The sequence below is a fragment of the Nyctereutes procyonoides genome, unplaced genomic scaffold (genome assembly GCF_905146905.1).
Source record: "Nyctereutes procyonoides isolate TBG_1078 unplaced genomic scaffold, NYPRO_anot_genome, whole genome shotgun sequence".
NCBI lineage: Eukaryota > Metazoa > Chordata > Mammalia > Carnivora > Canidae > Nyctereutes > Nyctereutes procyonoides.
The window spans coordinates 119,701,926-119,772,303 of NW_026575125.1; the positions used below are offsets into that span (position 1 = coordinate 119,701,926).

The window sequence follows — 70,378 nt, forward strand, 5'->3', positions numbered from 1 at the left end:
ATTAAACTTTTTATCACACACTTCCACCCTCTCCTTCACATCACATGTCTCCCCATCTGGGTTCTGGCAATCTGAACCCTGATGTTGCCCCCTCTCTTTTTCCCATCCTTCCCTGTTTCCCCCTTCCCTCATGCAAAAACACCAAGTTTTTTCCCTCCTGGCCTGTGAGTTAAAGTATCAAGGAAGGAAATCTGTCTTCAGTGTTAAGCCATGACCCAGTCTTTGTACACAATGACTATGTAACTGTCAACCTGCCAGTCTGATCCCCAGCCCGGCTAGACTTTACATACCTCTCTCCTCACAACTTACCTCTTCCATTTCTCCCAACCTCCCTACCATCAGAGAACTCACAAACACACATACACACATCATTTTTAAAATGTATTGTTTTTATTAATTGTCACCATTGGTGTACATTTTAGTCTTAATGGGTTGGCTGTTTTTGCAGAACTTCCCCTGGGGATGTAGAGAAGAGTTGTAGTTCTTTGGGCTCTACTATGCATGCAACATTACTCGCAGAGGCAGAGTTGTCCAGGTTCTCTTGTCCTTGGACTGCCTTATTTAGGTTCTTCTTTTTAAGTGCCCTGTGGTGACAGACTAATATTTTCAGGCTCTTTGTTTTCTTTGGATTTCTTGAACTTTGTTGAAGGGCTAATTTTACCCTCTTTATTAACTGCTTCAACTGGTAGGGAAAGAGAGGACATTAGTTTGGAGGCAGTGGATTGGGGGTACATGAGAAGGGTGGATTTATAAAAGGAGTGTGGGCTGAGGAAGGGTTTTGTCCCAAACAAGGACAGGTAGGAATCTTGGGGGTGTGGTAAATGAGGATACAGAAGAGGACCGTAAGTTGTGTGATCTGACTTTTTCAATGTCTTTGGTTTTGGGTTGTCAGGGTTTCTTCTGACTCATCCTCTCTCTGTTGCTTGTAGTTGGCTGGTTAATGCTTGTGATTGGTGATTCTGAATCCGTGCTGAGCTCTTGTGGTTTCCCATTCACCTCTGCCATGTCTAAGTCAACAGTCGCTTCACCAACAGCTCTCCTGATTCCTTATATATACTCTTCCTAGGACAATGGAGAGGCACATCCTTCCATTTGATTTAGTCAGCAAGAAACTCTTTCCAGCTGTGATAGTTCTGGGGTAACTCAGGCATCGCAATGTACCACCCCATCTGGGGGGCAGGAAAAGGGGAGCAAAATGTGAGGGAGGTCCAAGTTATCTTGTTAGAGTAAGGGGGAGTAACCTCAATTCCCCTTAATGACTCTCCCTAAAGTGACCTTTCACCTTTCCTCATCTCTCTTGGTTCATTTGTGGTAGATCACATGGCAGACAGAGGGTGTTTCCTGCAAGCTCTTCCCCATGACCACACTATTGAGTAATTTGTTCTGTTTTCCCCAACCCTCCATCACGACTTTGTTTTTGTATGCCTTACCTAAAATTCCTTCAAGAGAATGAGGTTCTATATAAGTCTCCGCAGAGATGTTTATCATCCCACTTCCCAGCAACAATGGCCTGAAGACCATTCACTACTTGGCAACCATCAGGAAACTTTCTCAGAGTGTGTGTGTGTGTGTGTGTGTGTGTGCATGCATGCATGTGTGTATGTGTGTGTGTGCATGCATGCGTGTGTGTGTGTGTGTGTGTGTGTGTGTTTATCTGTGTGTACGTGGTTACTGGATATACTTTGGAGAGGCCTATACGCCCTGCTCATATTTGTAAAATTCTTCTTCCAGCAAGTCTCAGATTAGGATCATTAGTGTTATAGGCCTCTCCCATGGTCTTGGTTGAATTCATCCTTTGGCTGTGCCACAGGGGTGCCCTACAAATGAGGATTAGGATCTTTTTTGGTCATAGAGGCAACAGCATTTTATAAGTGTCCTGGTGTATTAGTCAGGGTTCTCCAGAGGAACAGAAACAATGAATGAGGAAACAGAAAAAAAGAGAGACAGAAACAACGTATGAGGAATTGGCTCACATGATTATGGAGGCTGAGAAGTCCCATGATATGCTATTTACACCCTGCAGGCCCAGGAAAGCCAGTGGTATTATTCAGTTCAAGTCTGAGGGCCTGAGAACGAGGAGAGCTGATGATGTAAATCCAGGTCCAAGGGCAGGAGAATGTATGATGAGAGGTCTCAGCTCCAGCAGTGAGACAGAAAAAAAGGCGTGTTTCTCTTCCCTCTGCCTTTTAAAAAATTTTTATTTATTTATTCATAAGAGACACACACACAGAGAGAGGCAGAGACCAAGGCAGATTCCCTCTGCCTTTTGTTCTATTCAGGCTCTCAACAGATTGGATAATGCCCACCCACACTGGGGAGGGCAATCTACTTTCTGACTCCACCAATTCAAATGCTGATCTCATCTGAAATACTCTCACAGATACACCCAGAAATAACGTTTAATCTGAACACCCTATTGCCAGTCAAGGTGACACAAAATTAACCATCACAAGGTGGGTCACATATCACACATCACAAGGATCGTCACAAGTTGGCGTCGAATTGACACCCATACACATATCCTTAAACCATACTTAATCCCGAATAAAGATAATAACAAGGTCATAATTCCCACTAACATGATACAACTATCCTGGATAAAGTAAAAAATGCACTAACTTCTTCACCAGAAGAGGAGTTAAAGTCCTTCAGTGATGATATTTACTTTTCTTCTTGATACCCCGTAACTTAAGTACTATGATTTAAAAGTAACAAAACTTAAATACTACAATATAAAATCTATATCTTATGTTACATGATAAGGGAATAGAGAGGAAATAAAACACACACACAGACACACACACAGGTATTTTTAAGGAGGAAATACTCTGACAATTACAGTCCTTATTTCTTTAACTGGTAACGTGGTTGTAGCTGGTATTTATATGTACTTCTTTCACTATCCATTTTGTATTATCTTTGCCTTTAGCAATAACCTCAGTTGGTTTTTTATCTAGTGGTGTGATCCCAGCCTTCATTCCTGAGGGCTCGGAGTCTTTAATAGTCCTGCCTGGATTGAGTTGTTGTAGTTTTCCATTGACCTTCATCATAGGGCATAATGCTAAGAGACTTAATAATAAGAGACACCCTTATATCTCCTGCGCTCCAGACAGTCTTCATCACCTCGATTGTGGAGCAGCAGTCTCATTTCCCCTTGGTACTCAGAATCAATCACCCTAGGCAGGGTAGGAACCCCCTTCTCTTTGCCTGTTGATTCACAGGCATGAAGAGTCCAAAGTGGCCAGTTGGCAGTCTTAACTTTCAGTTCAATGCAATTATTGTGTCTCCTGGTGGGAGTATCCCTCCCTCCCCAAAAAAAGAACTAAGTCTACTAGGCCAGCAGAGCACAAAATTGTGGGAAAAGGAAGCCAAAAATATTGCTGGTGGGTCGCTAGGGGTAAGTGGGTCGTTGGTGCCACTTCCATCTCCACCTCTTAATTCCTGGACCCGTGAATCCTGGCTGTGAGACAAAGAGTGCCATTTACTGGATGTTGATTCACAGCACGTCCAGCTCTCTGGGGAACCTTGCTCCAGCCCTGCAAGGTGTGGCCACGTAGCCAGCCCTGGAATGGAGTCTTCGGAAGCCCGTGCCACTCTTCAATAACGCAGCTGCCTCAGGATGGTGGGGAACATGGTAAGGCCTGTGAGTTCGGGGAGCACAGGCCCAGGGACACACTTCTTTGGCTGTGAAGTGACTTCCTGGATCAGAAGCAATGCTGTGTGGAGGACCACGAGGGGGGATAAGGCACTCTGTACGTCCACAGGTGGTGCTTGGGGTAGGAGCATTGTGTGCTGGGAAGGCACATCCATGTCCTGAGTAAGCGTGTGTTCCAGTAAAGACAAAATGCTGCCCTTTCCACAATAGAAGTGGTCCAATGTCATCAATCTGCCACTAAGTAGCTGGCCGATCACTCTGAAAACTGGTGCCCGGGATCCCTGGGTGGCGCAGCGGTTTGGCGCCTGCCTTTGGCCCAGGGCGCGATTCTGGAGACCTCGGATCGAATCCCACGTCGGGCTCCCAGTGCATGGAGCCTGCTTCTCCCTCTGCCTGTGTCTCTGCCTCTCTCTCTCTCTCTGTGTGTGACTATCATAAAAATAAATAAAAATTAAAAAAAAAAAGAAAACTGGTGCCATTTCAGGGGTTCCGCGTTGGTCTCTGCTGCCGGCAGACTGGGCACTCAGTGGCTATAGCCAGATCAGCTTTGGTGAGTGGAAGTCCATGTTGCTGAGTCCATGCATCACTACATGGTTCATGAGGCCACTACACAAACACAGGCCTGGCTCAGGAAAGAGGCTGGCTGGAATCCACAGAATGGGTAATGCTATCGATTTGATTGTGAAAATCGTCCTCTGCTGAGGTTGCTCTCTGATGAGCATTCACATGGGACAAAATACCTTCATGCTTTTTGCCCATTCAGAAAGGTCTCTCCTAAGCTTCTTTGTCATCAATTTTCCAATCGTGCTCCTTCCAAATCCCTCACCATCTAGGCAAACCATTGGCCAGAGCCCACTGACTGGTATATAATTGCATGTCTGGCTGTTTCTCCTTCCAAGAACAGTGAACAACTAAGTGCACTGCCCGGATCTCTGCCCATTAGGAGGATTCCCCTTCACCATTGTCTCAGAGGATGTCCCAGAATGGAGCTGTAGTGCTACATCTGTCCACTTCTGGGTGGTGCCTGCATGTTGTGCAGAGCCATCTGTAACCCAGGCTCAAGTCTTCTCTTCCTCTGTCAATCGATCATAGGGAACTCCTCATAGGGCCATAGGTGCAGGCTGGGAGAGGGGAGCAGTGTAGCAAGTGTGGGGACCATGGACATTTGGGCCACTTTTTCACTTAAAATCTTTTTAAGGGGTGATGGGCACTGAGAGGAGCACTTGGCAGGATGAGCACTGGGAGATATGCTAAATGTTGGTTAATTGAACTCCAATACAAAATTTAAAAAATAAAATAAAATATTTTTAGGTTTATTTATTTCTTTTATTTAAGTAATCTCTACACCCAACATACGGGTGGAACTCATAATCCTGAGATCAAGAGTCTCATGTTCTTCTGAATGAGCCAACCAGGCATCCCTGAGCCACTTTTTCACTTTTAACTTCCCCAAGCCTTCAAAATCTGCTCAAGCCTGGTATATTATATAAATTTATATATTATAATAAATATTTTTATATAAATAAATATATATTATAAATATATTTTAATAAATATATATATGTATAAATACCACTTCCATTTGATGATGTCCATGCCCAGCTTTATGGTTTGGTGGGTCAGCTAACGCCCAAGTTATGATGGGCAGCTCTAATCGCATGGTAACTCAGTGGCCTGTTGTCAGGCATTCAGTCTCTCTTAAGCCCCAGTAGCAGGCCAGGAGTTGTTTCTCCAAAAGGAGAACAGATGGTACAGAGCCTTGCTCCAAAATCCTAAAGGCCTATGCTGTGATTCACCTATAGGGGCCTGCCAAAGGCTCCAAACAGCACCTTAGGGGCCACTGATAGCTCAAGCACCATTGGGTCTGCTGGATCACGTGGCAAAGTAGATTGCACAGCAGCCTGAACCAGTTGCAGAGCCTTCTCTGTTCTGGGCCCCCCTGAAAACTAGCAGCTTTTCAGGCCACTCAGCAAATGTGTTGGAATACCTCGGAAGAATAAGGAATATGTTGCCTCCAAAATCCAAAGAGGCCCAGTAGTTGTTGTGACTCTTTTTTTGGTATAAAAGGGGCCAGATGCAACAACTTATTATTCACCTCAGAAAGGATATCTTGACACGCCCCACACCACTGGCACCTGTGGGAATTTCACTAAGAAGGCCCCTGAATTTTTGTTGGATTTATTTCCCAACCTCTGACATGCAGGTGTCTTAGCAACAGATGTAGAGCAGTTGCTACCTCTTGGTCACTAGGTCCAATCAGCATGTCATCAATGTAATGGAGCAATGTGAAATCCTGTGGAAGGGGAAGATACTCAAGATCCCTGCAAACTAAATTATGACACAGAGCTAGAGGGTGGATATACCCCTGAGGTAGAGCAGTCAGGGTATATCCCTGGTCTTGCAACATGAAAACAAACTGGTTCTGAAGGGTCTCATGGACAGGGATGGAGAAAAAGACATTTGCCAGATTAGTAGCTGCATACAAGTACCAAGGGAGGTGTTTATTTGCTCAATCAGTGAAACCACATCGGGTACAGTAGCTGCGGATGGAGTCACCACCTGGTTGACTTGATAACAGTGTACTGTCATTCTCTAGGGTGCATCTGCCTCGAATGGGATTTGGTAGAAATCCCCACCCCTGCGTCTTTCAAGTCCTTGATGGTGGCGCTACACTCCGCAATCCCTCCATGAACGTGATACTGCTTTTACTTTACTATTTTCCCAGGTAGAAGCCGTTCTAGTGGCTTCCACTTGGCCCTCACTCCACAGGTCACAGAAACCAGGTGTAGTGGCAAAAACTGTTTCAGTTACACATTCTGGACCCCCTGGGCCTACTGCGAATCAGACTGAAGCTAGAACCCCAGGGATCACCTGACTGCCATAACCTCCTACTCTGACTGGTGGCCCACAGTGACATTTGGGGTCGCTTGGAATTAGCATCAGTTCAGAGCCAGTGTCCAGTCGTCTCTGAAAAGATTGATTATCTCTCAGTGTACTGTTACCTGAGTACAAGGCCATAGGGCCCTTTGCGGCAGGCTGGGAGAAAGAAAGACTAAGACTTAAACTATTCAGCAGTGTGGGCAGCCCGGGTGGCCCAGCGTTTTAGCGCCTGCCTTCAGCCCAGGGCGTGATCCTAGAATCCCGGGATCGAGTCCCGCATTGGGCTCCCTGCATGGAGCCTGCTGCTCCCTCTCTTTCTCTGTGTGTCTCTCATGAAAAAATAAATAAAATCTTTAAAAAATTTTTTTCAGCAGTGTGCCGAGGTCCTTCCTGAAGGGGACCTGGCCTCCCCTTTTTTCAAGTGGATCGGAGTCTGTGAACTGGTTCATGTCTAGAAATTGAGGGGCCATGATTTTCCGTTTTTAATGATTCAGGTTAGACTTTTATTCCCTTGACCTAGGTGTTTCTGCTTATATAGATCAGTTAAGAACTCAGTAGGGAAAAAAAAAAAGGAACTCAGTAGGCTTCCTGTTTCACTTCTAGGCCCTCGTGCTCAGGTAGCCAATACCGGAGGGTCTGCGCGAGCCAGGCTATTATGACTGCTGCTTTCCCTCCACTGTCCATTACAGAAACCTTAGTCACACCCTGCCTTTAGTGATTAAGTGCCACCCACTGGCCCCTGCCACACTGGGACCCAATTACTACCACTGCATTTCGGCTTCCCAATTCAGTGACTGCAGTTCCTAATATGAGGCCTGACAACAGAGAAGAGCAATCACAGAACTCCTCGAGGTTGCTGGTGCTCCCTTCACAAATTTATTCCTCATGGTGTCTCGGTGAAAGATATGTCTTCTGGACCCTCCCACGGTGAGTGAGCACGTCTCAAATGACAAATTCACTCTTACATTCCAGTCCTGCTGAGCCTTTTGATCCCTTCCTCCATATTAAACTAAAGCGGTTTCAGCATTTCTATTGTTCATGGTGAGCCACCTTTAGGTCCATGTTACAGTCAAACAATCAAGCCGTTAGAGACCTTTCTAATTCCTGCTATAATATTACATGCAGGGTCCCAGGGTGTCTGTGAGGCTCAGTTGGTTAAGCAGCTGCCTTCAGCTCAGGTCATGGTCCCATGGTCCTGGGATCGAGTCCCGCATCGGGCTTCTTGCTCACTGGGGAGCCACTGGGGAGCTTCTCTCTCTCCTTCTGCCACTCCTTCTGCTCGTGCTGTCTCACGCACTCACTCTCTCTCTCAAATAAAATAAATAAATAAATAATCTCTGCTTAGTGAGCCCCTGTCAATAAATTTGCCTGATGCAGCTTTATGTCTTTCTATTATTACCCCACACCCTCAGTATCCATTCCCACACACATTCCCTGGATTTCTATCTGTATAAATTGGAAAGCTCAAGTCATTATTTTGGAGTGGCACATACTTCACTTCCTCACGGGTCACACTTTGTACCTTGCCTGTAGGGACCTGCTGGGATCGGAATCTACTTATAGGGCTAGAAGCAAAGAGGGGTGGTGGAGGTAGGTCCTGAAGAGAATCAGATCAGCACTATCTTGCATGGCAACTGCCTCAGAGGAGGCCATTATGGTTTCCTTGGGCAACGTGTAGATCATCTGCTCACAGGGAGGTGGAGAGGCCGATCCCACTATAAGTTTAGAGGCTGCTGCCACTGCAGGTGGGGAGGCCGCCCACCCTTCCACTCAATTTAGGGGCTCAATGCACAGAGCTTCAGCAGTGTCTTCCCACATGTCCTCTCCATCCCAATCTATAGGATTCCATTATTTCTCAATCAAGGCCTCAGTTTAACACCCTTCAAGTCTGGAGGTTCAACTTACATTGTAATTCAGGTAGTTGTGCATGAGGTTCTGCATTTGAATTTTCAGCAATTTTGGCTCTTTGGCGCTAGAACATAAAGATCTCTTTTTTTTCCTTTTAAAGGTTTTATTTATTTATTCATGAGGGAGAGAGAGAGAGAGAGGCAGAGACACAGGCAGAGGGAGAAGCAGGCTCCATGCAGGGGGCCTGATGTGGGACTCAAACCCAGGACTCCAGGATCACACCCTGGGCCGAAGGCAGGCGATAAACCACTGAGCCGGCAGGCGTCCCGATAAAGGTTTCTTTCCGGGCTCAGTTAGAAGCTCCTAAGCCAGTTACGTGGTGTTTGAGCTGGTAATTCAAATCCCTGAGCTCATCCTTTCCTTTCACCACATTGTCCAGTCACATTAGGAGCTACAAACCAATGTCACTGTATTTGTTAGTTTTCCAAAAATGTTGAAAAGTATCACATACAGAGTTAACTAGCTCCTTGTTTCTTATAAGTGGTTGATTAGGAATATCCAATGCAGATAGCTTGCATATCTCTCTGAGCTCATGCCATGGGTGATCACTGTTCTCTTTATTATGAAAAACAGTCACTAGCATTTTCAAATCTAATCAGATTGTAAAGCAAATTCCAGAAACCCCAGAACCAATTCAGAGAACTCATCTCTAAAATTCTGTTCTTCTAGAATCACTCCTGGTACTAAATCTGTATTAGTGAGGGTTCTCCACAGAAGTAGGACCAAGAGAACCAACAGCTAATTCATTGATAGATGATAGATAGATAGATAGATAGATAGATAGATAGATAGATAGAGGAAGCTGAGGGGTTCCATGACCTGCTGCCTGCAAGCTGGAGACCCAGGAAAGCTCGTGGTATAATTCAGCCCGAGTCCCAAGGTCTGACCAAGGGAGGGGGAAGTGGTGCAAATCCTAGTCAAAGCCGGAGGAAAAAGTGAGATGAGATGTGACAGCTCAATAGTGAGGTTATAGGAAAGGGGAGGAGGGCAAACTCCTGCTTCCTCCACCTTTGGTGTTATTCAGGCTCTCAATGATTGGATGACGCTTGCCAATGCGTCATCCAATCTGCTTTACCGAATCCACAGATTAAAATGCTAAACCCATATGGAAACATTCCCACAAATGCACCCAGAAATACTGCTTACTAGGGGTACCAGGCAAGTTGATACACAGGATTAGCCATCACACCCAGTAAGCCTCTGCTTGTGGGAGTGTGACCTCAGCAAACCCATAGTGATTGCTCTTCCACACAAGCAATTGCCCAATGGCACTGCCTATTGCACAGAGCATTGATACTCCTCTTTATAGAACGGTAGCCAAAAATACAAGTGACAAAGAAAAAAATATAATTGACGCCATCAAAATTAAAAACGTTTGTTCTACAAACAATACCAATCAAGAAAGTGAGACGACAACCCAGGAAAGACAAATCTATTTTAAAATCATGTTTGAGGGGGTCCCTGCGTGGCTTAGCGGTTTGGCACCTGCCTTCGGCCCAGGGTGTGATCCTGGAGACCCAGGATCGAGTCCCGCATCGGGCTCCCTGCATGGAGCCTGCTCTTCCCTCTGCCTGGGTCTCTGCCCCCCCCCCCCGTGTGTGTGTGTGTGATGAAAAAATAAATAAAATCTTTTTTAAAAAGTAAAATAAAATCATGTTTAAACCGCTCTTACAACTTAGAAACATTACTCTTAGAATCTTCAAAGTTTGAGACTGGCAGAGAATTTTTTTTTTTTGCCAAAAAAAACAACCTTTATTGTTTAGAAATGCATACATAGTTGGGCAAACTATAAAGTCATGTGAAGCGATTTAGCATTTAAGTCATCGTAGCTGTTCTCGTAGGGATGGACATTCAAGGGTATCACTCAGGGAACCTCTGGGTTACTAAGGGCAACGTTTTATTTGTTTGGGTGCTTTTTCCAAGCATGTTTCTACTTATTAACTATGTATTTATATTTCATGCACTTTTGCTTTTTTAAAAAGATCACCTACTTGCGGAGAGAGAGCATGTGCAAGCAAAGGGAGGGACAGGGCAGCCCGGGGGGCTCAGCGGTTTAGCGCCGCCTTCGGCCCAGGGCGTGGCCCCGGAGTCCCGGGATCGAGCCCCAGGTCCGGCTCCCCGTGTGGAGCCTGCGTCTTCCTGGCAGGGGCTTTGTGGCATGACCCCGTTTCTGCCAGCTTGCCACCCTCCCCTCGCCATTTACTGACGGGGCAGCCTAGGTCCGCAATCGGACCGCGGGGAGCCGGCAGGGTTTCCCCCAGGGCACAGCTCTCGAGGGTCCCCGTGAGGCTACATCAGCGACGCACGACGCCACTTCCCCACCACGATCGCCGCTTTTCACCCTGCCCTTTGTGTGACGTCGCTGCTTCCACGTGCTCACGCCGCACGCGCTCCGCGGGGGGGGCGGGGGGGTGCAGGGCTGGCTCGCGCAGGCGCACTAGGGAGCCCGCGCGGCCTCATGCGCTGGGGGAGGGGCGCCACGAGGCGGGGGCACCACAGGGTCTCAGAGGCGACCCGAGGGCAGCGAGGCGGCTGGCGGGAACCAATCACGTGCCAGGAGCCGCTCCTGCGTCTGTGTGCGCAGGCGCTCTGAGCACTCCCAGCGGCCTTGCGCGCGGGGGGCGGAGCTTCGCGAGCCAGCCTCATTGCCTGAGGGCTCGCGTCGGAGGAGGCAGCTCGCTCACCATGCAGGCTCCCGGCGGCGCTGGTGGTGCGGAGGGTGGTGCTGGAGCGCCCGATGGCGATGGAAGCCCCCCGAGGGAACCCGAAGGTTGGAGCGGCACCTCCGACGAGGGCCCCCAGGCCGGGGGAGCGCCTCAGGTCGAAGGGGTGTCGCCTGACGGAGGGCAAGGTGAAGAGGCTTCGGCCTCGACCTCGGCCGCCTGTGGCGGAGCCTCAGGAAACCAGCTGGAGTTGTATCCTTTCCGAGGAGCCCCCCGGGATTGGAAGGGTGCTGGGGCGGGGCGGGCGGCGGGCAGAAGCGGGTTCAGCGTGTGGGGGGCCCGGAAGGGGCACGGGAGGAAGGAGGCGGGCCGCCCCGGGGGACAGGAGGGTGGCGGGAGGAGGGTGTGGGGCCCGCTCCCCGGGGCGGCGAGGCGGTCTGGGGGAAGGCGGGCCCCCGTGGGCAGGGGAGCCTGAACCGTAAAGTCAGCACGGACGGCGCCTTAACGAAATCTCCACAGCAGCCTTACGGTGCCTTTTCTGTGCTACGTGGATGCCGAAGTGGCCCGCCAGTGCCTGATTTCGGATGTTGAGCCCTTCCAAGGGGCGGTTCACACGGAGCTCACGGTGATCGGCAACGACCTGCTGATGTAAGTTCTAGAAGGCGCTGGTGGGAGAGCAAGCGGCAACCTGCACGGGTCTCTGCCTGACGGAGCCTGTTGGGGGCGTGCGGGCGCTGAACCCCGGGGCTGAGGAGACACGAGGCGGGGGGAGGGGCACTGGGGCTGTCGCGGCCTCAGGACTTGCTCTGCAGGAGCCGTGCAGGAGTAACCTTGGGGGGGGGGCGGAGGGGGTGAAGGGGAATTCTATCTGACGTGATTTCTTTTGCCCCTCACTCCCTTTTAGCAAGCTAACTGCTGAAGACTCGGCCCTGCTGCAGATTTCCACCGCGTGCTTGCTGAACCAGCTTTCCCTGGTGGTGCAGACCATGCAGCACTTCGTGCCTCCGTTTTTTCCGAAGCCTCGCCCTGGCAAAGGGGGCTGAATCCACAAGAGAGTCCCATTGCAGGCAGCGCATCCTTCCTTAGAAACATGATTTTTCGCAGGATTGCCACTTAGTTTGGGGGGATGTCATTGTTTGCCTGCACTGGCCCTGGGGTACTCCTTACCCACTTGTTTTCATTGTTCAGATATTTGTTACTGCAGAGAATAAAACAGCTGATGTTATGTATCTGGCTTGCTTTCTTTTTTTATTATTTAAAATATTTTATTTATTTATTCATGAGAGAGGGCGGGGGGCAGAGACACAGGCAGAGGGAGGAGCAGGCTCCATGCAGGGAACCGGACACGGGACTCGATTCTGGGTCTCCAGAATCATGCCCTGGGCCAAAGGTGGGCACTTAACTGCTGAGCCACCCAGGGATCCCCTGGGTCTGACTTTTCTGTCCGCATCACGATTTTCTCCCCTTTGTCCTCAGGTTGGAGGGGAGGTTCTGGGATTCAGATACTCAACTGGTACAAGGCAGTCGAAGACAATCGAGAAAAATGAAAGAAAATGAAAATTGCATGTGTCCTGTCATTCACCATTAACTAATGTCAGCATTTTGGGATACTTTTGTAGTTTTTGGGTTGTAGGAATAATACAATGACCCTATGACAATCAGATACAGGAGTAAGGTTTTTCAAGTTCATCAGTTTTTTTCCTGAGATGTATTTCATCTGCTATTTGGCCTTTACCTCTATCCAGAACTCCAAAAGCGTCGCATGGATACATACACGATGCTTTATAATATATTGGTTCCACACTTCATATTTTTCCCATTTTTTTTCTTATTTTTTCATCTTTCAGTGGGATTCTTGTATGTAAGTCTCTGAATAAACGGCTGTTTTCTTAAGATAGAGTCCAAGAGTTGCATCTACAATACAAAATTGTTCTCCAGAAAATGCGCCCACCCCCTCCCCAGAATGCTGGTTTCCCCACCTCCCTGTCACGGCCCTGCCACAGGAAAAAACTGCACAAGTAAACACTTTAGAGACACTAGAATAAAGACTGTGCTTCGCCGACCTGGTTTCAGATCACAGAAGAAAAGTGCTGGGACAATGTGTAGGTTGAGGCAGGTGAGGGACGGCGAGAGGGAGGCAGTGTAGCGGAGTCTTGGGAATTTACTTTTTCCACGAAGGCCCAGTTGTTAGCATTGGTACTGCGGCATACCAGTTGCCGGGAAGTACACAGAGCCGCGTGGAGGTGGCAAAACACGGCAGGGCTCAGATGGGTGAAGGGTGGCCTCCTAATTCCCCCACTCGTTCTTGTCACCATCCCACCCAGCTGAGGCCATGGGCCGGGTGACCTGCATGTCAAGCTTCCTTTTGGCGCTCACTGTCCACACTGCCAGTGCTCATACAGACGCTGACTTGGAAATCGCTTGCTTGCCGGTTCCGCAAAGTGCCCCACGGCAGACACTGCTGCTGCTGCCCCTGCCGTGACCACTCAGGGAAAACATCATAAAAACATCTCTGTGCAGGTACGATGCTGTGCTCTGGACCCACGTTATCCTACGTACTTCTCACCACAATGGGGGTGATCTAGGTACTACCATCGTCACAGCTTTTGTAAGTGAAGGACTGAGGCTCAAGGTGGGGTGGATTTGATTCAAGCACCCACTCGCTTAGCCAAGGTAGCGCCAAGCGATCGCACCAACCACAGCCAGGGGACGTCAGGATCATGCTTTTCCTTCTGCTGGATCCAGGGAACATCCATGTGCCTAATGAAAAATGCAGAAATGGATCCAAGCAGGCAAAGCCGATGGGAGCTGAGAACACAAGGTTGATAAGAACTGCAACCCGGTTTCCAGTGCCTTCCCCATACTCCCAGGTGCTTTTGTTTTTGTTTTTTTTTTTTAATTTATTTATTTATGATAGTCACAGAGAGAGAGACAGGCAGAGACACAGGCAGAGGGAGGAGCAGGCTCCATGCACCGGGAGCCCGACGTGGGACTCGATCCCGGGTCTCCAGGATCGCGCCCTGGGCCAAAGGCAGGCGCCAAACCGCTGCACCACCCAGGGATCCCTCTCCCAGGTGCTTTTGGATCTTGAAACCTTCTTTTGACTCTCTTTGAAACAGAGAGTACAGTGCTGGTACCTGTTTCCTTCCCATCCTCGGCCCGCTCTCCTCAACTATCAAGAGGGCTCTTTTCAGGTACTTTAAAAAAAAAGATTTTATTTATTTATTCATGAGAGACACCGAGAGAGAGGCAGAGACACAGGCAGATGGAAAAAGCCCCACGCAGCCGGCGCCAGGGCCGGGGACACTCGGGAGGGGGCGGCGGGGCGGTGGAGCGGGCAGGGGTGCGGTGGGGGGAACCCCGAGAGGGCGGGGGGGGCCTCCTGGCACGGGAATGAGCCCCCCCCCGTCCACCCCCGGAGGGAGGCGGTCAGGAAGCCAGGGCGCGGGGCGGCGCGGGGGCCACTGATGGTCGAGCGCCAGGAGGCCCCGAGCAGGGGCTGCGCCCGGCACAGGAGAGGTCGGGGTGCGGGCCGGAGGGCCGTGGGGGGAGGACTCGCGGGGCGCGGGGGGGAAGGGCTGGGGCCGGGGGCGGCGGCGCCCCCCCGGGGAAGGCCCGGGGCCCTCGCCAGCCCGGCTCGCGGCCCCCCGCAGGTCCTGGCGGCGCTGGACCGGGACGCCGCCTGTCGGAAGCAGAAGCTGCGCCAGAAGCTCGAGCAGATCATCGGGCTGGCGTCGGGCAACGGCTGACCGAGGGGGCGGCCGGCCCCGGCCCGCGGTCCTGGGCGGCCCTGGAGCGGGGCGGCGCCGGCCAACAGCCCCCGGGGACGCGCGGGCCCCTTCCTGAGTGCCTTCCTTCGGGCCCTGCGTGGGGCAGGGGGACGGGACCCAGCCCTGAGCCCCGCGGCAGCAATACCCCCCCCCACTATTTATACCCCAGCCACCTATTTATTTAATTTTTTAAAAATATTTTATTTATTTATTCATGAGAGGCAGAGAAAGAGGTAGAGACATGGACAGAGGGAAAAGCAGGCCCCATGCCAGAGACCCCGACGTGGGACTCGACCCCAGGACCCCAGGGTCACACCCCGGGCCTAAGGCGGCGCTGAACCACTGGACCCCCCGGGCTGCCCTGCAGCCCCCTAGTTATGTAGTGTATCTACCCCCCACCCCCCGCCCATCTGCCGGTGGCACCCCAGCCTCCTGGCTCCTCCCGAGTGCTCCCCGCCCCCCCTCGATTGGGCCCAAATGCTGGGAGCCTACGCCGGGGGAGCAGCCCCACGGGTGGGGGTGCCGGCCGGGGGGGAGGGCGTGCCCAGGGCCCCCCGCAGCCGAGTCGCAGCGTCCCCTCCACGCCCTGTGAGGGGGGGCACCGCGTTCTGAGCACCTGCAGTCCGGGGGGGCTGGCAGCAGGGCCTGAGCCCCGTCTGGGGGCCCGGCGCGCCCTACCCTTCCTAGCCCCCTGCCCGCACCCTCAGCCACCCTGTCAAGGGGTGGCCGAGGCCGAGAGGGAGAACCGGTCCTCCCCTCTGGCATGAGCTTTGCGTTGTTGCTGTTCCGGATTTATTTAATAAATTTATTTTTTACTGGTGTTCAATTTGCCAACATACAGAATAACACCCAGTGCTCATCCCGTCAAGTAGGGCAAAACTTTGTAATTCTAAGAGAAAATAATGGGGCCACAAGTTCCGAGCGCAGCATAGGAAGGATTCCTTAAGACACAAAAACAAGCCACTCAGGAAAAGATCGCTGCCTTACCTTAAAAGTGGGAACTGCTCTTCATTTTAAAAATACCAGAAAAAGGAAGAGCAACTGTAGGCTGCGATGGGCCATGTGTCCCGCACATCCCCAACAATTGCTCCTCAGGACGCATGAGGAGGAAGGGGGGGGGGACTAGAAAAATGCGGGCGCCTCAACATGAAAATCATAAAAACAGAAATACGCCCGAACAGACAAGTCACAAGAGAGAAAAAAAAAGAGATGGCCCTTAAATGTACAGAAAGATGGCCCATTGGGGCAGCCCGGGGGGCCCAGCGGTTTAGCGCCCGCCTTCGGCCCAGGGAGTCCCAGGATCGAGTCCTGCATCCGGCTCCCTGCGTGGGGCCTGCCTCTCCCTCTGCCTGGGTCTCTGCCTCTCTCTCTCTCTCTCTCTCTCTCTCTCTCTCTGTTTCATGAGTGGATGAATAAAATATTTAAGAAAAAAAAAGGATGGCCAATTAGTTACCAAGGGCGTGAAGATCAAACCACAGCAGGACACCACTGTCCCCACGCGACGGAGTGTTCTAGAAGCAAGCGCAGGCCAGGACGGAGGGCAGGACGGGGTGGATACGCTCCTGCTGAGCGTGCAAGTGCATCACCCACAGCCCGGGTACAAGGCGTTCGGTGAGTGCAGGACAGACCCGGCCCGGAGGCGGCACTTCCGACCCAGGCCGGAGCGTCCGCAGGGCTGAGCGTGACGCGTGCGACTGGGCCGGCGACGTCCCCGCAGTCTGTGCAACACGCTGCTAGTGATCTGAGGCCAAAACCGCCAGAGCCGCAGCGTGTGATTCACGGGCACTTGCACGCCGTCCGAAGTGTAGCTTTAAAGAGAGCGTGGGAAATGCGGCCGTCCACGTGGCGCGTAGTGTCTTGTGAGGAGAGACGGAGGTCGTGGCGCGGGTCGGGGGCCTCTGGGGCCGAGTGCTGGGCCCACGGGTGTGTGTCGCCCACGTTGCACCGTCCGCCTTGTATAAAGGGCCTTTGCGTGCACCTGGGACGCCTTTACTCGAGCTTAACTGTGACTGATCTTCTGGGGATCTGGTCTCTAAGGCCCTGGGCCCGTCAGATCCTTAAATTCTTGTCGCGGGAGATTTCGGCCCAGTGTTTCCGGGGGGGACAAAGGGCTCACTTTGTGCGGGGGGCCCCCTGGCGATGTCGTGTTTCAAGGGCCAGCTGTCGCGCAGACACGGAGGTCTCCCGAGAGCAGCCTGCTGCGACCCGATGGCAGGGGCTGCGGTGCGCCCCGAGTCGCCCCCCTGCCCCCGGCCTCACAGCCGTAACGTGGGCCCTGTGATGTTGCCTTCCAGAATCACGGGACAGCCAACCCCCTAGGCAGTGGCGCTCTGACGTGGACAAAGAAATTCAGCCTGGACTACTTAGCTCTGGACTTCAACTCAGCCTCCCCGGCCCCTGTACAGCAGGTAGGCCGTCCGTCGTGCCCGAGCCGTCCCGGGAGGGCGCCCCCCCCCCCCGCGTTTCCCTTTCCTTTTGCCAAATGAGCTCCCACTTCTCCTTCACCTGTAATTTCGTTCCCCAAACCTGGGCTGATGTTCCAGAACACCTGGTCCGCAGCGGGAGACCCGCGGGACAAAAGAGGGCCTGGGCGGCCTTGGGGGGCTCTGCAGTCAGGACCCCGCCCCCAGGCCCTCGGGGCTGGCGGCAGCGCGGGCCTCGGCTGCTGTGCTCGGGCCACGGCCCGCTGTGTCCCCGTCGCCCACCATCCGGGGCCCCGCTGCCCTCGTGCCAGAAGCACGAGCTGCCGGCCTCCCTCTCTGACGGCGTGCGTCCCTTCCACTGCCGTCGTATGGGTCACAGGAGCCCGATGGCCCGAGCAGGGCTGGAGGAGCCCAGGACCAGAGCTGTCCAAACACACACCCGAGGTGTCCGCCTCTGCGGAGAGCGACCGGGGGACCGGGGCGGGGGCTCCAAAGGGTTAACAACGCTGGAACCTACCACAAAAGGGCCAACGTTTTCCTGATTCGTGATTCAATGTGACGAAACCCTTTCTGTGCTCCCCCCTCAGAAACTTCTCCTCGCGGAAGAGCAAAGAGTCGACTACGTCCAAGTGGATGAGCAGAAGACCCAAGCCCTGCAGAGCACGAAGCAGGAGTGGACGGACGAGAGGCAGTCCAAAGTGTGAGGCGTGTGCTCGGGCCGGGATCGGGGCGCGGAGGCTCGGGCCCTGCCCTCACGGCTCTTTTGCCAGAATCGCACCGAGGGTCGATCCGGGTCAAGATCCGGGGAGAACCTGCAGGTTCCGTGGGCTCGGCAAGAACCGCTGGGAGAGAGGGTCATTTGTGCACGCTGAGCGGCCCTCCCCGGCCACACGGGCCCGGAGCCCCCAGGCTGTGCCCCCACGGCCGTGGACCGCGCCCCGGACCGGGCCGTTCACTTAGGCACGCTCCGAACAGTAAAAACGAGACTGGGGGAGTAGGGTTCCCAGAGTTCGGTGGAGAAGCTGTCCAGCGGAGCGTCGGGGCGCAGAGGAGAGCCGGTCTTGCCATCGGGACCATTTGGGTGTCACACTTGCGGATTCTGACCTGTGTCCTGACCTCCTGGCCCACGGACGGTCCTGGCACCGCGGCTCCTGGAGACGTCTCGTCCCGGCCCCCGAAATCGCGGCTGAGGAGACGCAAGCCGGAGACCCCAACAGGCACATCAGTCATTTGTCTCCCCAGAGAAAGAGAATTCAAGCGACGGCAGGGAGTGCTGGGCTCCGCGATGAGCATAGCAGGTGACCCCGGCCAGGTGGGCCTGCCCCTTCCCGGCACGCGTGCGCCTGCCTCGGCCACCTCTTGCCTGAACGAGCCCGGAAGCGAGGCGTGCCAGGGATGGTGGCTCCCGCTGGGAAGAAAGGACGAGTGAGCATGAGAGGAGGCAAGGCCGCCCAGGGGCCCGCACGGAGCCCAGCCCCGGGGGGAGGCCTGGGACAGAGCTGGCCACGCTGCCCGCCGGCACGACGATTTGCACGAGCTCTATCGCTTCGGCCGGCCTTGGGGCCACGAGCAACGCGTGCAGACACGGAGGACTCCTCGCCTCTCCCTGTCATAGGGTTTCGAGCTGGTGCTTTTTGACTGGACACGGCTGCATGTCCCGCCAGGCCCTCTGTGCGGTGTTCGAATGGGGAAGTAACGCCATCCGTAGGTACCGTCACGAATAGCTCTTAACGATCACCGTGACATCCGGCCTGGGATCCCGCGGTGCCCCGGCAGCGGGCTCCCCGTGAGCTGGCTGATGCTCACAGAGGTTTGTTGTCCCCTCGGGAAGGGGGATCGTCCCTGGCTGTCCTATGCTGGACCCAGTTTCCTGGCGGGTTTTTCCCTTCCGCTTTAGTGCTGCCTAAGCCCCGAGAGCACACGGTCCCACTTTGTCGTGAGGCCATCGCGTCACCCCTTCCTTGATGGGGCACCGGGGTCAAGTGGACCCAGATGAGAGTCTCAGTCGGGCACGGGGTTTTATTCAATGGGCCTTCTCGAGTCTTCAGAGCAGCTGCATCCAGAAGGCAAATCCGAACAACTGGGACGGAAGCAGATGCTGGCCTGCCATTCTGACCGGCTGTGTGTCGCGTAGGAGGATGGCTTAAGCAGGCAGGCAGGTCTGTGACAGCCAGGGCCAGTCGGGGCAGCTGTGGGCTTTGCTGTGGGGCTTGAGGGTTTCTAAGTGCCCCAAGGGTAAGTCAAGTCCAGTCTTGGCTTTTCAGACCGTTAGAGAAGTACTTTTCATGTGCAAAGCAGCGGGATCTGGTGACGGCATTTTCTTCCTGGAGGAAAGTGGGGTGTGGGGACGTTGTCGAATGCTTTAAATGATGTAAGGGTCCCCCACGAGCCTGGACGGAGAAATGAGAGGGGCCCCTGCACCCTGCAGCCAGCTCCACGTCACAACGCACAGGCCAGAGCCTGGAAGGAGCCGCCTTCTTCCCTGTGTGACTTACAAAGAGTCACAGAGCCGAGCCTCAGGCAACAATCCGGGGCTGGTGGACCTCGTAGACAGTAACCTCCGGGGGGAGGGGGGTGCACCTGTGTTCATATTCTTGATTACCTGACAGGCTGATGCCGGAATATTCTATGCCCAAGTGCCAAGAACCACACTCGACTGGAGCTAGATCAGGAAAGAAAGTACAGCTAAAATGACACCGGTAGTGAGGTGGCATCCAGTTGACCACCCCCCAAACCTCTTTGCAAAACAGTCCCCGGAAGCGTCGGCTGCACGAAGCAATACACACTGCAGCCGTGTGACTTGTCTGGGAGCAATTAATTAGGGGTGAGAAAAAAAGGACTTCAGCCTCCTTTCCAGGGTGTGTGTGACAGGCCCTGCGACAGGCCCTGCTTCGGTAAGACTGCCGATGGAAGGTTCCCCAGGAGCCTGACGCCTCGCGGCCGGGAAGGGCAGCCAGTTGGGGGCTGACGGCAGCGAGCGCCCCTGGGAAAGGGGCCGCCGTGCACGCGAGGCCGCTCGCCTCTTGTTTCCCTGCGGAGCTGGCTCGTGGGTAACGGGGCCAGGAGTGTGACCAGGGCCTGAGGCTTGGGGCTCTGCACTGAAAATGGGAACGATCACAGATACCAGAGGGAGGCAAGTGCTCACGGCAGCTGTGTGCCCTGCGCGGGGCACGGCCTCCGGGAGGTGGTGGGGCGAGCCCACGTGGGTCTCTGGAGCCCCTTTTTGCTTTTCCTCCCATGTCATCCTGTTGGGGAGTTCCTGCAGATCGGGGGCTGTGCCGTGCCGAAGGGGGGACCCAAGGGTCTCAAGCCTGCAAGTCCCCCAGGCCCCCCAGGAACTTGGGGCATGGCACTTTCCTTGGGGAGGGAGGAGCTCGAAGGCACAGGGTCCTCCCGCAGGAGAGGCCACCAGGTGCCTCCTGGGCAGGGAGCCACTGGACGGTGGCCTTTGTCCGCTCGGGGCCCCCTCCGTCCCGGGTAGGACCGGCCTTGTACGGAGAATCACGCTGATCTGCAAAACCCAGTATGTTTTGTACTGTTTCCTTTCTGGCATTAATAAAGGTTTTATACGGAGGAATGACACTCGAGTTCTCTCTTCTTCGTGTGAAGCGGTGCATTCGGTGGAAATGCAGAGCACCCCCTGAGAGCCCGGTATGGGGCGGTCCGCGGGCTCAGCGGTTTAGCACCGCCTTCGGCCCAGAGCGTGACCCCAGGGTCCCGGGATCGAGTCCCGCGTCGGGCTCCCTGCGTGGAGCCTGCTTCTCTGCCTGGGTCTCTGCCTCTCTGTCTCTCTGAATCTCATGAATAAATAAATAAAATCTTAAAAATAAAAAGACAGGAAGCCCGGCGTGTGGAAGCGGACCCCACTGCCATTTGCCAGGTCGGCAGCGGAGCAGCTCTCGGGGCCGCCTGCTCCTGCCCGGCCTGAGCCCGTCTCCACGCCTCTTTGCTTCACCGCGAGTGGAGCTCAGTACCCCTCCCTGGCAGCACGTACAACACGACCTTCGTCACTAGACCTCGGAAAGCGACAGCCCCCGGCCGGCCTGTCCCCGGCAGCGGAGTGTCCTGCGCCGCCCTCGCTCCGGGGGCCCGGGGCAGCAGGCGCTCGAAGCCGGGAAGCCAGGCAGGGACGAGCAAAGATGTGGGGGCTCAGGTCTGGGGACACAGGCCAAAGGCACAGAGATGAGAAGAGGCCACGCCAAATTGGCCCCGGAGGTGTGGGGCCGAGCTCGGGAACGCTCTTCCCCAGCGCAGCCCAGCCCAGCCCAGCCCCTGACCCAGAGAGGAGCGGGCCGGCCCGGGAGGCGCGCGTGCAAAGCGGAGGCCGGGCAACCTGACCCGAACGAAGGGTAATCTCACTCCAGGCCCCTGTGCTCTGGCCCCTTAACCAGAGCCCCCCCTAAGTTTCTAGCCTCCTGATTCTCCTTCTCTTGAGTTCACATTGCTCTTATTGCTGTCATCTCCCTACACGGTGCCATGTGCCTTACAAATTTATGTTTTCTTTTCCGCCACCGAGGGAGTGTGGCTCTGGTGCAGGCGGGCCCCCGGGCCCCACTGGGAGAGGAAGACATGGGACCGAGACGCAGACCCTCCCCACAACACACACAGCACTTCACTCACGGTACAGAAGACAGAGGAGAGCCTCGGGGACACGAGGGCCTTCCGGTCACGAGTGCCGGGTCATCGGATGGAGATCCCCGTGGACAATAACGACCCTTGCCCCACTTTGCCATCACGCGCAGCCATCGATTCCAGGCGGCCCCCAGTGGGAAAGGCGGAACAGCGGGTTTGGTGTGTGCCCTCTGCTGTATGTATCAGGTCCGTCATGCTCTGCACCACAGCTGCTCTGGTCTCTTGCGCCGTCAAGGCCTCTGCTGCAATGAGTTTTATCTGCATGAGACTGTTTGCCTTCATGTAAAAAACGCAACCTACTTGTTTTGGATCTGTCTGAAAATTTTACATTATTTCAATTTTTGGTTCTTCGATCTGAGACTTAATTCATTTCCATCCACTATGGTGACAAGTCAGAAGAGTGGCTACCTCTTTTGGGGAGCTTATGTTTGGAAAGATTTGTTTATTTATTTGAGAGAGAGTGATTGGGAGGAGGGGCAGAGGGAGATGTAGAGAGGGAATCTCCAGCAGACTCCCTGCTGAGTGCAGAGCCTGGTGAGAGGCTCGATCCCACAACCCAGAGCCCATGATCTGAGCTGAAACCCAGAGTCGGACACTCAACTGACCTGAGCCACCCAGGCACCCTGGGGAGATTATTATTGATTGAGAAGGGGCAGAAGAGAGCTTTCTGGAATGATAGAAATGTTCCGTATCTTAATCTGGGTGGTTATATGGAGGAATACATATGTAAAAATCCACGGATTTTTCAGTGAGTTTCATATTTGTACCGTTTACTGCATGTGAAGCATACTTCAAAATACCAGTTGGCATGAAGGAAAATAAATAAGCTCCAGGAGAATTCAAAAGTCGCTGTAAGAAGCATGACCATAAAACCTAGTAGAGGAAACTACAGGAAAGCTTTTCCGACTTGGGCTCTGTTGGGGCCGCGCCCAAAGCCTCCCGGACCCGTTTCACTGTTGGATGTGCCCCTTTCTGGTGGTTGTGCACTTGCTTCCAACGGCCCACCCCTGGGATTCCCTCTCCGAGCAGACCCCTCAGACAATAGCCAGAGCTGCTCTACCTGTAATAGCAGGGAGCTGGGAGGCCCTCACAAGGGGCCGCGTTCTGAAATCTCCGCTCCCTTTCCTCATATTGGGACAAAGTCTAAGTAGAAGTTATATTCCAGAGTTCCCCAGTGCGATCTTGCAGAAATCTTCCCCCTCACTTGGACTCTTCTCCTTCTGCTACTTTTTGTTTGTTGTTTGTTTGTTTCCTTGGTGGGTTCCTGACGACTTCACGCCAGAGTCCTAGTTTATTTATGGTCACACCACTGCCCATTTGAGTTTTCCATTAGCAGTCCCCCATTTGGTCCTTATCTCACTTGTGAGAAGTTGACCCACTCAAGGAAAACAGATCCCACGCCGTGCTGCTGCCCATAGTCTAGTCATCTTCATATTCAACTGAACTGGAAGATCTTCTTGTCCATTCATGTCATGGAGCAGCTAAGGCTTCAGCTAGGATGCAATGGACCAGGAATATGACCAATATAATTGGGAAATTCCTGCCTTCGGTGATTGATTTCATTGGATGAAATCCACCAAAACTCAGTGAATGACTCTCCACCCAATTTTATGATTCACCCTTGGATACGTTCGTAATGAGAAGCTTCATTAAAAATATCAATGAGGAAGAACAAATAAATATTGTCAAGGCCACTGCACCCCCATTCCTATGCAGCTGCACTAGGAAGAATATTTTGGTGACTGTGAAGACTCCGATCCTTAACTCAACATCGTGCCATGACTCTCTGGATATGCCATTCATCACTGGGGCTCATGGTAAACCCCTCCAGGAAATGTGCACTTCTGCTACTTTTCAAGTATCCGCGGCTGAGGCTTTGGCGAAGCCAACTGAAGAACGTTGAATTCTGGCAACGTGGTCACACGGTTGCAGAGCTATCCCCCCTCCACTTGCTCCTCCAGAATCTAACCACTCCACGCTGAGTGATGGAGTCCGCATCGCCACCCCCAGAGCTGGCTGGAACTGGGCGGTGAGTGCCTTCGCCCAGAGAACACAGTGGGGGAGGCACCAGGAGGAGGCACCAGGTGTCCGAGGCTGGTCAGGCCATGTGGTCCAGCTTCTGCTTGGTGCGCTCTTGGGACTTGCACCCTTGGAACCGAGCCAGCAGGCCATGAGGAAGCCTGCACCACAGGGAAAGGAACGGAGGCCCGAGGCCCGCAGGCTGTGACTGAGGCCTCTCGGAGGTGATTTCTGCAGCTACATTGAGCACCCGTGAGCCTAACCCCCGGCGACTGCCCAGGTGGGAGATGCGTGTGCGAAGTCAGTTGTTGAATTCACTAAGTCTGGGGGCAGTTTGTGATGTGATCGCAGTTACTGCACCGCTGACCCAAGACGGGGGAGGCGGGAAACGACAACAACGGCTTTGTATGTTCTCTATTTGAGAAGGTCGTGAGTGGTGTGGAAGGGACACAGCAGTGGGAGAGCAACTGCCTGTGCGCGGGCCTGTGGGGGGCCGGCCACGCAGGTAGGTAGGGCGAGGCCACGAGCTTTGGGAAGGCCTGCAGGAGGTGACCGGGAGGCCGGAGCTGCATGGGGCTGCGCACTCAAGGCCCCGAGAAGACTGCAGGCCGACTCCCCAAACCTGCAATGCTGAAGGCACAGCCAAGAAGCTCTCTCCTGGCCAATGTGACGACCTTTGCTCAGGTTCGGGATGAGCGTGGAGCCGGTTTAGGGCCGTGGGCCGTGGAGACCCATGGCCTGAATTCCATTTGAGACACAAGGATTGCCGTAGCGTCCGGGTTGAGGAGAGGGCGTCGGAGGGTTAAGACTGAGGTCCGGGAGGGCAGGTGGCACAGGACTGCGCTCACGCGACCGCCGGAAGGAGTGGCCTGGAGCAGGGCGGCACGGGTACAACGGTGAGGGCATTGTAGACGGTGTGCGTGGGAACAATCCGCTGAGGGCTGGACGGGGGCCAGGAGGTGGCGAGTCAAGAATGATGCTTGGGTTTTCACCCAAGCAACTGGGAGAACGAGGTCAGCGTCCCGACCAGAAAGACTGGGTGGAAAAGGCTTCTAGGGGTCGGGAGGCGGAGACCCAGAACTTTTCAAAACCACCCAGAGCTGCCGTAGAGATCGAGAGGCTGCGAAAGCTCAGACGTGTTTTGGGGTGCCCGGGAGGCGCGGTGCTAGGGTGGGCGGGTGGGAGCTGCGAGGTCAAGCTCAGTAGGCGCCGGATGTGGGAGTGTGAGGACACGCGTGTCGTGGATGGGACCAACCTGCGAGCCCGGCCCGACCCTGACAGCCCCGAGCCCCCCACAAGCTCCCCTCGGGCTGAGAGCAGGTGCAGAGAGAGAAAGCCCCAAGCAGCCAGTGCCGGGGCCCTGGGACACTCAGGAAGGGGCAGCGGAGCACGCAGGGGCGGGAGGGAACCCGAGAAGGTGGGGGGGGGGCCTCCTGGCAAGGGAATGAGACCCCCCGTTGCCCCCGGGAGGGAGGTGGTCAGGGAGCCGGGGCGCGGGGCGGTGCGGGGGACACTGATGGTCGAGCCACAGGAGGCCCTGAGCAGGGACTGTGCCCCGCAGCGGGATCCCAGAGACCCACACAGGAGAGGTCGGGGTGTGGCCTCAGGCTGGGGGCAGGTGGGGGGGCGAGGTGTCCTGTGAAAAGTGCGGGGCGTCCTGGGGCAGGTGCGGTGTAGGCAGGGGAGAGGTGTCCTGCGGGGGGCGTCGGCCTCTGCACGAACAGGAGGCATGGTCACGGGGTGCAGGGTCCGGGATCCAGGGAGGGCAGCCGTGGCCACCCTGAGGTCAGCAAATCTGGGGGTTCCCCGTGCGAGGCCCCGCCCTTGGCACCCACCCCCACCGCCACGGCCCCCTGGACCTAGCACCCCTCGGCTGGGGGGCGGGGTCGTGTCCCCGCTGCTGCCCCACCTGCCCTCGTCTACCTTCTTCTCCCCACACGGGGCCTGGGGACTTGAGAGGACGTTGGGGGGGACCTTGTCGGGCTCCGTGCCCGGCTCCTCACTGTCCTCGTGGCACCCACACTCCTCCCGGGGGGTGGCTGGGCGGCGTCTCCGTTGGGCCGCACCTGCCTGCTTCCCGCCCGCAGGCCTGCTAACGTCACCGGGGGCGGTGAGCCAGGCGGACCCAGGGCAGAGAGTTCCCACAGCAAAGAGCCCTGAGGGGGCCTGGGCCTGGCCTGTGGCAGACGAGGGAGGAGGCCAGTGTGGCGGGGTCACAGGGACCAGGTGGGATGACAGGAGGAGGCCAGAGTGGCCGGGTCACAGGGACCAGGTGGGAGGACGAGGAAGAGGCCAGAGGGGACGGGTCACAGGGACCAGGTGGGAGGACGGGAGGAGGCCAAAGTGGCCGGGTCACAGGGACCAGGTGGGAGGACGGGGAGGAGGCCAGAGAAGAGGCGGGGCAAGGAGAGTCACATCCAACCGCATAGGCCCCCCGGCAGCCCAGGTGCTGCCCCGGATGGACAGGGGAGCCCGGGGAGGGTCGGGGTGCGGAGGTCGGGCCCCGACGGTGTCACCGCCGCCAGCAGCCTCCGCAGCCCCGCGGCCCGGCCTCGCTCTGGGCCGAGCTGGGTGGGAGGGAGGCCGGGACTGGGTGCTGCGGCCCCAGGTCCGGTGCGTGGCGGGCGCCCGTCCTGGGGGCCCTGGGCCGGAAGGCTGGGTCCCGGGCTGCTGCTGCCGCGTGTCCCTGTCCCCCCCCCCCCAGCCCTCCCCGCAGCCGGACCCCCCGGAAGCCGCAGCGCCTCCTTCTCGGCCACAAGAGGCCGCAGCGCTTCTCGGGAGACTGGGACCCGCCGGCGTGTCGGGGAAGGGAAAGGGCAGCCGCGTCGTCGCATGAACCGGCCGCCAGTCGGTGGCTCCTCGGCCCCACCGCACAGGTGAGGAAAGTCGCAGAGGCCCGGTGCCCGGTATTGTCGTTGGCTGCAGCCGAAGGGGGCGTCTGGGTCCGGGTAACCCAACGGGGCGGGGCGAGGGCCGGTCGTCGTCAGGCGAGGCTGGATCCAGGCCCCGGGCCTCGGCGCTGGGCACCCCGCTCCCGCCTCCCATCTGTCGGGCGGCAGCTCCCCCACAGCCGCCCCCGCGGCCCCCAGAGCGTCCCACGCTTGGCTGGGGTGGCCGATGGCCGTGGGAAAGCCACGCTCTGATGGGCCAGGCCAGAGCCGCACGCCACCCCTGGGACCAGAGGTCCCTCAACTCTCCCAGGGTCAGAGCTGCGGGCGGGAGGGAAACGGGGGGCTTTCTGGGGGAAATGGGGATCCGGGTAGCAGGAGAAAGGCAATGGCTGCTGGGCGACCAAAGCACACACGTGCTGCACGGTGGTGACGGGCATGTCCTCGGATTCAAGATGCTTCCCCGACGCTTGAAAGAACGAGCCCGGGAAGGAGGACTCCTCAACCGACGGAACCCACGGTCACTGTGCACAACGGAACTATTTCTTTTTTTTCTTTTAAGGTTTTCTTTACTTATTTCAGAGAGAGAGAGAGAGAGAGAGAGAGAGAGAGAGAGGCAGAGAGCAGGAGAAGGAGAAGAGGGACGGTGACAAGCAGGCTCGGGGCAGGCCGGGGAGCCCGACGGGGCGCGGGGCCGATCCCAGGACGCCGAGGTCCCGAGCTGACCGGAAATCAGGAGCCGGGACGCTTAGGGGCCGGGGCCACCGGCTGCCCCGAAAATATACTTATTTCTCGTGCGATCCGTACCTGAGGAATGTATTTCCATAACATGGGGCGCCCGGGGGGCTCAGCGGTTGGGCGTCCGCCGAGGGCTCGGGGCGCGACCCGGGGTCCCGGGATGGAGGCGCGCGTCGGGCCCCCGCGGGGAGCCTGCTTCTCCCTCTGCCGGTGTCCCTGCCGCTGTCTCTGTGTGTCCCTCAGGAATCAAGAAATAAAATGTCACAAACGACATCCATGGACGGACGCGAAGCACCGAGCCACAGGCCCGCGATGGCCGCACCTGCTGACTGTCGGGAGAGAAGCCACCCCGAGCCCGAGGGTGCGTCCCGTGCGCGGCGGGCCCTGCGGCCTCCTGGGAAAGGCACGGCTTTGGGGGAGAAGTCGGGGTGGCCAGGGCCCGGGGAGGAGCCTTGCGACTCGGGAAACGGAAGGACGTCTGCGGCGGCGCATTGTCGTCCACGTCGGTCGCGGCGGCAGGCAGGGGACGGGATGTCTCCCCCGAAAGGCAGGGAGGGCCCTGAAGGTGGAGGCCGCGGCGTAGGGGCACCGCCTCAGTGCACCTGACTTGAACCCGCAAGGACGGGAACGGAGAGGAAGGGACGGCGACGGAACCCGGGGCGGGCGAGGGGACTTCAGGAGGACAGCTGTGCCGTCGTCAGCCCGCCTGCAGAGAGCCCGGGCCCCACAGCGAGGGGCCGGGAGGCGGCCGGGGACCTGGCTCTGAACTTGCCATCCTCAGCGAGGCGACCTTTAACCTCGGGGGGGGGGGAGTGCCTAAGTGAGTAGAAGGAGGGGCGCCTGGGCGGCTCAGCGGGTCCCCTGCGGGCCTTGGGCCTGGGTCATGATGGGGGGGGGTCCGTCCCGGCTCAGCGGGGAGCCTGCTCCGCCCCTGCCCCTCCTCGGCCCCCATCTGCCTCTCAGATAAATGAACAGACCCTTTAAGAAACATAAGCGAGTAAAGCGAGTAGAATGTTCTAGAGCTGCTGGAGAGCAGGGGGAGAGTGTGGTCAGCAGTGGCCTTTGCAGCTGAGGTGCCACCTGTCCACCCGAAGCCGCTCCGCGTGCAGAGGATGGTAGGCAGAGGGAGAGGGGGGAGAGGGGAGGAGCAGGTGACCGAGACCTGGGGACGCGGCCCCCTGTGGCAGCCCTCTGCTCCCGGGACAGGCTCCTCCTTTCCCCGGCCCCGCTGCCGCCATCGCCACCACTGCCACCGTCGCGGTGAGCGTCGCTGCTGTCCTTCCGGCGCCCGTGGGCCATCGAGGCTGCAAAGGCAGATTGCCTGCTCAGGCGCGTGAGGGGACCAGCGCCCGGACCACCCCCAGGGGGCACCCAGGGGACCCCTGACTAGCAGGCTGTGACCGCAGCGGCTGGAAGCTGATCCGGGGCAACGCCCCGGGGGAGGCCGAGACTCGAGGCACACGGGGCCGTGCCCCAGCTTGCGGTGCGGAGCGCGCCGGTGTGGCCGCGCGGAGCCGGAGCCTCTGTGACTTGGAGACGGATCGGAGAGTCGGGGGCGCTGAGGGCCAGGGTGGAGCCCCCGGGGGCGGAGAGCTGCAGGGGGGCCCGGGGGAGCCCCGCCCGAGGCCGGGAAGGGACGGGGCCGCCGGGGTGAGGGTCACCGCCGCCCCACGCAGCACACGGCCCCCCGGCCGTCCCCACCGGCCAGAACGGGAGACCTCACCCCGGGCGGGGGCAGGGGCGGGGGCGCATCAGGCCGGTCCCGGGAAAGGGCCTGCGTCGGGGCCGTGCAAACCGGGTTCTGCCCTAAGAGCTGCTCTGGTGCCACTGATCCTCCTTTTTAGCAAAAACCGTGTATCTGTTTATTGGAGGGGCCGGGCAGAGGGACAGAGACTCGTCAAGCCGACTCCCCGCTGAGCAGGGAGAGGGGTGCGGGGCTGCAGCCCGGGGCCGCGACCTCGCCAGGAGCAGAAGGGAGGCGGCCGCTCAGGCGCCTGAGCCGCCCGGGGGGCCCCGGGCCGGTACCCGTAGGAGCAAGGCTCACGGGAACCGTCTGCGTGCAGAGGAAGCACCGGAGCAAAGCTGGGGGGCGGGGGAGGGGGACCCAGCCGCAAAGGTGGAATCCTCAGTGTGGGGCTCGCAGCCGGTGACCTGCGCAGGCCCGGGAGGCCCCTGGCCCGGGGGGGGGGGGGGCGCTCAGGGCCAGGGGGCCAGGAAATCCCCAGTGTCGGGCGTGCGGTTGTTCCCCACGTTCAAAGCGCGCCGTTTCCTCGGGCAGGCGGCCAGCCTGGCGGGACGTGGGGAGAGCAGCCTAGCGGCGGGAGGGCGTTGGGCGTTTCCGGAGGGCGAGCTTGCGCCGCGGACCGAGCGGCTCAAGACAAGGCAGGGGACCAACGCGGTGAACGCACCTCCCGGGTGCGGCGCGAGGACGCGAGCGTTCCCGCAGGGACCCACGGCCGGGAACCGCCTGGCGTCAGCGCCCGCAACGGGAGACCCAGAGCGCGACGGCGCTCTAACGGCCCCTCGGGGCCCCCTGCGAGATCCCGGGGACCCGGGGTCGAGTCCCGAGTCCCGAGTCGGGCTCCCCGCGTGGGGCCTGCCTCTCCCGCTGCCTGTGGCCTTGCCGCTCTGCTTCTCAGGAAGTAGGAAATAGTCCAGCCCGTCCAGCTGTCGCCCGTTATACAGCGCGGTACCCGCACCGTGGGGGGAGAACCGGGAGAGGACTCCGGGACCCCGACAGCATTCAGTCCTGAACGTGGGGCTGCAGTTTCCCTTCCCCAGGCTGTCGCCAAGAACCTTGTGCTGGCGGCAAGGGGCTCCCAGGACCTCCCGCCCCCGGGAGAGCAACGGCGAGGAAGCCTGGAGGCGCCGGAGCCGGAGCCGGAGCCGGAGCCGAGAAAAGAAACTCAGACCCGAAACAGTGAACTCGGCTTTATTTTCTGCAGCAATCAACAAGCAGGGCCCGTTCCCCTGAGGCCGGGGAAAGAACTAAGAACTCGAGGGCACCAGGAGGCACCCGGGGCCCGTTGTGGGGGAAAAACGTGGGGGCTCTGATAGCGGGTCGGCAACGACGGCAGGTACCGACGGCCCGTGCCGCGCCTGCGGGGGCGGGGGGCGCAGGTTTAGGTGTCGGTTCTCTTTCCCCGGCCCAGGCTTCGCATTGGCGGGCACCCAAAGCCTCGAATGTTTCGCATCACCAGGGACAGCTGGTCCAGGAAGGCGTTCACGGAAATGCGGAAGAAGACCGGGTCCTCGGCAGTCCATCTACTGCAGGGCGGGCAAAGGAACAGGGCGTTGGGGGTGAGCAGGGCCTCCGTGGGGGCCTGGAGAGACAGAGACCGCCCGGCACCCGCGCCCCTCCCGTCCTCCCCCGCCCAGCCCGTGCGCCCCTCCTCGTCCTCCCCCCCACCCCCCCGCCCCGGGATCCCCGCTCCTCCCCGGACCCCGCACCCCCGCCTCCGACCGTCGCTCCCCCCCTCGCAGCACTCACATGGCCAGGGCGCTGCCGTTCACCGTCAGCTCCTTCTGAACTAGTCCTCGGGGGCGCTGGACATACGGTGCGAGGGACCTGCGCGCCATCTCCGCCTCCAGCGGTGTCCGGAAGGGCACCGTCAGCTTGCTGGGGGCGCGGTTAAGGCACCGTCCGCTGCTCAATCTCCGGCTGCTCAATCTCCGGGGGCCCGAGGCCTGCTCAGCCCTCGAGGCAGAAGGTCGCCCAGGCCGCCCCTGTCTCCTCCTAGGCCCCAAGCGGCCCGGTCCCCTCCTAGGCCCCAAGCGGCCCCGTCTCCTGCTAGGCCCCAAGCGCCCCCGTCTCCTGCTAGGCCCCAAGCGGCCCCGGCCCCTCCTAGGCCCCAAGCGGCCCCGGCCCCTCCTAGGCCCCAAGCGGCCCCGGCCCCTCCTAGGCCCCAACCGCCCCCGGCCCCTCTTAGGCCCCAACCGCCCCCGTCCCCTCCTAGGCCCCAAGCGGCCCCGTCCCCTCCTAGGCCTCAACCGCCTCCCTCCCCTCCTAGGCCCCAACCGCCCCCGTCCCCTCCTAGGCCCCAAGCGCCCCCGTCCCCTCCTAGGCCCCAAGCGGCCCCGGCCCCTCCTAGGCCCCAAGCGCCCCCGTCCCCTCCGAGGCCCCAACCTCGGCCCCTCAGGTCGCCTCTCCAGGCCGTTGGCCCCGCTGCCCCTCCCGCCCCCCCAGGGCGGCCGCCACGCCCCCAACCGACCCCGCCGCCGCCCGCGCCCAGGGCCCCCTCCGCGGAAAAGATACAACTCCAGCAATCGGCTTGGGGCGAACACGACCTCGGGCGGCACGTCCCCACGGGGCCCCGCGGGCTGCGGGGCAACCTCGGCCTGGGGAGGGGCCCTGACCGCCTCGCCCTCCGCTCCCTCGGGGCGCGGGCCACCCTCGCCTTCACGGCTGCTGCCCGCGCCGCCCGCCGCGCCTCCCTCCGCGCCGCCCTCCGCGCCGCCCGCCGCGCCGCCCTCGCCGTCTCCTGGGGCCTGCATGGCCGCCGCCGCCGCCGCCGCCACTTACGCCCGCCTGCCCAAAGCCCCGCGCGAGGCCGCCCGCACTCCTCCTCAACGGCTGCGCCTCGCCCGCCCGCTCGCGAAGCCCCGCCCCTCCGCGCGCAAGGCCGCTGGGGGCACGCAGGGCGCCTGCGCACACGCCGCCGGCACGTCGCTGCTTCCCGCCAAGCCCGCGGTGGGGGGGGCGGGGGCGCAGGTGCCCGGATGGAACGGGTGGCCCGCGTCCCGAAGCGGCCGAGGCTACCTCAGGAGGCCCCGCCTCTCGCCGGCGACGTCACCCGCGCTCCCTGCGGCGCCTGCGCCGAGCCCGGCGGGGGGGGGGTGTGTGTGTGGTAGGGACGGGGGGGGGGGCTAGGGAGGCGGCTGGCACGTGACTCTGACCGGCCCAGCCCGCGCATGCGCCGCCGCCCCGCCTGGCCCCAGCCGGCTGATCACCTGCTCCGGGTCCTCGAGCACCTGGAGGCGGTCGGACAGGTACCCCCGCCCCGCCCCCGTCCAGGCCCTGCCCGTCCCCCTACCCCCCCCCCGTGGCCTCCCCTGCGCGCCGCGGGGCTGCTGCTGCTGCTGCTGCCCGAGCCGAGCACACAGCCTCCCCGGGAGGAGCCGAGGCCTCGAGGAGGACGGCGAGGCTGCCGGCTGGCCTCCCGCTGGACCTCCGAGCCCCCAGCCTCTCCTGGCCATCCCGCCGGGCCGGGGGCCCCCAAGGCGGAGGCGGGTGCCGGGGGCCCCTCTGAGCCGCCCGCCCCCCCGCAGATCGTGCACTTCACCGCTACCTTCCCCTCCGTGGCCCTCGTCGTGCTGCTGGTGCGCGGAGTGCTGCTGCCCGGCGCCCTGGATGGCATCATCTACCATCTCAAGCCCGACTGGTCCAAGCTGGGGTCCCCGCTCGCAGGTGAGGGCACATGCGCGGAACGGGAGGGGGGGCGGCCGGGCCGCACAGCCCCTCGCACCCCTTCTCCGGCCTGTCTCCAGCCGTGGGTAGCCGCTCCGACCCGGATTACCTACCTTCCAGCACGGCAGCGGTGCGTTGCAAGCACCGGGTGGGAGTTTCCGAAGAGAAGGATGGATCGTGCGCTGACGCCGTATCGCCTGCCCTGAGCCAGAGCGCTCGGTCCTCCTCGGAGGCCGGCGACAGCCTCCTGTCCCTCTCCAGCCCGGGTTTATGCCTCGTGGAGACACTCAGCAGCGCTGACAAACTTTGCACGAAAAGGCAAGTCGGTCTCAGGACACACGGAGGGCGCCTGGGCGGCTCGGTTGAGCACCTGCCGTGGGGGCTCACGTCATGCTCGCGGGGGTTGCGATCCAGCCCCCACGTGCGGTTCCCTGCTCACCGCGGAGCCTGCCCCTCCCTCTCCCTCGGCAGCCCCTCCCGCTTGTGCGCTTGCTCGCTCGCTCGCTCGCTCGCTCGCGCTCTCCCCCTCTCTCTGTGTCAACTTGGCAAGTTAATCTTGGGGAAAAAAATAAAGACACCTGCAACACGGAATGAGTACACAGGGACAGTCTAAAGCTGGAAACGTCGAGCATGCTCATATTCCCTCTTTAAATCCCCAGAAGTACACTCGACCCTTGCGCAACAGAGCTTAGGGTGGCTGACACCCGCCGCCACCCCGCACCACAGAAGAATGCGTGTGACCTTCGACTCCGCCACCCCGCACCACAGAAGAATGCGCGTGACCTTCGACTTCCCCGAAGCCTTACTCGTAACAGGCTACCGTGAGTGCGTGCCTCGCCGACAGTATAAACAGCTGAGTGACAGGCCTGCTGCGGAGTATGTATGCCACAGACTGCGTTCTGCCCAGAAGGTGAGCGGGGGAAGAGAAATGTGAATAAAACCAGAAGCAGGAGAAAAAACCTTAGTACTAGGCTGTGTTTGTTGAAAACTTCAGCACAGGAGTGGGCCCCTCAGATTCAAACCTGTTTCGTTCAAGGGTCAAGTACAGGGAGGTTGATAACGGCAGCTCAGTGCTCTATAGACGCGGAGCGTCTTCGTCGAGGCCGTCGTCTGTAACTAGATGGTAATTGTGATCCTGACCTGCAGCCTCTCTACTTTGCTGATCGTCTTTCTCTTCTCCCCCTGGGTTTTCTTGCTTCTGGGACCCGTGTGACTCAACATAAAAATAATACGCCGGGCTTCCCTGGGTGGCTCATCGGTTCGCTGCCTGCCTTCGGCCCGGGGCGTGGTCCTCAAGTCCCGAAATCGAGTCCCCCGTCGGGCTCCCCTCATGGGGCCTGCTTCTCCCTCTGCCTGCGTCTCTGCCTCTCTCTCTGTGTGTCTCTCATGAATGAATAAATAAATTCCTTTAGAAAATGAATAAATAAATGTTGAAACATAACCATTCAAGAGAAAAGTACAATGTGATTAACCTGAATGGTTGTGGAAAGGGGAGGAGGGACAGTTGATGCTCATCGTGGGGAATAAAGACAATGCCCAGAGCTGCACTGTCCTATATGGTGGCCGCTGGTCATCTGTGGCTATTTACCTGTAATTAATTGAAATCGAAAATTGCTTTTCTTAACGACACTCGTTTGCTGTCGAGTGCTTAATAGCCATGTGTGGCTAGCGGCTTCTGGATCTCACAGAACATTTCCATCATCCCAGGAAGTTCTCTTGTACCGGGTGGTATGCACAAGACGGGATTAAGTGGGTTATGTAAAGCTACAGTATTTTTTTATGGATGTTCATTTCTTCGACACACACACAGAGAGAGTGCGCACAAGCAGGGGGAGCAGCAGGCAGAGGGAGAGGGAGCAGCAGGCCCCCACCAAGCAAAGACCCGGGAGCAAGGAGCCTGCTTCTCTCTCTGCCTCTACCTTTCGGTGCTGTGATGAATAAATACGTAATACCCTTAAAAATATACAAAGTGCGGGATCCCTGGGTGGCGCAGCGGTTTGGCGCCTGCCTTTGGCTCAGGGCGCGATGCTGGAGACCCGGGATCGAATCCCACATCGGGCTACCGGTGCATGGAGCCTGCTTCTCCCTCTGCCTTTCTCTCCTCTCTCTCTCTCTCTCTCTCTCTCTCTCTCTCTCTCTCATAAATAAATAAATTTAAAAAAAATTTAAAAAAAATATATATATACAAAGTGAAAGCCACCCTGTCATCTGGAAAATTTTAAATACCGCCTTAAACATCGATTCAAAGAATATATCCAGGATAAGCCTTAAGAGTATCTAGAAAATGACAAGGATAACACAATGGCTTCAAAGACCTGTCGGGCTCCCCGCTTGGGGCCTGCTCCTCCCTCTGCCTGTGTCTCTGCCTCTCTCTCTGTCTCTCATGAAGAAATAAATAAAATCTTTAAAAAAAAAAAAGCCCAGGGAAAACATGCATATACCTTACCTACTTGTGTGAATGAGCGAGAAAATATGAAAATGAATAAAGTATCCACTGCAAATCATGAGGACACAGACCAGAAATAAGCCTAAGAATAACTAGTGAAGGAAACATGCAATATAAATGCAGGAGTCAGTCAATCAGAAAAATAACACAACTGATAAATTTGAGATGTGGTTCTTAAAAAAAAAAAAAAGTGATCGGTCAGCTAAGATACTCATCCAAAAGGGGAGAAAGCCCCAACACACGCAACAACACAAGAAAGTCAGTGGACGAGCACAGACTTAGAGGAACTTGTGTGGAATCAGACAGTAGTTACTCGACCGCATGTCAGACCATTTGGGGAATGGTCAAAGGTCTGTCTTCCTGCGGAGGCATAAATTACCAACACTGCCGCTAGGAAAGGGAAACTGTAAAACAGTAAAGACTGGTTTGTTGTTGTTATTTTATGATTTTCTTTTATTTATTTATTCGAGAGAGGGCGAGAGAGAGAGAGAGCGCATGAGCAGGGAGAAAGGCAGAGGAAGGGGGAGAAACAGACTCCCCAGCGAGCTCGGGGCCCGATGTGGGGCTCGACCCCAGGACCCGGGATCGGGCCCTGAGCTGAAGGCAGAGGCTTCACCGAGCCAGCCACCGGGCGCCCCCTCATCGGATATTACAAAAGAAATAGGAAATGTGGTTCAAAAGCAGCTGCTATAAAAAGTACTGCGTCGGGGCCCCTGGGCGGCTCAGTGGGTTCAGCGTCTGCCTTCCGCTCAGGTCACGATCCCGGGGGCCTGAGTCGGTCACGATCCCGGGGGCCTGAGTCGGGCGCCCTGCTCAGCAGGGGCTCGGCGTCTCCCTCTCCCTCTGCTCCTCCTCCCTGCTCGCATTCTCTCTCTCAAGTAAGCAAATAACATCTTTTTTCTAAAAAAGTACTAGGTCAGCTGACTTTAGAGGGCAATTCAAGCAAATCTTTAAGACGCAGACTACTCCGGTGCTACTTTAAAGTAGTCCAAGGCATAAAAGAGTTAAAACTTCCATGTGTTGCTTATGGAGGATCGATGCCCCTAGAGAGAGCACAGACTATGAAGCTATGAATGATTCTTACGAATGTCGGTGCACAACTGCTAAATGAAATAATGCCAAACAGGATGAAGTAGCTCATTTAAATCCTTAAGCTATGGGGGGGGGGGGGAATGCCAAATGGCACAGCTGCTGTGGAAAACAGCATGGAGAGTCCTCAAGAAATTACAACTAGAACCACCATAGGATCCAGCCATTCCACCTCTGTGTACTTAGGGAAGACAGTAAGGGCACTAAATCAGGGGCACCTGGCTGGCTGCGCTGGCGGAATGTGCAACTCTGGATCTCGAGGTGGTGGGTTCAAGCCCCCACACTGGGTGTCAAGATTACTGAAAAAACAGACTCTTAAAAGAAGCCACTAATTCAGATAGATCTATGCCCTCCTGTGTTCACCGGAGCATTGTTCACAATAACAGCCAAGGCATGGAAAGAGCCTCAGTGTCCACCAAGAGATGAGTGGGTAAAGATCTCTCTCTCTCTCTCTCTCTCTCTCTCTCTCTCTCTATCTCTCTCTCTCTATCACACACACACACACACACACACACACACACACACACACACACAGGAATGTTACTCAGCCATCACAAAAGAATGAGGGCCGCCTGGGCGGCTCAGCTCGTGATCCCGGGTCCCGGGATCGAGTCCCGCGTCCGGCTCCCTGCACGGAGCCTGCTTCTCCCCCTGCCTGTGTCTCTGCCTCTGTCTCCGTGTACTAACGGAGTACAAACATAAAACCTTAAAAAATAGGATGAGATCTTTTTCCATTTGCAGCAACATGGATGGACCTAGAGGGTCTTCTGCTACGTGAAATAACTCGCACAGAGAAACACAGATATCATACGATTTCACTTATATGTGGAATGTTAAAAAACGAAATAAAGCACAAACACTTAAGATACAGAGAAGGATCTGGTGCTGCACAGACCACCAGCGTGTGGGAGGATAAGTAAAATAGGGGAAGGAGATTAAGAGGTACAAAACTTCCAGTTTTAAAATAAATAAGACCCAGGGATGCAATGTACACCATAGGGAATGTAGTCAATTATATATTTTTTAAAGATTTTATTTATTTATTCATGATAGACATAGAGAGAGAGGCAGAGACACAAGCAGATGGAGAAGCAGGCTCCATGCAGGGAGCCCGACGTGGGACTCGATCCCGGGGCTCCATGATCGGGCCCTGGGCCAAAGGTTGGCGCCGAACCGCTGAGCCACCCAGGGATCCCAGTCAATTATACCTTAACAACTTTGCGTGCTGACAGGTGGTAGCTAGACCTATCCTGGTGCTGTGGGGGTGCGGCGACCGCAGACCCGCTGCTGCGGGGCGGCTCAGTTTACATTCCTCTATGACGGTGACATCATCTGTCACTACGAACATGTGTGTGTTTGTAGAACACAGATCACACGTGCGCGAGTTTATCCCAGAGGCTTTAGGACGGGTCCCTCAGCACGAAGGCTCTAGGATTTTGGCCAGTGTGGGTCGGAAGGTGTATGGGTCGACCTCCTCCCACGGGGTCGGAACTCCCCGTATCGCCCTGCTGTTTGGATCAGGGAACGTGGTGGTTTCTTTCGATGCACGTTTCTTTATTAACCGGTCCGAGTTTTTTTCATATTTGACCACTAAGTCACTCTGTTTCTCCCTCTCTGAGAATTGTCTTGTCATCTTTTTGGTTCATTTTGTTTTCATATCCTAATGGGTTGCACATTTTAACCTTTTATAATGAGCTTTTACGATTAATAGGATATTAGTGTTTTGCTATACGGGTGGCAGATGTTTCTTCCGTTGCCTCGTTATTCATAGGTCAGTACACACCAGGTTTCATGTGTGATCCCTTCCGTTGCCTGTTTGGTGCAGAGGTTTCCCTTCATCTTGAGTGTATATTGTCAATAGAATATCTTTAAAAAGTTTCATGTTTTATATTTACCTCTTCTTATCTGTCTAAGAATAATTTTGCTGTGAAAAGCTGACGTGATTTTTCTTTTTTCCTCAGCATCACGTGTGAGAGGACATCTGCCTGCTGATTTGGTCTTCTGGACGAGGTATGTTTGTGAACTTTCTATTGTCTCCTGAATTGTAATCTGCATGTTGATTTGTCCCTCAATACCTCTCTGTTTAAATTATTTTACTTTGGTAAAAAAAATTTTATGTATTTATCTATGAGAGACACAGATAGAGGCAGAGACACAGGCAGAGGGAGAAGCAGGCTCCACGCAGGGCGCCCGACTTGGGACTCGATCCCGGGACTCCAGGGTCACGCCCTGGGACAAAGGCAGGCACCAAATCGCTGAGCCACTCAGGGATCCCTTCCTTTCGACTTCTTGATCTTTTTTTTTTTTTTTTTTTCCTTTGCAAGTTCTTGATCTTAACGGGAAGCTTTTAATTTCTCACCATTCAGTAGGATGTTAACCGTAGATTGCTTTACAGATGTTCCTTATCGAGCTTAGGAAGTTACCTTCTAGTCCTAGTTTGCAGAGCATGTCTCAGGCGTGAGTAGGGGTTGAACTATGCCAAGCCCCTTTCCTGGTATCTTGATCGGATTATATAATTTGTCTTTTTTAGCCTATTGATGTGATAGATGGTGTTAACTGATCTTCACCTGTTGAGCCATCCCTGCACGCACGGGATAAATTTCGCTTCGTAGTGATGTATAGTTCCTCAGATATGTTACTGGATTTGATTTGATAATAGTTTCTCTTTCCTAAAGATTTCTATTTATTCATGAGAGACACAGAGAGAGTGAGAGGAAAGCAGAGACACAGGCAGGGGGAGAAGCAGGCTCCATGCAGGGCGCCCGACCTGGGACTGGATCCCGGGGCTCCAGGGTCACGCCCTGGGCCGAAGGCTGGTGCCAAACCTCTGAGCCACCCGGGGATTCCCCCTTGATTCGATAATATTTTCTTGAGGATTTTGCATCTGTGTTGGCGAGAGACAGCGGTCTGTAGTTTTCTTACACTGTGTCCGTTTGGTTTTGGTGTTAGGGTAACGCTGGCCTCGTAGAGTGGCTTCGGAAGTATTTCCTGCGCTTCTATGTTCTGGAAGAGATTGTAGAGAATCGGAATAATTTCTTCCTTCCGTATTTGGTATGATTTTCCGGTGGAACTGTCCTGGCCGTGGGTGTTCTCCTTCGGAAGGGTTTTCATTACTGACTCAATATCCTTAATACATCTCGGCCTTTGCACCTTTGCTGCGTCGTCTTGTGTGGCTCTTAGCACGTCGTGTCTTTGAGGAATTCAGTCCACTTCGCCTAGGCTGTCAGATAGAATCGTTGGTGGGATTGGGTTACTATCCTTGTAATGACTGTAGGTTCTATGGTGTGCCGTACGCATTCTCCTGTAGGCACAACGGAGTTAGCTCTTGCTTTTTGTAGCCAACGTGATCCTCCTAAGTATTTCGTTGGAATACTTTATGTACACCAAGAACATTGTACGTGTATTCACACACATATTTCCATGCTAATTTATATTCACTGCATTTTTTTCTATGTATTGACTTAGATGTACTCTTTGTGTTGTCCCCTCGCATATTGTATATTGTCCCGTTCGACTCCTTTTCCCGTCATTCATTCAACGCAGCTCTCTCACCTGTCGCGTTTATGCACATTAAAGCCCCGCGACACGATGATTCCTCTTGCTTTAAAGGGTCTGTGTAGTTAAATATCTTAAGATGATTAATCTGTTTGTTTTTATGTTATATAATTATGCGTTAGCAATATATAAAAACAAGCCATATTAATAAACAATCATGTATGCGTGTTAAAAATCATTTTTATTTTTAATTTTTTGTGGCTGAAGATCATCTTATTGAGAGGCGAGAGGCAGGGAGAGGTGGGGGGCAGCCACACCCCCCCCCAGCCCCACCGGGCGGAACAGACCTCCTCACCGTCGCCCCCGCCCCTCACATGGCTCCCCTTATACTATGGGGGGACTTTGTGCAAACTCTGCCCCAGGGGGTTGTGGAGGGGGGTGTGTGACATGGCAGCGACTGGGGCTGGCAGCCGGGCTACCAGGCACTGGGGGGCTTGAAGGGCTCCAAGAGGGGGTCAGAGAAGGTGTTCACCTTGTCCGCCCACCCCCACCCCCCGCACCTCGTGGGGCAGCAGCGGCAGCTTCACAATGTGGAAGTCTTTCATTTCTCATAGTGGTAATAATTTGTGTCTTTTTAAAAAATCTTTGATAGCCTACCTAGAGACTTAGCGTTTTTTTTTTTTTTTTTTCTTCGTTTGCCTCTCCTGAGGCTTATTTGCCTGGCTTTACTGATCTTTTGTACCAGCTTTTGATTTTCCTCTTTTCTGTTTTCAATTTCATTGAGCTCTGCTCTAATTCTTAACATTCTTGTCTTCTGCCTACTTTGGATTTAAATTGCTCTTCTTGGGGATCCCCGGGTGCCTCAGCGGTTTGTCGCCCGCCTTCGGCCCAGGGCGCGATCCTGGAGTCCCGGGATCGAGTCCCACGTCGGGCTCCCGGCATGGAGCCTGCTTCTCCCTCTGCCTGTGACTCTGCCCCTCTCTCGCTCGCTCTGTGTGACTATCATGAGTAAATAAATAGACAAATCTGTACACGAATAATTTGCTCTCCTCTTCCTACTTTCCTAAGGAGGAAACTTAGATTGATCTTAGATGTTTCTTTTTAATGCATGTCTTCAGTTTTTCTCTAGGCATCGATTTTGCTGCGTCCCACAGACTTTGGTAAGTCGTATTTTTATTTTCATTGAGATAAAAATACCTCGGCATTTCTTTTGAGATTTTTTTTCGAGCCCTGTGTTTTTTCAATGCCATTAAATCTCCAAGTATAATGGGACCTTACTGTTGTCTTTTTGTATTGACTTGTAGTTTAATTCTGTTATGTTCTGAGGGCACATACAATATGGCTTTTATTCTCTTATTTTTTTTTTATTTTTTAAAGATTTTAAATTATTCATGAGAGATACAGAGAGAGAAAGAGAGGTGGGTGGAGACACAGGCAGAGGGAGAAGCAGGGTCCATGCAGGGAGCCCGATGTGGGACTCGATCCCGGGACTCCAGCATCACGCCTCGGGCTGAAGGCAGGCGCTGAACCGCTGGCCCCAATCCGCCCCCCCCCCGGTATCCCCAGTTTCTATTCTTTTAAATTTTAACTTGTGTCTTATGGTGTAGAACGTGACTAATGGTTTTCTTTTCTCAAATATTTTATTTCTTCCTGAGACACACAGGGAGAAAGGCAGAGGCATAGAGAGGGAGAAGCAGGCTCCCCGCGGGGATCGAGGATCGCGATGTGGGACCTCATCCCAGGACCCGGGGATCAAGACCTGAGCCAAAGGCAGACGCTCAACCACTGAGCCCCCAAGGCGGCCCAGAATCCAACATTTTTCTGCAATGAGAGGGAGATCTGATTTGGGGGGGAGGCAGGGATTCTGGATTTTTTATATCATGCTCCGTTCAGTTGTTGATCACACCATAACTTTTTCAGTCATTCCCGTTTTGGGTTGTTTTTTTTTTTTTTTCCCTGATATATGTTGCCACAGATTTATCATTTGAATATAGTCAAATACTGCATACTTTTATTCGTTATTCATGGCTTGTGGCTTTTGTAGTATACCTAAGAGTTCTCCATCGGTGTGTTCATTTTCATGGTTTCATATTATCTACTTAATTGTATGCTTTGAATCCTCCACCCCCCCCCCCGATTGAAACACCTCTGATTCTCTTGGAAATTTAGTATTCCATAATAAGCGAGGTCAAGGCCAGCTTTCTGTTTCTTCTCAGCTGAGTAACCCAAATAATTTCCCTACTGTTCTTTACTTACTCTTTCCAGATTGGTTTCACCCTGGCTTCTGACTCTTAATTTTACCCTTTTGCTCCAGTCACAGCTCTGGGTCGGGGTGGACCCTTCTGACACGACTGCCGATGTCCTGGCTAACGAACCCTACCTTCCCACGAGGACTCGGGACTTGTGTTTGATTCTGGGCATGACCTCTGCAGCCACCTATCTTCACATTTTTGGCCGTATCCTCTGCTACGTGGTAGAGTAATGTTCTTCATTCCCTAACCGTGTGATGTGCTGTAATTTAGAGCGCTGGGTAAATGTGTCATAGGGGCATCTTGTGGTTCCAGCGAAGTCATGAGCAAAATCACCTGAAAGCTCCTCCATCGGTCTCACGAGAACTGCATCTCTGGTCGTATGTGCATGTGTATGACATTTCTCAAACATGAATTTCGTAGTGACATTACTTAAAATAGTCACAAACATGAAAACTCCAGAAGCACTGGAGTGGATGGAAAAAGCTGTGGTGTAGTCATATGATGGAATATCATACATGAATGAAAACGTAAAAACCCGAGCTATGTCCAGCGGGAAACATGTGTCTTAGAGACGTATCATGAGCAGAGGAGACCAGGCACTAAGGAGACCATCCTGTATAACTGCATTTTCATAACCTTCAAAAAGAAGCAAAAATACCTGCCCGGTGTCCTTAAGAGCCAGGTTGGCCACTTCTGGGAGCAGAGAGGGAGCAGTTACTGGGGAAGGGGCGCAGGTGAGTCCTGGGGTACTGGTTATTGATTCGAATGGTTTGGTTTCTTGATTGCTGCGGAGGTTCTGTGGCGATATGTAGAGCTGTACGTATAGGGTTTGTGCACTTTTCTATATGAATGTTACGCCACCAAAAGAAGTGTATTGAGAGTAAAAGTGGTAAAGGCGTAGGAATTATACTCATAAAGGAGAACGTCAATGTTACTTTGCCCGAGGATGTGGAAACAACATCATCAAGCTCATTGAGAGGGGAAGGTGGAAAGACTGTGGAGCGTATTATGGATATCCTGACTGCCTCATATTTTGGAGCTGGGTGGAAGAATTTAAGTGTCATTTAGAGCCACTTCATCATGTCATCGAGGGATAAGTGTATGTAAACGTACAAAGAGGGACGCCTGGGTGGCTCAGCGGTTGAGCGTCTGTCTTCGGTGCAGGGCGTGATCCTTGGGCCCCGGGATCGAGTTCCGCGTCGGGCTCCCCGCAGGGGGCCTGCTTCTCCCTCTGCCTGTGTCCCGGCCCCACCCCCCCCCATGTCTATCAGGAATAAATAAAATCTCCTAAAAAAATAATATGCGGTATTGTTCGAGCAGATTCAGCTTCACAGCAAAAGTGAGGGCCAGGTCCCAAGAGCTCCCCCACACCCCACAGCCCTCCCCGCTCACTGCCCTCCCTGCCGTCCGCATCCCGCTCCCCGCCGTCCCATGTGTCATAGCCGACGAGCTTGTACTCCTCGGCCGCGTGCACAGGTCACCTTAGGGTGACCCTCCCGTGGTTGGCTGTCTGCGGGTTTGGATAAACGTGCCAGGGCCTGGATGCACGCTCACAGGAGCCTACGGAGGACACCCAGTGCCTCCCAAGTCCCGTGTGATCCCCGTCTCGGTCCCCCTCCCGCCTCGCTAGGCCCCGGCAGCTCCTGACCTTTCTCTCGGCCCCCGAGTTTCGCCCTGTCCGGGCCGTTGTGCGCCTGGGGCCCTCTCCTGGCGTGTAGCTCCGTCACCCCGCCCTGGCTCCCGTCCTAACGCGCGTCTCAGTGTCCCGCACGGTCGTCCGGGGCCTGGCGATGGCTCGGGACGCCGGGCGTGTGCCCACTGGCCTCCCGGAGGACGGCTGGGTCGCCTCCGAGTGCGCGCGGGGACGGGGACAGCCGCCGCGGACGCCCGCGTGCGGGGCTCCCCGTGGCCCAGAGGGCTCCGCCGTCGGGGCCGAGGCCGAGGAGAGGGGGCCGCGGCAGGGCAGCGCTTCGGGGCGGCCGGAGCGCCTCGTACAGCGGCCGCCCGTCTAGCCCCGGGCGTCCCGTCGGCAGGCCGACTGCCGCTGGCCGCGCACCAGCCCCCCCCCACCACCACCCCGGGCCGGGCCGCGGGCGCTGGGGTCTCGGTGGGCGGCCCAGGTGTGGCAGGTGGCCCAGCGGTGCAGTTTGCAGGTACCTCGTGGCGGGAGGTGCAGCGTCTCGCCGTGGGTCAGGATTTCGCTCCCTTGTCTGACGGAGGGAGCGCGGGCAGGCCGGGTGGGAGGCCGAGGGGCGGGGAGGAGCAGGCTCCCCCGGGAGCGGGGGGCCCGGCACGGGGCTCCCTCCGGGGACCCTGGAATCCCGGCTGAGCCCAGGCAGCCGCGTCACCGGCCGAGCCCCCGGGCGCTCCCGGAGCATCTTTTCCTAGACTCAGTTCCCAGCTGCGGGCATCTTCGCGACGCGGTCTCTAAGGTCGTCCGCCCGCCCCCCGTGTCGTCCGGTGGCTCATCTTCTTGTCCTCAAGGTTTACAAGCTTTCTGCGTGTTTCGGGTAGCTGTCGGCGGTCAGATGCGTCCTCGGCAAAGGCTTTCTCCCACTCTGGTTCATCTTCTCGTTCTCTGGACCGCGACTTCGGCGGAGCGCAGGTGTTTGGCCTTAGTGCAGTCCAGCCTATGAGTTACTTCTTCCCCGGGTCGTCTACATCTCCGTCGTGTAGTGAATTCCACGTAGGTCTGCGATCCGCTTTGGGACGATTTTGCGAGGCGTGCCAGATGCGGGCTTCCCGTGTTTTCCGCGTGCGCCGAGGTGCTCCCTCGATCCGGTGCCGGGTGTCGGAAACACTGTCTTTCCGTTTCCAAAGAGCCTCTGCTCCTCTGTCAGAGGTCAGCGGGGGGTCTGATTCTGGGCTGGCTGTTCGGTGCCGTTGACCCACGTGCCACACACACCTTTTCGCCAACACCACCTGTCTTGTTGACTTTAGCTTTATGTTTTAAAGCTTTAATTTGTGTAGGTGACACGGAGAGCACAGGCAGGGGAGCAGGAGGCCGACGGAGAGGGAGAAGCAGGCTCCCGGCCGAGCGGGGAGCCAGACGTGGGGCTCCATCCCAGGACCCGGGATCACGGCCTGAGCTGAAGGCAGATGCTCCACCGGCTGAGCCACCCAGGTGCCCCTGCTTTAGCTTTATGGTAAGCCCTGAGGTTACGTAATGTCAGTCCTCTGACGTCGTCCCTCTCCTGCAGTACTGTGCCGGCTGTTCTGGGTCCGTTGCCCCCTCCCCCCCACGGAGACTTTAGGATCAGTTTGTCATCATCCAGAAGATAACCGGCTCGGGTTTCGAGTGGGATTGCTTTGGAATTACAGGTCAACGTGGGAAGAACTCCGCGTCTCCTCGATATTGAGCCTTTCCATCCCTGAACATGGACTGTCTGTCCGTTTATTTACTTCTTTGGGTTCTCTTTTATCAGAGTTGGGTAGTCTTCCTCGTACAAATTTTGTGTATATGCTGTTTGATTGATACTTTAGCATTTCACTCTTGGGGTGCTGACGTAAATGACTGTTTGATTTAATATAAATGGCTTTTTTGTGCCTCTCAAATTTCAACTTGCATTTGCTAATTGCTGACATAGAGACAAGCAGTCGAGTTTTAGATTTTAACCTCGTATCCTGAAACCTTGTTGTCCTTGTGTATTAGTTCCTGTAGCTTTTGTTTTCTGGTCAATTCTTTGGGATCTTCTACATAGACAGTCGTGTCATCTGTAAAGTCACTTTCATTTTTTTCCTTCAACTCTGGATGCCTTTTATTTCCTTCTCTTGGCTTATTGTATCATACAGGACTTCCACTACAATGTCAGAGGGGAGTGGTGAGAGGTAAAAGATACTTGCGAGTTCTTTTTTTAAAGAAGATTTTATTTATTTATTCATGAGAGACACAGAGAGAGACAGCGAGAGAGGCAGAGACACAGGCAGAGGGAGAAGCAGGCTCCACGCAGGGCGCCCGACTTGGGACTCGATCCCGGGACTCCAGGGTCACGCCCTGGGACAAAGGCAGGCACCAAATCGCTGAGCCACTCAGGGATCCCTTCCTTTCGACTTCTTGATCTTTTTTTTTTTTTTTTTCCTTTGCAAGTTCTTGATCTTAACGGGAAGCTTTTAATTTCTCACCATTCAGTAGGATGTTAACCGTAGATTGCTTTACAGATGTTCCTTATCGAGCTTAGGAAGTTACCTTCTAGTCCTAGTTTGCAGAGCATGTCTCAGGCGTGAGTAGGGGTTGAACTATGCCAAGCCCCTTTCCTGGTATCTTGATCGGATTATATAATTTGTCTTTTTTAGCCTATTGATGTGATAGATGGTGTTAACTGATCTTCACCTGTTGAGCCATCCCTGCACGCACGGGATAAATTTCGCTTCGTAGTGATGTATAGTTCCTCAGATATGTTACTGGATTTGATTTGATAATAGTTTCTCTTTCCTAAAGATTTCTATTTATTCATGAGAGACACAGAGAGAGTGAGAGGAAAGCAGAGACACAGGCAGGGGGAGAAGCAGGCTCCATGCAGGGCGCCCGACCTGGGACTGGATCCCGGGGCTCCAGGGTCACGCCCTGGGCCGAAGGCTGGTGCCAAACCTCTGAGCCACCCGGGGATTCCCCCTTGATTCGATAATATTTTCTTGAGGATTTTGCATCTGTGTTGGCGAGAGACAGCGGTCTGTAGTTTTCTTACACTGTGTCCGTTTGGTTTTGGTGTTAGGGTAACGCTGGCCTCGTAGAGTGGCTTCGGAAGTATTTCCTGCGCTTCTATGTTCTGGAAGAGATTGTAGAGAATCGGAATAATTTCTTCCTTCCGTATTTGGTATGATTTTCCGGTGGAACTGTCCTGGCCGTGGGTGTTCTCCTTCGGAAGGGTTTTCATTACTGACTCAATATCCTTAATACATCTCGGCCTTTGCACCTTTGCTGCGTCGTCTTGTGTGGCTCTTAGCACGTCGTGTCTTTGAGGAATTCAGTCCACTTCGCCTAGGCTGTCAGATAGAATCGTTGGTGGGATTGGGTTACTATCCTTGTAATGACTGTAGGTTCTATGGTGTGCCGTACGCATTCTCCTGTAGGCACAACGGAGTTAGCTCTTGCTTTTTGTAGCCAACGTGATCCTCCTAAGTATTTCGTTGGAATACTTTATGTACACCAAGAACATTGTACGTGTATTCACACACATATTTCCATGCTAATTTATATTCACTGCATTTTTTTCTATGTATTGACTTAGATGTACTCTTTGTGTTGTCCCCTCGCATATTGTATATTGTCCCGTTCGACTCCTTTTCCCGTCATTCATTCAACGCAGCTCTCTCACCTGTCGCGTTTATGCACATTAAAGCCCCGCGACACGATGATTCCTCTTGCTTTAAAGGGTCTGTGTAGTTAAATATCTTAAGATGATTAATCTGTTTGTTTTTATGTTATATAATTATGCGTTAGCAATATATAAAAGCAAGCCATATTAATAAACAATCATGTATGCGTGTTAAAAATCATTTTTATTTTTAATTTTTTGTGGCTGAAGATCATCTTATTGAGAGGCGAGAGGCAGGGAGAGGTGGGGGGCAGCCACACCCCCCCCCAGCCCCACCGGGCGGAACAGACCTCCTCACCGTCGCCCCCGCCCCTCACATGGCTCCCCTTATACTATGGGGGGACTTTGTGCAAACTCTGCCCCAGGGGGTTGTGGAGGGGGGTGTGTGACATGGCAGCGACTGGGGCTGGCAGCCGGGCTACCAGGCACTGGGGGGCTTGAAGGGCTCCAAGAGGGGGTCAGAGAAGGTGTTCACCTTGTCCGCCCACCCCCACCCCCCGCACCTCGTGGGGCAGCAGCGGCAGCTTCACAATGTGGAAGTCTTTCATTTCTCATAGTGGTAATAATTTGTGTCTTTTTAAAAAATCTTTGATAGCCTACCTAGAGACTTAGCGTTTTTTTTTTTTTTTTTTTCTTCGTTTGCCTCTCCTGAGGCTTATTTGCCTGGCTTTACTGATCTTTTGTACCAGCTTTTGATTTTCCTCTTTTCTGTTTTCAATTTCATTGAGCTCTGCTCTAATTCTTAACATTCTTGTCTTCTGCCTACTTTGGATTTAAATTGCTCTTCTTGGGGATCCCCGGGTGCCTCAGCGGTTTGTCGCCCGCCTTCGGCCCAGGGCGCGATCCTGGAGTCCCGGGATCGAGTCCCACGTCGGGCTCCCGGCATGGAGCCTGCTTCTCCCTCTGCCTGTGACTCTGCCCCTCTCTCGCTCGCTCTGTGTGACTATCATGAGTAAATAAATAGACAAATCTGTACACGAATAATTTGCTCTCCTCTTCCTACTTTCCTAAGGAGGAAACTTAGATTGATCTTAGATGTTTCTTTTTAATGCATGTCTTCAGTTTTTCTCTAGGCATCGATTTTGCTGCGTCCCACAGACTTTGGTAAGTCGTATTTTTATTTTCATTGAGATAAAAATACCTCGGCATTTCTTTTGAGATTTTTTTTCGAGCCCTGTGTTTTTTCAATGCCATTAAATCTCCAAGTATAATGGGACCTTACTGTTGTCTTTTTGTATTGACTTGTAGTTTAATTCTGTTATGTTCTGAGGGCACATACAATATGGCTTTTATTCTCTTATTTTTTTTTATTTTTTAAAGATTTTAAATTATTCATGAGAGATACAGAGAGAGAAAGAGAGGTGGGTGGAGACACAGGCAGAGGGAGAAGCAGGGTCCATGCAGGGAGCCCGATGTGGGACTCGATCCCGGGACTCCAGCATCACGCCTCGGGCTGAAGGCAGGCGCTGAACCGCTGGCCCCAATCCGCCCCCCCGCCCCCCCGGTATCCCCAGTTTCTATTCTTTTAAATTTTAACTTGTGTCTTATGGTGTAGAACGTGACTAATGGTTTTCTTTTCTCAAATATTTTATTTCTTCCTGAGACACACAGGGAGAAAGGCAGAGGCATAGAGAGGGAGAAGCAGGCTCCCCGCGGGGATCGAGGATCGCGATGTGGGACCTCATCCCAGGACCCGGGGATCAAGACCTGAGCCAAAGGCAGACGCTCAACCACTGAGCCCCCAAGGCGGCCCAGAATCCAACATTTTTCTGCAATGAGAGGGAGATCTGATTTGGGGGGGAGGCAGGGATTCTGGATTTTTTATATCATGCTCCGTTCAGTTGTTGATCACACCATAACTTTTTCAGTCATTCCCGTTTTGGGTTGTTTTTTTTTTTTTTTCCCTGATATATGTTGCCACAGATTTATCATTTGAATATAGTCAAATACTGCATACTTTTATTCGTTATTCATGGCTTGTGGCTTTTGTAGTATACCTAAGAGTTCTCCATCGGTGTGTTCATTTTCATGGTTTCATATTATCTACTTAATTGTATGCTTTGAATCCTCCACCCCCCCCCCCCGATTGAAACACCTCTGATTCTCTTGGAAATTTAGTATTCCATAATAAGCGAGGTCAAGGCCAGCTTTCTGTTTCTTCTCAGCTGAGTAACCCAAATAATTTCCCTACTGTTCTTTACTTACTCTTTCCAGATTGGTTTCACCCTGGCTTCTGACTCTTAATTTTACCCTTTTGCTCCAGTCACAGCTCTGGGTCGGGGTGGACCCTTCTGACACGACTGCCGATGTCCTGGCTAACGAACCCTACCTTCCCACGAGGACTCGGGACTTGTGTTTGATTCTGGGCATGACCTCTGCAGCCACCTATCTTCACATTTTTGGCCGTATCCTCTGCTACGTGGTAGAGTAATGTTCTTCATTCCCTAACCGTGTGATGTGCTGTAATTTAGAGCGCTGGGTAAATGTGTCATAGGGGCATCTTGTGGTTCCAGCGAAGTCATGAGCAAAATCACCTGAAAGCTCCTCCATCGGTCTCACGAGAACTGCATCTCTGGTCGTATGTGCATGTGTATGACATTTCTCAAACATGAAATTCGTAGTGACATTACTTAAAATAGTCACAAACATGAAAACTCCAGAAGCACTGGAGTGGATGGAAAAAGCTGTGGTGTAGTCATATGATGGAATATCATACATGAATGAAAACGTAAAAACCCGAGCTATGTCCAGCGGGAAACATGTGTCTTAGAGACGTATCATGAGCAGAGGAGACCAGGCACTAAGGAGACCATCCTGTATAACTGCATTTTCATAACCTTCAAAAAGAAGCAAAAATACCTGCCCGGTGTCCTTAAGAGCCAGGTTGGCCACTTCTGGGAGCAGAGAGGGAGCAGTTACTGGGGAAGGGGCGCAGGTGAGTCCTGGGGTACTGGTTATTGATTCGAATGGTTTGGTTTCTTGATTGCTGCGGAGGTTCTGTGGCGATATGTAGAGCTGTACGTATAGGGTTTGTGCACTTTTCTATATGAATGTTACGCCACCAAAAGAAGTGTATTGAGAGTAAAAGTGGTAAAGGCGTAGGAATTATACTCATAAAGGAGAACGTCAATGTTACTTTGCCCGAGGATGTGGAAACAACATCATCAAGCTCATTGAGAGGGGAAGGTGGAAAGACTGTGGAGCGTATTATGGATATCCTGACTGCCTCATATTTTGGAGCTGGGTGGAAGAATTTAAGTGTCATTTAGAGCCACTTCATCATGTCATCGAGGGATAAGTGTATGTAAACGTACAAAGAGGGACGCCTGGGTGGCTCAGCGGTTGAGCGTCTGTCTTCGGTGCAGGGCGTGATCCTTGGGCCCCGGGATCGAGTTCCGCGTCGGGCTCCCCGCAGGGGGCCTGCTTCTCCCTCTGCCTGTGTCCCGGCCCCACCCCCCCCCATGTCTATCAGGAATAAATAAAATCTCCTAAAAAAATAATATGCGGTATTGTTCGAGCAGATTCAGCTTCACAGCAAAAGTGAGGGCCAGGTCCCAAGAGCTCCCCCACACCCCACAGCCCTCCCCGCTCACTGCCCTCCCTGCCGTCCGCATCCCGCTCCCCGCCGTCCCATGTGTCATAGCCGACGAGCTTGTACTCCTCGGCCGCGTGCACAGGTCACCTTAGGGTGACCCTCCCGTGGTTGGCTGTCTGCGGGTTTGGATAAACGTGCCAGGGCCTGGATGCACGCTCACAGGAGCCTACGGAGGACACCCAGTGCCTCCCAAGTCCCGTGTGATCCCCGTCTCGGTCCCCCTCCCGCCTCGCTAGGCCCCGGCAGCTCCTGACCTTTCTCTCGGCCCCCGAGTTTCGCCCTGTCCGGGCCGTTGTGCGCCTGGGGCCCTCTCCTGGCGTGTAGCTCCGTCACCCCGCCCTGGCTCCCGTCCTAACGCGCGTCTCAGTGTCCCGCACGGTCGTCCGGGGCCTGGCGATGGCTCGGGACGCCGGGCGTGTGCCCACTGGCCTCCCGGAGGACGGCTGGGTCGCCTCCGAGTGCGCGCGGGGACGGGGACAGCCGCCGCGGACGCCCGCGTGCGGGGCTCCCCGTGGCCCAGAGGGCTCCGCCGTCGGGGCCGAGGCCGAGGAGAGGGGGCCGCGGCAGGGCAGCGCTTCGGGGCGGCCGGAGCGCCTCGTACAGCGGCCGCCCGTCTAGCCCCGGGCGTCCCGTCGGCAGGCCGACTGCCGCTGGCCGCGCACCAGCCCCCCCCCACCACCACCCCGGGCCGGGCCGCGGGCGCTGGGGTCTCGGTGGGCGGCCCAGGTGTGGCAGGTGGCCCAGCGGTGCAGTTTGCAGGTACCTCGTGGCGGGAGGTGCAGCGTCTCGCCGTGGGTCAGGATTTCGCTCCCTTGTCTGACGGAGGGAGCGCGGGCAGGCCGGGTGGGAGGCCGAGGGGCGGGGAGGAGCAGGCTCCCCCGGGAGCGGGGGGCCCGGCACGGGGCTCCCTCCGGGGACCCTGGAATCCCGGCTGAGCCCAGGCAGCCGCGTCACCGGCCGAGCCCCCGGGCGCTCCCGGAGCATCTTTTCCTAGACTCAGTTCCCAGCTGCGGGCATCTTCGCGACGCGGTCTCTAAGGTCGTCCGCCCGCCCCCCGTGTCGTCCGGTGGCTCATCTTCTTGTCCTCAAGGTTTACAAGCTTTCTGCGTGTTTCGGGTAGCTGTCGGCGGTCAGATGCGTCCTCGGCAAAGGCTTTCTCCCACTCTGGTTCATCTTCTCGTTCTCTGGACCGCGACTTCGGCGGAGCGCAGGTGTTTGGCCTTAGTGCAGTCCAGCCTATGAGTTACTTCTTCCCCGGGTCGTCTACATCTCCGTCGTGTAGTGAATTCCACGTAGGTCTGCGATCCGCTTTGGGACGATTTTGCGAGGCGTGCCAGATGCGGGCTTCCCGTGTTTTCCGCGTGCGCCGAGGTGCTCCCTCGATCCGGTGCCGGGTGTCGGAAACACTGTCTTTCCGTTTCCAAAGAGCCTCTGCTCCTCTGTCAGAGGTCAGCGGGGGGTCTGATTCTGGGCTGGCTGTTCGGTGCCGTTGACCCACGTGCCACACACACCTTTTCGCCAACACCACCTGTCTTGTTGACTTTAGCTTTATGTTTTAAAGCTTTAATTTGTGTAGGTGACACGGAGAGCACAGGCAGGGGAGCAGGAGGCCGACGGAGAGGGAGAAGCAGGCTCCCGGCCGAGCGGGGAGCCAGACGTGGGGCTCCATCCCAGGACCCGGGATCACGGCCTGAGCTGAAGGCAGATGCTCCACCGGCTGAGCCACCCAGGTGCCCCTGCTTTAGCTTTATGGTAAGCCCTGAGGTTACGTAATGTCAGTCCTCTGACGTCGTCCCTCTCCTGCAGTACTGTGCCGGCTGTTCTGGGTCCGTTGCCCCCTCCCCCCCACGGAGACTTTAGGATCAGTTTGTCATCATCCAGAAGATAACCGGCTCGGGTTTCGAGTGGGATTGCTTTGGAATTACAGGTCAACGTGGGAAGAACTCCGCGTCTCCTCGATATTGAGCCTTTCCATCCCTGAACATGGACTGTCTGTCCGTTTATTTACTTCTTTGGGTTCTCTTTTATCAGAGTTGGGTAGTCTTCCTCGTACAAATTTTGTGTATATGCTGTTTGATTGATACTTTAGCATTTCACTCTTGGGGTGCTGACGTAAATGACTGTTTGATTTAATATAAATGGCTTTTTTGTGCCTCTCAAATTTCAACTTGCATTTGCTAATTGCTGACATAGAGACAAGCAGTCGAGTTTTAGATTTTAACCTCGTATCCTGAAACCTTGTTGTCCTTGTGTATTAGTTCCTGTAGCTTTTGTTTTCTGGTCAATTCTTTGGGATCTTCTACATAGACAGTCGTGTCATCTGTAAAGTCACTTTCATTTTTTTCCTTCAACTCTGGATGCCTTTTATTTCCTTCTCTTGGCTTATTGTATCATACAGGACTTCCACTACAATGTCAGAGGGGAGTGGTGAGAGGTAAAAGATACTTGCGAGTTCTTTTTTTAAAGAAGATTTTATTTATTTATTCATGAGAGACACAGAGAGAGACAGCGAGAGAGGCAGAGACACAGGCAGAGGGAGAAGCAGGCTCCACGCAGGGCGCCCGACTTGGGACTCGATCCCGGGACTCCAGGGTCACGCCCTGGGACAAAGGCAGGCACCAGATCGCTGAGCCACTCAGGGATCCCTTCCTTTCGACTTCTTGATCTTTTTTTTTTTTTTTCCTTTGCAAGTTCTTGATCTTAACGGGAAGCTTTTAATTTCTCACCATTCAGTAGGATGTTAACCGTAGATTGCTTTACAGATGTTCCTTATCGAGCTTAGGAAGTTACCTTCTAGTCCTAGTTTGCAGAGCATGTCTCAGGCGTGAGTAGGGGTTGAACTATGCCAAGCCCCTTTCCTGGTATCTTGATCGGATTATATAATTTGTCTTTTTTAGCCTATTGATGTGATAGATGGTGTTAACTGATCTTCACCTGTTGAGCCATCCCTGCACGCACGGGATAAATTTCGCTTCGTAGTGATGTATAGTTCCTCAGATATGTTACTGGATTTGATTTGATAATAGTTTCTCTTTCCTAAAGATTTCTATTTATTCATGAGAGACACAGAGAGAGTGAGAGGAAAGCAGAGACACAGGCAGGGGGAGAAGCAGGCTCCATGCAGGGCGCCCGACCTGGGACTGGATCCCGGGGCTCCAGGGTCACGCCCTGGGCCGAAGGCTGGTGCCAAACCTCTGAGCCACCCGGGGATTCCCCCTTGATTCGATAATATTTTCTTGAGGATTTTGCATCTGTGTTGGCGAGAGACAGCGGTCTGTAGTTTTCTTACACTGTGTCCGTTTGGTTTTGGTGTTAGGGTAACGCTGGCCTCGTAGAGTGGCTTCGGAAGTATTTCCTGCGCTTCTATGTTCTGGAAGAGATTGTAGAGAATCGGAATAATTTCTTCCTTCCGTATTTGGTATGATTTTCCGGTGGAACTGTCCTGGCCGTGGGTGTTCTCCTTCGGAAGGGTTTTCATTACTGACTCAATATCCTTAATACATCTCGGCCTTTGCACCTTTGCTGCGTCGTCTTGTGTGGCTCTTAGCACGTCGTGTCTTTGAGGAATTCAGTCCACTTCGCCTAGGCTGTCAGATAGAATCGTTGGTGGGATTGGGTTACTATCCTTGTAATGACTGTAGGTTCTATGGTGTGCCGTACGCATTCTCCTGTAGGCACAACGGAGTTAGCTCTTGCTTTTTGTAGCCAACGTGATCCTCCTAAGTATTTCGTTGGAATACTTTATGTACACCAAGAACATTGTACGTGTATTCACACACATATTTCCATGCTAATTTATATTCACTGCATTTTTTTCTATGTATTGACTTAGATGTACTCTTTGTGTTGTCCCCTCGCATATTGTATATTGTCCCGTTCGACTCCTTTTCCCGTCATTCATTCAACGCAGCTCTCTCACCTGTCGCGTTTATGCACATTAAAGCCCCGCGACACGATGATTCCTCTTGCTTTAAAGGGTCTGTGTAGTTAAATATCTTAAGATGATTAATCTGTTTGTTTTTATGTTATATAATTATGCGTTAGCAATATATAAAAGCAAGCCATATTAATAAACAATCATGTATGCGTGTTAAAAATCATTTTTATTTTTAATTTTTTGTGGCTGAAGATCATCTTATTGAGAGGCGAGAGGCAGGGAGAGGTGGGGGGCAGCCACACCCCCCCCCAGCCCCACCGGGCGGAACAGACCTCCTCACCGTCGCCCCCGCCCCTCACATGGCTCCCCTTATACTATGGGGGGACTTTGTGCAAACTCTGCCCCAGGGGGTTGTGGAGGGGGGTGTGTGACATGGCAGCGACTGGGGCTGGCAGCCGGGCTACCAGGCACTGGGGGGCTTGAAGGGCTCCAAGAGGGGGTCAGAGAAGGTGTTCACCTTGTCCGCCCACCCCCACCCCCCGCACCTCGTGGGGCAGCAGCGGCAGCTTCACAATGTGGAAGTCTTTCATTTCTCATAGTGGTAATAATTTGTGTCTTTTTAAAAAATCTTTGATAGCCTACCTAGAGACTTAGCGTTTTTTTTTTTTTTTTTTCTTCGTTTGCCTCTCCTGAGGCTTATTTGCCTGGCTTTACTGATCTTTTGTACCAGCTTTTGATTTTCCTCTTTTCTGTTTTCAATTTCATTGAGCTCTGCTCTAATTCTTAACATTCTTGTCTTCTGCCTACTTTGGATTTAAATTGCTCTTCTTGGGGATCCCCGGGTGCCTCAGCGGTTTGTCGCCCGCCTTCGGCCCAGGGCGCGATCCTGGAGTCCCGGGATCGAGTCCCACGTCGGGCTCCCGGCATGGAGCCTGCTTCTCCCTCTGCCTGTGACTCTGCCCCTCTCTCGCTCGCTCTGTGTGACTATCATGAGTAAATAAATAGACAAATCTGTACACGAATAATTTGCTCTCCTCTTCCTACTTTCCTAAGGAGGAAACTTAGATTGATCTTAGATGTTTCTTTTTAATGCATGTCTTCAGTTTTTCTCTAGGCATCGATTTTGCTGCGTCCCACAGACTTTGGTAAGTCGTATTTTTATTTTCATTGAGATAAAAATACCTCGGCATTTCTTTTGAGATTTTTTTTCGAGCCCTGTGTTTTTTCAATGCCATTAAATCTCCAAGTATAATGGGACCTTACTGTTGTCTTTTTGTATTGACTTGTAGTTTAATTCTGTTATGTTCTGAGGGCACATACAATATGGCTTTTATTCTCTTATTTTTTTTTATTTTTTAAAGATTTTAAATTATTCATGAGAGATACAGAGAGAGAAAGAGAGGTGGGTGGAGACACAGGCAGAGGGAGAAGCAGGGTCCATGCAGGGAGCCCGATGTGGGACTCGATCCCGGGACTCCAGCATCACGCCTCGGGCTGAAGGCAGGCGCTGAACCGCTGGCCCCAATCCGCCCCCCCGCCCCCCGGTATCCCCAGTTTCTATTCTTTTAAATTTTAACTTGTGTCTTATGGTGTAGAACGTGACTAATGGTTTTCTTTTCTCAAATATTTTATTTCTTCCTGAGACACACAGGGAGAAAGGCAGAGGCATAGAGAGGGAGAAGCAGGCTCCCCGCGGGGATCGAGGATCGCGATGTGGGACCTCATCCCAGGACCCGGGGATCAAGACCTGAGCCAAAGGCAGACGCTCAACCACTGAGCCCCCAAGGCGGCCCAGAATCCAACATTTTTCTGCAATGAGAGGGAGATCTGATTTGGGGGGGAGGCAGGGATTCTGGATTTTTTATATCATGCTCCGTTCAGTTGTTGATCACACCATAACTTTTTCAGTCATTCCCGTTTTGGGTTGTTTTTTTTTTTTTTTCCCTGATATATGTTGCCACAGATTTATCATTTGAATATAGTCAAATACTGCATACTTTTATTCGTTATTCATGGCTTGTGGCTTTTGTAGTATACCTAAGAGTTCTCCATCGGTGTGTTCATTTTCATGGTTTCATATTATCTACTTAATTGTATGCTTTGAATCCTCCACCCCCCCCCCCGATTGAAACACCTCTGATTCTCTTGGAAATTTAGTATTCCATAATAAGCGAGGTCAAGGCCAGCTTTCTGTTTCTTCTCAGCTGAGTAACCCAAATAATTTCCCTACTGTTCTTTACTTACTCTTTCCAGATTGGTTTCACCCTGGCTTCTGACTCTTAATTTTACCCTTTTGCTCCAGTCACAGCTCTGGGTCGGGGTGGACCCTTCTGACACGACTGCCGATGTCCTGGCTAACGAACCCTACCTTCCCACGAGGACTCGGGACTTGTGTTTGATTCTGGGCATGACCTCTGCAGCCACCTATCTTCACATTTTTGGCCGTATCCTCTGCTACGTGGTAGAGTAATGTTCTTCATTCCCTAACCGTGTGATGTGCTGTAATTTAGAGCGCTGGGTAAATGTGTCATAGGGGCATCTTGTGGTTCCAGCGAAGTCATGAGCAAAATCACCTGAAAGCTCCTCCATCGGTCTCACGAGAACTGCATCTCTGGTCGTATGTGCATGTGTATGACATTTCTCAAACATGAAATTCGTAGTGACATTACTTAAAATAGTCACAAACATGAAAACTCCAGAAGCACTGGAGTGGATGGAAAAAGCTGTGGTGTAGTCATATGATGGAATATCATACATGAATGAAAACGTAAAAACCCGAGCTATGTCCAGCGGGAAACATGTGTCTTAGAGACGTATCATGAGCAGAGGAGACCAGGCACTAAGGAGACCATCCTGTATAACTGCATTTTCATAACCTTCAAAAAGAAGCAAAAATACCTGCCCGGTGTCCTTAAGAGCCAGGTTGGCCACTTCTGGGAGCAGAGAGGGAGCAGTTACTGGGGAAGGGGCGCAGGTGAGTCCTGGGGTACTGGTTATTGATTCGAATGGTTTGGTTTCTTGATTGCTGCGGAGGTTCTGTGGCGATATGTAGAGCTGTACGTATAGGGTTTGTGCACTTTTCTATATGAATGTTACGCCACCAAAAGAAGTGTATTGAGAGTAAAAGTGGTAAAGGCGTAGGAATTATACTCATAAAGGAGAACGTCAATGTTACTTTGCCCGAGGATGTGGAAACAACATCATCAAGCTCATTGAGAGGGGAAGGTGGAAAGACTGTGGAGCGTATTATGGATATCCTGACTGCCTCATATTTTGGAGCTGGGTGGAAGAATTTAAGTGTCATTTAGAGCCACTTCATCATGTCATCGAGGGATAAGTGTATGTAAACGTACAAAGAGGGACGCCTGGGTGGCTCAGCGGTTGAGCGTCTGTCTTCGGTGCAGGGCGTGATCCTTGGGCCCCGGGATCGAGTTCCGCGTCGGGCTCCCCGCAGGGGGCCTGCTTCTCCCTCTGCCTGTGTCCCGGCCCCACCCCCCCCCATGTCTATCAGGAATAAATAAAATCTCCTAAAAAAATAATATGCGGTATTGTTCGAGCAGATTCAGCTTCACAGCAAAAGTGAGGGCCAGGTCCCAAGAGCTCCCCCACACCCCACAGCCCTCCCCGCTCACTGCCCTCCCTGCCGTCCGCATCCCGCTCCCCGCCGTCCCATGTGTCATAGCCGACGAGCTTGTACTCCTCGGCCGCGTGCACAGGTCACCTTAGGGTGACCCTCCCGTGGTTGGCTGTCTGCGGGTTTGGATAAACGTGCCAGGGCCTGGATGCACGCTCACAGGAGCCTACGGAGGACACCCAGTGCCTCCCAAGTCCCGTGTGATCCCCGTCTCGGTCCCCCTCCCGCCTCGCTAGGCCCCGGCAGCTCCTGACCTTTCTCTCGGCCCCCGAGTTTCGCCCTGTCCGGGCCGTTGTGCGCCTGGGGCCCTCTCCTGGCGTGTAGCTCCGTCACCCCGCCCTGGCTCCCGTCCTAACGCGCGTCTCAGTGTCCCGCACGGTCGTCCGGGGCCTGGCGATGGCTCGGGACGCCGGGCGTGTGCCCACTGGCCTCCCGGAGGACGGCTGGGTCGCCTCCGAGTGCGCGCGGGGACGGGGACAGCCGCCGCGGACGCCCGCGTGCGGGGCTCCCCGTGGCCCAGAGGGCTCCGCCGTCGGGGCCGAGGCCGAGGAGAGGGGGCCGCGGCAGGGCAGCGCTTCGGGGCGGCCGGAGCGCCTCGTACAGCGGCCGCCCGTCTAGCCCGGGCGTCCCGTCGGCAGGCCGACTGCCGCTGGCCGCGCACCAGCCCCCCCCACCACCACCCCGGGCCGGGCCGCGGGCGCTGGGGTCTCGGTGGGCGGCCCAGGTGTGGCAGGTGGCCCAGCGGTGCAGTTTGCAGGTACCTCGTGGCGGGAGGTGCAGCGTCTCGCCGTGGGTCAGGATTTCGCTCCCTTGTCTGACGGAGGGAGCGCGGGCAGGCCGGGTGGGAGGCCGAGGGGCGGGGAGGAGCAGGCTCCCCCGGGAGCGGGGGGCCCGGCACGGGGCTCCCTCCGGGGACCCTGGAATCCCGGCTGAGCCCAGGCAGCCGCGTCACCGGCCGAGCCCGGGCGCTCCCGGAGCATCTTTTCCTAGACTCAGTTCCCAGCTGCGGGCATGTTCGCGACGCGGTCTCTAAGGTCGTCCGCCCGCCCCCCGTGTCGTCCGGTGGCTCATCTTCTTGTCCTCAAGGTTTACAAGCTTTCTGCGTGTTTCGGGTAGCTGTCGGCGGTCAGATGCGTCCTCGGCAAAGGCTTTCTCCCACTCTGGTTCATCTTCTCGTTCTCTGGACCGCGACTTCGGCGGAGCGCAGGTGTTTGGCCTTAGTGCAGTCCAGCCTATGAGTTACTTCTTCCCCGGGTCGTCTACATCTCCGTCGTGTAGTGAATTCCACGTAGGTCTGCGATCCGCTTTGGGACGATTTTGCGAGGCGTGCCAGATGCGGGCTTCCGTGTTTTCCGCGTGCGCCGAGGTGCTCCCTCGATCCGGTGCCGGGTGTCGGAAACACTGTCTTTTCCGTTTCCAAAGAGCCTCTGCTCCTCTGTCAGAGGTCAGCGGGGGGTCTGATTCTGGGCTGGCTGTTCGGTGCCGTTGACCCACGTGCCACACACACCTTTTCGCCAACACCACCTGTCTTGTTGACTTTAGCTTTATGTTTTAAAGCTTTAATTTGTGTAGGTGACACGGAGAGCACAGGCAGGGGAGCAGGAGGCCGACGGAGAGGGAGAAGCAGGCTCCCGGCCGAGCGGGGAGCCAGACGTGGGGCTCCATCCCAGGACCGGGATCACGGCCTGAGCTGAAGGCAGATGCTCCACCGGCTGAGCCACCCAGGTGCCCCTGCTTTAGCTTTATGGTAAGCCCTGAGGTTACGTAATGTCAGTCCTCTGACGTCGTCCCTCTCCTGCAGTACTGTGCCGGCTGTTCTGGGTCCGTTGCCCCCTCCCCCCCACGGAGACTTTAGGATCAGTTTGTCATCATCCAGAAGATAACCGGCTCGGGTTTCGAGTGGGATTGCTTTGGAATTACAGGTCAACGTGGGAAGAACTCCGCGTCTCCTCGATATTGAGCCTTTCCATCCCTGAACATGGACTGTCTGTCGTTTATTTACTTCTTTGGGTTCTCTTTTATCAGAGTTGGGTAGTCTTCCTCGTACAAATTTTGTGTATATGCTGTTTGATTGATACTTTAGCATTTCACTCTTGGGGTGCTGACGTAAATGACTGTTTGATTTAATATAAATGGCTTTTTTGTGCCTCTCAAATTTCAACTTGCATTTGCTAATTGCTGACATAGAGACAAGCAGTCGAGTTTTAGATTTTAACCTCGTATCCTGAAACCTTGTTGTCCTTGTGTATTAGTTCCTGTAGCTTTTGTTTTCTGGTCAATTCTTTGGGATCTTCTACATAGACAGTCGTGTCATCTGTAAAGTCACTTTCATTTTTTTCCTTCAACTCTGGATGCCTTTTATTTCCTTCTCTTGGCTTATTGTATCATACAGGACTTCCACTACAATGTCAGAGGGGAGTGGTGAGAGGTAAAAGATACTTGCGAGTTCTTTTTTTAAAGAAGATTTTATTTATTTATTCATGAGAGACACAGAGAGAGACAGCGAGAGAGGCAGAGACACAGGCAGAGGGAGAAGCAGGCTCCACGCAGGGCGCCCGACTTGGGACTCGATCCCGGGACTCCAGGGTCACGCCCTGGGACCAAGGCAGGCACCAGATCGCTGAGCCACTCAGGGATCCCTTCCTTTCGACTTCTTGATCTTTTTTTTTTTTTTCCTTTGCAAGTTCTTGATCTTAACGGGAAGCTTTTAATTTCTCACCATTCAGTAGGATGTTAACCGTAGATTGCTTTACAGATGTTCCTTATCGAGCTTAGGAAGTTACCTTCTAGTCCTAGTTTGCAGAGCATGTCTCAGGCGTGAGTAGGGGTTGAACTATGCCAAGCCCCTTTCCTGGTATCTTGATCGGATTATATAATTTGTCTTTTTTAGCCTATTGATGTGATAGATGGTGTTAACTGATCTTCACCTGTTGAGCCATCCCTGCACGCACGGGATAAATTTCGCTTCGTAGTGATGTATAGTTCCTCAGATATGTTACTGGATTTGATTTGATAATAGTTTCTCTTTCCTAAAGATTTCTATTTATTCATGAGAGACACAGAGAGAGTGAGAGGAAAGCAGAGACACAGGCAGGGGGAGAAGCAGGCTCCATGCAGGGCGCCCGACCTGGGACTGGATCCCGGGGCTCCAGGGTCACGCCCTGGGCCGAAGGCTGGTGCCAAACCTCTGAGCCACCCGGGGATTCCCCCTTGATTCGATAATATTTTCTTGAGGATTTTGCATGTGTGTTGGCGAGAGACAGCGGTCTGTAGTTTTCTTACACTGTGTCCGTTTGGTTTTGGTGTTAGGGTAACGCTGGCCTCGTAGAGTGGCTTCGGAAGTATTTCCTGCGCTTCTATGTTCTGGAAGAGATTGTAGAGAATCGGAATAATTTCTTCCTTCCGTATTTGGTATGATTTTCCGGTGGAACTGTCCTGGCCGTGGGTGTTCTCCTTCGGAAGGGTTTTCATTACTGACTCAATATCCTTAATACATCTCGGCCTTTGCACCTTTGCTGCGTCGTCTTGTGTGGCTCTTAGCACGTCGTGTCTTTGAGGAATTCAGTCCACTTCGCCTAGGCTGTCAGATAGAATCGTTGGTGGGATTGGGTTACTATCCTTGTAATGACTGTAGGTTCTATGGTGTGCCGTACGCATTCTCCTGTAGGCACAACGGAGTTAGCTCTTGCTTTTTGTAGCCAACGTGATCCTCCTAAGTATTTCGTTGGAATACTTTATGTACACCAAGAACATTGTACGTGTATTCACACACATATTTCCATGCTAATTTATATTCACTGCATTTTTTTCTACGTATTGACTTAGATGTACTCTTTGTGTTGTCCCCTCGCATATTGTATATTGTCCCGTTCGACTCCTTTTCCCGTCATTCATTCAACGCAGCTCTCTCACCTGTCGCGTTTATGCACATTAAAGCCCCGCGACACGATGATTCCTCTTGCTTTAAAGGGTCTGTGTAGTTAAATATCTTAAGATGATTAATCTGTTTGTTTTTATGTTATATAATTATGCGTTAGCAATATATAAAAGCAAGCCATATTAATAAACAATCATGTATGCGTGTTAAAAATCATTTTTATTTTTAATTTTTTGTGGCTGAAGATCATCTTATTGAGAGGCGAGAGGCAGGGAGAGGTGGGGGGCAGCCACACCCCCCCCCCAGCCCCACCGGGCGGAACAGACCTCCTCACCGTCGCCCCCGCCCCTCACATGGCTCCCCTTATACTATGGGGGGACTTTGTGCAAACTCTGCCCCAGGGGGTTGTGGAGGGGGGTGTGTGACATGGCAGCGACTGGGGCTGGCAGCCGGGCTACCAGGCACTGGGGGGCTTGAAGGGCTCCAAGAGGGGGTCAGAGAAGGTGTTCACCTTGTCCGCCCACCCCCACCCCCCGCACCTCGTGGGGCAGCAGCGGCAGCTTCACAATGTGGAAGTCTTTCATTTCTCATAGTGGTAATAATTTGTGTCTTTTTAAAAAATCTTTGATAGCCTACCTAGAGACTTAGCGTTTTTTTTTTTTTTTTTCTTCGTTTGCCTCTCCTGAGGCTTATTTGCCTGGCTTTACTGATCTTTTGTACCAGCTTTTGATTTTCCTCTTTTCTGTTTTCAATTTCATTGAGCTCTGCTCTAATTCTTAACATTCTTGTCTTCTGCCTACTTTGGATTTAAATTGCTCTTCTTGGGGATCCCCGGGTGCCTCAGCGGTTTGTCGCCCGCCTTCGGCCCAGGGCGCGATCCTGGAGTCCCGGGATCGAGTCCCACGTCGGGCTCCCGGCATGGAGCCTGCTTCTCCCTCTGCCTGTGACTCTGCCCCTCTCTCGCTCGCTCTGTGTGACTATCATGAGTAAATAAATAGACAAATCTGTACACGAATAATTTGCTCTCCTCTTCCTACTTTCCTAAGGAGGAAACTTAGATTGATCTTAGATGTTTCTTTTTAATGCATGTCTTCAGTTTTTCTCTAGGCATCGATTTTGCTGCGTCCCACAGACTTTGGTAAGTCGTATTTTTATTTTCATTGAGATAAAAATACCTCGGCATTTCTTTTGAGATTTTTTTTCGAGCCCTGTGTTTTTTCAATGCCATTAAATCTCCAAGTATAATGGGACCTTACTGTTGTCTTTTTGTATTGACTTGTAGTTTAATTCTGTTATGTTCTGAGGGCACATACAATATGGCTTTTATTCTCTTATTTTTTTTTATTTTTTAAAGATTTTAAATTATTCATGAGAGATACAGAGAGAGAAAGAGAGGTGGGTGGAGACACAGGCAGAGGGAGAAGCAGGGTCCATGCAGGGAGCCCGATGTGGGACTCGATCCCGGGACTCCAGCATCACGCCTCGGGCTGAAGGCAGGCGCTGAACCGCTGGCCCCAATCCGCCCCCCGCCCCCCCGGTATCCCCAGTTTCTATTCTTTCAAATTTTAACTTGTGTCTTATGGTGTAGAACGTGACTAATGGTTTTCTTTTCTCAAATATTTTATTTCTTCCTGAGACACACAGGGAGAAAGGCAGAGGCATAGAGAGGGAGAAGCAGGCTCCCCGCGGGGATCGAGGATCGCGATGTGGGACCTCATCCCAGGACCCGGGGATCAAGACCTGAGCCAAAGGCAGACGCTCAACCACTGAGCCCCCAAGGCGGCCCAGAATCCAACATTTTTCTGCAATGAGAGGGAGATCTGATTTGGGGGGGAGGCAGGGATTCTGGATTTTTTATATCATGCTCCGTTCAGTTGTTGATCACACCATAACTTTTTCAGTCATTCCCGTTTTGGGTTGTTTTTTTTTTTTTTTTTCCCTGATATATGTTGCCACAGATTTATCATTTGAATATAGTCAAATACTGCATACTTTTATTCATTATTCATGGCTTGTGGCTTTTGTAGTATACCTAAGAGTTCTCCATCGGTGTGTTCATTTTCATGGTTTCATATTATCTACTTTAATTGTATGCTTTGAATCCTCCACCCCCCCCCCCGATTGAAACACCTCTGATTCTCTTGGAAATTTAGTATTCCATAATAAGCGAGGTCAAGGCCAGCTTTCTGTTTCTTCTCAGCTGAGTAACCCAAATAATTTCCCTACTGTTCTTTACTTACTCTTTCCAGATTGGTTTCACCCTGGCTTCTGACTCTTAATTTTACCCTTTTGCTCCAGTCACAGCTCTGGGTCGGGGTGGACCCTTCTGACACGACTGCCGATGTCCTGGCTAACGAACCCTACCTTCCCACGAGGACTCGGGACTTGTGTTTGATTCTGGGCATGACCTCTGCAGCCACCTATCTTCACATTTTTGGCCGTATCCTCTGCTACGTGGTAGAGTAATGTTCTTCATTCCCTAACCGTGTGATGTGCTGTAATTTAGAGCGCTGGGTAAATGTGTCATAGGGGCATCTTGTGGTTCCAGCGAAGTCATGAGCAAAATCACCTGAAAGCTCCTCCATCGGTCTCACGAGAACTGCATCTCTGGTCGTATGTGCATGTGTATGACATTTCTCAAACATGAATTTCGTAGTGACATTACTTAAAATAGTCACAAACATGAAAACTCCAGAAGCACTGGAGTGGATGGAAAAAGCTGTGGTGTAGTCATATGATGGAATATCATACATGAATGAAAACGTAAAAACCCGAGCTATGTCCAGCGGGAAACATGTGTCTTAGAGACGTATCATGAGCAGAGGAGACCAGGCACTAAGGAGACCATCCTGTATAACTGCATTTTCATAACCTTCAAAAAGAAGCAAAAATACCTGCCCGGTGTCCTTAAGAGCCAGGTTGGCCACTTCTGGGAGCAGAGAGGGAGCAGTTACTGGGGAAGGGGCGCAGGTGAGTCCTGGGGTACTGGTTATTGATTCGAATGGTTTGGTTTCTTGATTGCTGCGGAGGTTCTGTGGCGATATGTAGAGCTGTACGTATAGGGTTTGTGCACTTTTCTATATGAATGTTACGCCACCAAAAGAAGTGTATTGAGAGTAAAAGTGGTAAAGGCGTAGGAATTATACTCATAAAGGAGAACGTCAATGTTACTTTGCCCGAGGATGTGGAAACAACATCATCAAGCTCATTGAGAGGGGAAGGTGGAAAGACTGTGGAGCGTATTATGGATATCCTGACTGCCTCATATTTTGGAGCTGGGTGGAAGAATTTAAGTGTCATTTAGAGCCACTTCATTATGCAATCGAGGTGTAACTGTATATAAATGTACAAAGAGGGAACCTGCGTGGCTCAGCGCTGGGCGTCTGCCTTCGGCGCAGGGCGTGATCCCGTGGGTTCCGGGATCGAGTTCCGCGTCGGGCTCCCCGCAGGGGGCCTGCTTCTCCCTCTGCCTGTGTCTCTGCCTCTCTCTGTGTCTCTCATGAAGAAATAAATGAAATCTTAAGAAAAAAAAAACAGGAAGAACATGTATAGCCTTACCTACTTGTGTGAATGAGCCAGAAAATATGAAAATGAATAAAGTATCCACTGCAATTCATGAGGACACAGACCAGAAATAAGCCTAAGAATAACTAGTGAAGGAAACATGCAATATAAATGCAGGAGTCAGTCAATCAGAAAAATAACACAACTGATAAATTTGAGATGTGGTTCTTAAAAAAAAAAAAGTGATCGGTCCGCTAAGATACTCATCCAAAAGGGGAGAAAGCCCCAACACACGCAACAACGCAAGAAAGTCAGTGGACGAGCACAGACTTAGAGGAACTTGTGTGGAATCAGACAGTAGTTACTCGACCGCATGTCAGACCATTTGGGGAATGGTCAAAGGTCTGTCTTCCTGCGGAGGCATAAATTACCAACACTGCCGCTAGGAAAGGGAAACTGTAAAACAGTAAAGACTGGTTTGTTGTTGTTATTTTATGATTTTCTTTTATTTATTTATTCGAGAGAGGGCGAGAGAGAGAGAGAGAGCGCATGAGCAGGGAGAAAGGCAGAGGAAGGGGGAGAAACAGCCTCCCCAGCGAGCGCGGGGCCCGAGGGTAACAAGTAAGGGTCAGCAAAGCACTGTTTCCCGGGACGGTAAAGCCCATGACACACTCAGGAATGAAATTACCAAGAAAACGTGCAGCAGAAACACTTTGGGAACTTACTAAGGGAGCCAAAAAAAAAAAAAAAAGACTTGGACAAAATGATTTCAATCGGTTTTACCGAACCCACTCCTATCCCAGATATGATCGTTGCGCCGTGTATAGTCAGTAAGAGTACTAACGAGGTAGTTTGCATTCTAGCCGCTGTGTTTTCCAAATTCCGCGTGCACTTGACACCTACACCTCCCCCCATTGAGTGTGCTCAATACCCACTTGGGGTTCGTGACCACCCCGTGGGGCAGTGGCGCTGTGGGGGTGCGGCGACCGCAGACCCGGTGCTGCGGGGCGGCTCAGTTTACATTCCTCTATGACGGTGACATCATCTGTCACTACGAACATGTGTGTGTTTGTAGAACACAGATCACACTGTGCGCGAGTTTATCCCAGAGGCTTTAGGACGGGTCCCTCAGCACGAAGGCTCTAGGATTTTGGCCAGTGTGGGCCGGAAGGTGTATGGGTCGACCTCCTCCCACGGGGTCGGAACTCCCCGTATCGCCCTGCTGTTTGGATCAGGGAACGTGGTGGTTTCTTTCGATGCACGTTTCTTTATTAACCGGTCCGAGTTTTTTTCATATTTGACCACTAAGTCACTCTGTTTCTCCCTCTCTGAGAATTGTCTTGTCATCTTTTTGGTTCATTTTGTTTTCATATCCTAATGGGTTGCACATTTTAACCTTTTATAATGAGCTTTTACGATTAATAGGATATTAGTGTTTTGCTATACGGGTGGCAGATGTTTCTTCCGTTGCCTCGTTATTCATAGGTCAGTACACACCAGGTTTCATGTGTGATCCCTTCCGTTGCCTGTTTGGTGCAGAGGTTTCCCTTCTTCTTGAGTGTATATTGTCAATAGAATATCTTTAAAAAGTTTCATGTTTTATATTTACCTCTTCTTATCCGTCTAAGAATAATTTTGCTGTGAAAAGCTGACGTGATTTTTCTTTTTTCCTCAGCATCACGTGTGAGAGGACATCTGCCTGCTGATTTGGTCTTCTGGACGAGGTATGTTTGTGAACTTTCTATTGTCTCCTGAATTGTAATCTGCATGTTGATTTGTCCCTCAATACCTCTCTGTTTAAATTATTTTACTTTGGTAAAAAAAAATTTTATGTATTTATCTATGAGAGACACAGATAGAGGCAGAGACACAGGCAGAGGGAGAAGCAGGCTCCGTGTGCGGAGCCCGATGTGGGACTCGATCCCAGGACCCTGGGATCACGACCTCAGCCAGAGGCAGACGCTCTATCCCTGACCACCGAGGTGCCCCATATTATTTCTTTTTTTAAAGATTTTATTTATTTATTTATTTGAGATACAGCACGAGCGGCAGAAGTGGCAGAGGGAGAGGCAGTCACACACACACACACACACACACACACACGCACACACACGCACACACACGCGCTGAGCAGGTAGTCCTAAATGGGCCTGATCCCCAGACTCCAGGACCACAAGTCAAGCCGAAGGCAGAAGCTTCACCGACTGAGCCACCCAGGCACCCTTGTATCACTTATTTTGATGAATTTTCGGTATGTTCCTCTTAGCACCAGGATTCAGTTGATTCTTCAGAATTTTCTAGAAAGACAGTCACATTTACAAATAATGATACTTTTTGACCCTTCCTTTCCTATACTGATAACTGCTACCTCTCTCTGCTGCTTTCCTATTGGCTAGCATTTTGACACACTGTTAAATGACCCTTGTGGTAGCGGGGACCCCTGTCTTATTCCTGATCTTACTAGGATGCCTCTAGTGCTTCAACATGTACAAAGTTGCCCAGATTATTTTAAAAGGGGTGTCCTTATCACTTTAAACATTTTTCTTGGGGATCCCTGAGTGGCTCAGCGGTTTGGCGCCGCCTTCAGCCCAGGGAGTGATCCTGGAGACCCGGGATCGAATTCTGCATCGGGCTCCCTGCAGGGAGCCTGCTTCTCCCTCTGCCTGTGTCTCTGCCTCTCTCTCTCTCTCTCTCTCTCTCTGTCTCTCATGAATAAAGAAATAAGAATCTTAAAAAAGTAAAATTAAAATTTTTCTCTTTGTGTACCACCTTGCACTCAGGCTTTGGTATGGCGGTGGTAGTGCTGACCTTCTAGGACGCGTTGAGAAGCTTTTTTTTTAATCATCTGCAACTGTTTAAATAGCAGAGGACCAATTGTTTGCTTAAAGGGTTGATGGAATGAGCTGCGCCTACCGCCTTCTGGCAAAGCGGATCTTTGATTCTATTTCATCTTTCTTTTCGAGGAGTCTATTTGGTTTTCTCTCCTTGAGTGAAACCTGTTTCATTCTTTTTGGGAAAACTGTCCATCACTTTTTAATTTTATGACAATGTCATAAAACCATACGGAGCATTTTTGTGGATTTTAACATTTTCCTCCATATATATATCATATACATAAGGTATTATTTTTATGTAGAGAGAGCGCAAGTGAACAGCGAGAAGTGCGGAAGGAGAGGGAGAGCATCTCGAGCAGACTCTCAGAAGCACGGGGCCCAATGCAGGGGTCGATCCCATGACCCCGAGATCGGGACCCCGGCCGAAACCAAGAGTTGGACACCCAAGTGACTAAGCCATCCAGGCGCCCCTCCTCCATTTATTTAAGTCTGTTGTTAGGTATTCTTATCGATAAGCTTTGCGCAGTGGCAGATCGTAGCCAATGAGGTTTATTCAAGGTGCGATTATTGCTAAAAAGGTATTATCGTTCGTAATGTTGTCTATTTGTGTTTTCCTTTTTTTATATCTATACCGTGGGTCTTTTTTTTTAAATTATTTATCCATGAGAGACACACAGAGAGAGGAAGCAGAGGCGGAGGGAGAAGCAGGCTTCATGCAAGGAGCCCGATGCGGGACTCGATCCCACCACCCTGGGATCACGCCCTGAGCCACAGGCAGACGCTCAACCGCTGACCCGCCCGGGCAGCCCTAAGGTGACTAATCCTGATGAATGTTCCATGCGAACTTGAAAAGACTGTGTGCTCTGCTGTTGCTGTACAAAGGAGCTTCTGCATGTCATTTAGAGTTGATTGACGTTGCTGTTGGATTTAACTATGTCCTCACTACTTTTCTGCCTCCTGGATCTGCCCATTTCTGATAGGTGGGTGATGAAATCCCCAAGTACCCTAGTCCATTTCAGCTGGTATAACAAACACACCGGAGACGGGGTAGCTTACAAACAACAAGCATTTATTTCCCACAGTTCTAGAGGCTGGCAAGTTTACAATCCAGCTGCTGAAAACGTGGGGTCTGGTGAACTCCCACCTCCTGGTTCATAGCTGGCTGTCTTTTTGCTGTGTCTCCCCATGGTGAAAGAGGACAAAGGAGCTCTCTGGGGCCTCCTTTGTAAGGGCACTAATGCCTTTCTTGGGGGGGCTCTCCCCTCGTGATTTAATCACCTCCCCAAAGCCCCACTTCCAAGTATTATCACGTTGGGGATTATATTTCACCATACAAGGTTTTTTTTTTAATTTTTATTTATTCATGATAGTCACAGAGAGAGAAAGAGAGAGAGGCAGAGACGCAGGCAGAGGGAGAAGCAGGCTCCATGCACCGGGAGCCCGACATGGGACTCGATCCCGGGTCTCCAGGATCGCG

The 70,378-nt window shown here is 53.6% G+C and overlaps 1 protein-coding gene and 1 long non-coding RNA gene across 2 annotated transcripts; both read left to right on the forward strand.

Moving 5' to 3' along the window:
• Window positions 1–11,128: 11,128 nt before the first annotated feature.
• LOC129518152 (EKC/KEOPS complex subunit LAGE3-like) lies at window positions 11,129–14,855 on the forward strand. Its single transcript, XM_055338157.1, has 4 exons — window positions 11,129–11,358; window positions 11,626–11,754; window positions 12,011–12,104; window positions 14,760–14,855. Exons 1-4 carry the CDS (start codon window positions 11,129–11,131, stop codon window positions 14,853–14,855), a joined length of 549 nt encoding a protein of 182 aa, XP_055194132.1.
• A 2,005-nt stretch (window positions 14,856–16,860) lies between these two features.
• LOC129518345 (uncharacterized) lies at window positions 16,861–20,872 on the forward strand. The gene is made up of 2 exons (XR_008666173.1): window positions 16,861–17,284; window positions 17,887–20,872. It is a non-coding gene; the product is annotated as an uncharacterized LOC129518345 (long non-coding RNA).
• The last annotated feature ends 49,506 nt before the right edge of the window (window positions 20,873–70,378 follow it).

Coding starts and splice junctions, on each gene's coding strand:
- LOC129518152 (XM_055338157.1), top strand. CDS start 11,129: ATGCAGGCTCCCGGCGGCGCTGGTGGTGCGGAGGGTGGTGCTGGAGCG. Junction 11,755..12,010: donor ATCGGCAACGACCTGCTGAT/GTAAGTTCTAGA, acceptor ACTCCCTTTTAG/CAAGCTAACTGCTGAAGACT. Junction 12,105..14,759: donor TGCAGACCATGCAGCACTTC/GTGCCTCCGTTT, acceptor GGCCCCCCGCAG/GTCCTGGCGGCGCTGGACCG.